General features: G+C 33.1%; 1 protein-coding gene across 1 annotated transcript; it reads right to left on the reverse strand.

Annotated features, from left to right (window-relative positions):
* Nucleotides 1–41,127: 41,127 nt before the first annotated feature.
* On the reverse strand, nucleotides 41,128–56,697 carry LOC129223374 (uncharacterized). Its single transcript, XM_054857954.1, has 2 exons — nucleotides 56,606–56,697; nucleotides 41,128–41,891 (listed from the first exon to the last, which is right to left on the reverse strand). Exons 1-2 carry the CDS (start codon nucleotides 56,609–56,611, stop codon nucleotides 41,304–41,306), a joined length of 594 nt encoding a protein of 197 aa, XP_054713929.1. The 5' UTR covers nucleotides 56,612–56,697; the 3' UTR covers nucleotides 41,128–41,303.
* Nucleotides 56,698–72,089: the final 15,392 nt, after the last annotated feature.

Genomic DNA, 72,089 nt, shown 5'->3' on the forward strand with positions numbered 1-72,089 from the left:
TAAACTTAAAATGTAGTTGTTCCTGATGCCTCTTGGAGCACCCAAGGTAGTGAATAATGAAGGCGTTAATCCACTTTTGAGGCTAATATGAGCGGCTTCCGTTTGACTGAGCCCCATTTTAGGTGGAAGTCCTGCTTTTGCTCAGACACATAGGACAGATAGCACAATTCAGATTTATTACAATATAAATCAGGAGAACACCCAGGGCAGTGGGCGGGAATCGAACCCGTGCCTCTCTGCATGCAAGCAGTTGTTGAGCAATACCGCTCGGCCACCTAGGCCCCAAACTTAAAATAGTTGTTTCTTACAAAGTTAGAACAATACTGTAAAACACTACAATCAAGTACTAAATTTCAGAGACTGGAAAGGCCAATTTTAAGTGTCTTAAATAATTTTAATTGTTCTCGAGTCCTTGAAACAGATTAGATGAGTCTTTGAAATTCCTAAGCAAAGCGTACTTCAACTTTATTTCTTATCAAGTGTATAAATTATGAATTGTCCAAATGGGCCTATTTTCTAAATCTATACTTCATTTCTTTTAAAGCGTTTTTTTTTACTATTGATCATTTTGCATTTAATTCATTGTTGTATTTGTCGGTGGGTTGGAGGCGTGATCAAAAACTGATTGAATTGAACCAACAGCCAAAGTAAGCAAATAACAATGCATAATCTTCTCTTCTTTCTCCCTTTCTCTCTCTGAGGACTGCTGTGATTGATTTGTCAACGCGAAAACAATTTTTACTGTGTATTATCGTAATTTCAAAGAGTGTTTTGCTATTTGTCTCCGAGAATTGAGTAATTCCAATTACCCCTTCTAAGATTTCAAAATGCAGAATTTTATATCTATTTTACAAAAATTCCCCGGACCCCCTAAAATTGGAGATATTCTATCCTCTACTTTAAAAGGACTCCATTTTCCACCTTAGACTTTATGTATAATGCATGGGGAGTAGGGGGAGGCTTTAAAAAAATGGCCCTTTTTGCCACCGATAGAAAAGTTGACTAAACTACTAAAGAGACCCAAACCCTGAAACAGCTTAGGGGCACGCTAAGTCTAAATCCAGCCAGTTGTAGTCAATACAACTAATAATGCTCAAAAAAAAAAAAAAGAGCTGCCCCCCCCCCCAGGAACTCAGTTCTAAATCCGCCTATGTTGACACCCTCATTCTCAGCATGGGCAGACGCTGTGAAACCTGCCTAGCAGTCGGGGGAGATCATATCCCCTACTAGAGTCCCTATATGAAAACGTAGTTTTCAGAGTTGCGACAACAGCTATGCTCGGAAAGCGCAACCGGTTACAGGAGGAAGATAGGGTTGCCGCCGAGCTGCAAGATTGGCTCCTTGCTCGCTTTCGAGTTTCAGTAAAAAAAAATAGCCACAAGCCGGAGCGGGAAGAGTGGCTGAAACGGGTTCTGAAGGATGTAAGCCACGCGGATTCGAAAATGCATGCTGTCAATAAATGAAACGCTCGATTTTGATTCAAACATTAGAAAAAGACAAAATGGCCCTGCGTTAGCAGAATTAAAAGCAGATTTTTTTTTCTTTAACCTTATTCTCTTTAATACGATTAATTTTAAATTAATCAAAAGATTCTGAGACAACGAAAATTATATTATAGTTTGAATTGATTCAAAATGAATGAAGGAATAAAAACTGATTAAGAAAATGAAAATAAATAAATAAGCAACAAATAATGAACATAAAAAATTGCTTGTTTTTGCTACATTAATTAAGTTTTATAAAGATTTTTGAACATAGAAATATTTCTTAAATTGATATCAAAAGAAATTACTTATTTTTTTTCTATAAAAAATACAATTTTCTGATTTAAATGGAAAAGTTTAGCATTAGCTTAAAAATTCCGAAAGGAAATATATGCCTGGGATGTCCACCTACAGGGAGGGGGGGGGGGTGGCACCCATGTATATGCAAAGGAAAGTTTGAAAGAGTAATACTAGAAATATGCAGAAGCTTAAAACAAGGTATCCTATCCAGGCCCGGATCTATATATTTTGGGCCTCCTTGCAACAAAATCTCTATAGCCCCTCCCCAGAGGCCATCAGTGTATATTTGTAACATTAAATAAGTCTTAGTGCTAGGTTTTTTCAATTTTTTTTCTTCAATTTCATAGGCCGTTGGACCCCTTAAGACCTGGGACACCTACTGCGGGGGTCCTATCTCGCTCTCCACCACTCCAAAAAAAAAATTAAGAGCCTCTGAATATTTCAATGGTTTAGTGGGCACACCTAGTTAATAGATTAATTTGTATTTAGTTGAAAACGAAATTATATTAATCAGAGGTCATTTTTATTTTAAACTAGATGCAGATAGAAATATTCAGAAATGAATTGGGAAGTTAAGGGGTTGGGGGCATGTATTTTGACATATATATTTTTTAAAATTCATATACGCATAAGAAACAGGTGTCTCCATTGTTTTATATTTATTTCTTGAAAGTACACTATCTATTATTTAAAATTTTCAACAACATTTTTATACCAAAACAATACTAGAATGAAAGGTAGTTAGGTAGTAGACATTTTTTTAATGAAACAATATTAAAACAATTCAGAGCACCAAAAAAGGACTTGTACTTATTTTGAATTTTTATGAGAAAACAAAAACTAAAAATTAAAAACAATTTAGCATGAGGAAAACTCATTTATTTCATGCTAAGTTTTCAGATCAATAGCATGACCTTATTGTTGTAATCTTGTTGTTGTAAACAACATAGATCTCTGTTGTTCAATTTATTTTTTGGTGTTATTGTATCTATAAACTTTATTTAAAACACAAATTTTTCCAGCATTTTCATCCGAAAAAGAAAACATTAGTTTAATTAAGAACTTCAGTCACTAATGGGCTAATCTTCAAAAAGTGCAACTTTGCTGTCACATGCCTTTTACAGTTAAAACTAAGGAATAGTTTATTATTTTTTAATTTCAGCAAAAATTAATCTGCCGACAGTTTTTTTTTTTTGTAATAATTTTTATTCATTTATTTATTTATTTTTGGGAGTTCGTAGCATGTGAATTCTTACCTCCATGTATTAGAATTTAATTAATTCAAAATAAATGAAGTGATAAAAAAAGGTAAGAAAATGAAAATAAACAAATGAACGACAGATAATGGACATTAGAAATTGCTTGTTTTTGTTTCGGAAAGGCAAGCGTTATAAAGAGTTTTAAATCTAAAAATATTTCCTGTAACCATCTAAAAAGCAATATTACTAATAAAAATGGTTTGGTATTAAAAAAATTGCATGTTTAAGTTTACCCTGTACAATTTTCTGATTTAAATGTGATTAAGTTAAACATTAAATTAAAAATTTGAAAGGTAAATATGCAAAGGAAAATTTGAAAGCTTAATACTAGAAATAGGTAGATGGTTAAAACGAGGTAACCCCTTCCCCCCCCCCCCCCAAAAAAAAGAAAGAAAAAATACCAAGAACCTCTAAATATTTTAGTGGTTCAGTAGGCACTCTTGGTTAAAATATTAATTTGAATAAAATTTAAAATTATTACTTTAATTTGATGTAGATAGAAATATTCAGAAATAAATTGAGGAGTTGAGGGGGTGTAATTTTAAACATTACTTATTTTCAACTCATATGAATAAGAAACAAATATATCTATTGTTATTTATTTATTTCTCTGCATCATACATCTATTACTTAAATTTTGAACAATATTTTCACATTAAAACAATATTACAAAGAAAAAAACATTCACAGCACCAGTAGAGGACTTGTACTTATTTTCAATTTTCGTGGAAAAGCAATGTTTACATTTAATTTTGACAGATATTTTAAATACAACTTAGCATGAAGAAAACTCATTAATTCCTTCATTAATTAAACTCATTAATTAAAGTCTTCAGGTCATTACCACATAAAAATTACAACCAAAGTCTCTAATGTTCAATTTATTTTTTGGTGTTACATCTGTAAACTTTATTTCAAACACAGAATTTCCAACATTTTTACACCAGGAAAAAAAAGGAAACAAAGACATTTTTCTCAACTAGACAATCAAACTCAAATTCAGGGTACCGAAACAGGATTTGTAGTTTTTATAGATTTTGGGACAAACTATTATTATCAATAACTGCTTAAGTGACAAAATAAGCAAAGATTAATCTTTGTGTTTTCTGAAATGTAACGTAACGTCAAAATATTTAGATGTTCAAAATGTAGTTATTATTACCAAATTTTTAAAAATTCCTTACTCCAAAGTATCATTTCCTAAAATTAATAATTATGGACAAAACATTAGTTTAATCAAAATTTTCAGTCACTTATAAACATAAAGAAAATAAATTTTGTTATAGGCTTTATTCCCATTTACTCAATCAGGGAGTTTCGATTAGACAGGGGACAGGGCAAAATTTACTGATGCTTGTAATTTATTTTCTCTTATACTATTCGTGAAGTGAATTTTTATGAAAAAAACTCCCTTGATTGAAATAAATTGAATTTTTTGTTCAGATTTTTTCATATAGATTGTTATTCCATTCATTACCCCATATCATGGATGGATGAACACGACGTATGTTCTAATATCCTGAAAAATGCTTCCAGAACTCAGTCAGAAACAGAACAGGTGCACTGACAGTCAGAAGTGGACTAAAAGATAACAGTTGCTACCAATCCCTTCCAAAATTGGAGCTATTTGCAGTTATTCAAATTCTGTCCTGTAGTTTAAGTGGGGAGAAAAATCTCTTTTTGAGAGGGGGGGGGGGGTGTTCTGGATAATTACAGGAACAGAATAAGCAGAAATGAACTGTTCATTTAATGCTGAAATAAGGTATAACATTTAACAAACCTAAATACATCTTTCATAATTTTATGTATACCTAAATTTTTTATCCTTGTCTTAAATACCAAAAAATTTATTATAAATCTGAATTGAAAACAATATTTTTACATGACAAACAAGCATAAATCTAAAGAAAGCACTTGATTTACAAAACAAATTCAAAACTCTAAATTTAGAGAATCAAAACAGAATTCCAGCTACTATTTCAAAATTTCTGTTGCAAAAGTATTGTTTTTTTAACCTCTACATTTCAATATTATTATACAAATAAATGATAATTAATTTGATAATAAGCGTAACAAATCAGAAATACAGCATTGTTCGTATGAAGAAGATCAAAATTTCATTTAATTACACTATTTAGCATTTAAACACAAAATTTTCGTTGGTTTGTATGTCGTTGTTGAAAGTCCAAAGACAATTTCGGTAACAAATTTCCTGAAGTTTTCAACATAACAAACATGAATGGCATATTATGCATGGAAATTTATTATTTTTTTTTAAACAACTTCATTAAAATTAGTTTTGATAAAGCTGTCAAGCTAAGAAAACTTCGAAAATGATTTCTGGACATCCTTGTAAACTTAATACTGGAGATCATTCTATTATACAATTTTTTAAGCAAACAGTACAATATTATCCTGAGTTTTCTAGAACATCTGCATCAAGGCTACAATTCAATTAGTAGTTGAGCTTTCTTTAAGTTGCAGAATATCTGGAAGAAACTTAAAAAACATTAAGGGCAAATAAATTTAAAAGCTGAAGTAAAACTCTTCAAATGTGCTAAATCATCAATATGGCTGATGTTTTGAATTGCCAGGAATGTTTTTTAAAGTAGTTCATAAAATTATAAATGGAAAATAAAGAAACACACTTTAATTGAAATAGAGCTGTATTTCAACTACTTTGCAATAAGTGTGTTGTAAAGTTTAATTTCAAATAACAGGGTGTTCTAAAAACACATGAAAAAGTAAAACACATATTACAGGGAATATTTTAATTCATCAATCTCTTTTGACTGGCATAGATTGTGTTTTTCATTCATTAAAGTACATAATATTATGTACATATTTTTTAGTGTGCATCATCTTTGCTCTTAAGAAGAGAAATCATCAGTTTATGATGACTAAAATAAGTAATGATTGTTTATGATTCCAAATTTTATAGGAACCGTGAAAAAACTTGTTTTTTCTGCACTTCACTTAGGAATATCCACAGCAAAATTGTAGGGGTAGGTGGGGTATGTTGGACAGTGGGGCACATTGTTCAAGTCCCAATTATTTTAATAATATTAATATTTTTTATTTTATTTTCTGACCAACAAATAGCTCCTATGGTCCTACAAATCCTATCACGAAATCACATGGCACAGTTATATTGAACAAATTTTTTTCCAGAAAGTGTTATTTCAGCAGTCCTGAGTAATTTTCAGAAAACTATAAATTAATTTTTTTTATTGGTTTTAGTCAAGATTGAGGAGAAAAAAAATTAAACTCCTGTCTTAAACTTTTACGTGAATGCCATTACCTCATCAAAGAGCTTACTTGTGCTTGTGATTGAAAAAATGTGAGTGCATACTGTAGAAACTATTTATAAACTGTTCTTGTTTGGCTTTAACATATAAATTTAAGTGAAGTAAAAATATAGAGAATGCAATATAACTGATGCTTAAATTTAGATTCTTTAAAATAAAGCCACATTTTTCAGTAAATTCATTTATCTATACCTGATATTTCAGCTAGCCACATGAATCAGTTTTAAAAGCCGTATGTTGGGCACCATTGTTTTAGAGCATTTGAATTCCCCTTTATTTCAATGTTCTATTTCCTGACAAAAGTATTGACTTTCTAAAGCCTTTAACAAATTAAGATAATCTCTGATAAATTGAATATTTGTTTATTTATACATTTATTTTTATGAGTGGTTGAAATGAACTCAGATGCAATTGAATTACCTTTTGAGTCAGGGTTGGCAAAAACCGGGGTTTTTTTTTAAAAAGTCCATGGACCCAGGGTTTTTTTTAAATAAAACCCAAAAAAAACCCAACTAAAGCTGGGTTTTTTAAAAGAAATGTGGTTTTTTTGTCTTTTTTTAGGGAAAATGTGGGGTGATTGTAGCATATTGTAGCGTACGTATATGGACAAAGCACAAAAATTGTCTTGGTGTAAAAAAAGCTGGAAACTTCAGCGTTTTCTGAAGAAAAACAAAAAAGACAACTTTGCCAACCCAAGAAAGGTGGTTTCAGATTTTTTAGTTTCCATATTACCAACAGTTAGGGCAAAGTTACTTCTCGAGAGATAAAATCTATTGTTCGTTTGTTTGTTTTAAATTACATTTTTTTTTTTTTTTTTGCATTTTACTTGATTGTATTTTATTTTGTCATGCAAAGCTATTGTAGAACCTCAAGTAGTTTAAATCCCTTTTTTACTGAATTCCAGCTTAATCAAGACATTTCTTTGAATTTTATGTTGCCTGTTTTTCTATTTCTGTGTATAGAGTGATAAATATTAAATTTTTTCGTCGTAAGATAATGAAAATACTGTACATCCTATTCTGTTTTCTGTCCGACCGTTTGTAAAACCTGTTAATTAAAAAAAAATACCTTGTTTATTCGAGATTTGTGACGTTTTGGTTTGCAGAAAATAATTCACATGAAAGCCTTTTAGCTAAAGTAGTATCCTTTGTACAATCTGCAAATATTGAGAAAATCAGACGTGACAGGACTTGGTCAAAATAATTTGAGTTATTTATTGACCAGTTAAAGAAAAAAGTTAAATATATTTATTTAAAATCTTTGAAGTATTTTTTTAATGCTGTTAAGAGTTAAGAAATACTATTAAAGTTCAAAATTCATTTTTTATGTCCATTGTCTGTGGTAAGAACAAATAAAAAAGAAGTTTAAATTGTGAAAGTGTTTAAAATAATTAGTTTTTTAAAAACTTCTCAGAAAATTTTAAAAAACCCAAAAGTGGGCAAAATAATGGGTTTTTTTAAATGGGTTTTTTCAAAAAAAACCCATTGGGTTCAACCCAATTGGGTCCAATCCGGCCAACCCTGTTTTGAGTGGGTGAGGCAAAATCACGAACATGTAATAAATGAATATAAGGGCAGTTCTCAAAAGGTGGGAACAAAAAAGTTAACTTTGAGCAATTTCAAAAATTTTCGAATTTGACATCAATTTTGATTTTATTCTATAGTATGCATACCTAGAACACAATATATGAACATGAAAAGACAGCAGGTATTTGTAAAAATTGTTAATTAGCAAATTAAATCAGCAATCTGTAGGTAACAGATTTTGGACATTGTTTTCCTGTAGGTAACGGATTTTGGACATCATCATAACGTAAGTTTCATCATTTTTGACAATTGTTAATCTGATTTTTAACTTTTCCAATGAAAATTTTATTTACTACTTTTTAAATTTTGCAATTTAATAATAAAGAGGATATTAATGAAATACTTGAATGGCTATACATGCTGCTCCTTACATTTAATAAAGTTTTGGAATGATTTTGAAGAAATTGATGCAAAGTTAAAAAAAAGCTTCAAATTAAAAATAATACAATTGTAAAAAGTGACATCAGTTTTAATAATGAATATTTTTTCTAATGTCATAAGAATTAAAATGATGTCTAAAAAAATTATTGAAGAAAGAAATTCGTATTTCTATTTGGAGATCGTTAAATTATGTTTCCAAAAGAAAGAAGAGAAAAAGAATTCTAAAATAATAAAAGCGGAAAAAAAAAAAAAATTGCTAGCGCAGGTGATAAAGCCGCCAAAACTGGTGCAGCTGACGAAAAACTACATTTGTCAAACTGGATTTCCCCTCTGGTAACCTTTAGCTTATCGTGCACAGTGTTGTCGCCAACGGAGTTTGCTTGGCGATTTTAGCGCAAAATGGCTTTCGGTTCGATCATAAGCAGCCATGTTTCTACTGTAATTTATGTATTGTTCAATGTGTAACATATTAATTATGCAGAATACCAATGGATTAAAGAAGATAACATTATAATAACGTTTTTTATTGAGGTTAGAAGACAGTAGATCATCAAAAATTATGAATAAATGGACAGAATTATCGGCGTCAAGATCGTAACGCCATTTGGACATCTGACATGTACGTTTAAAAAAAATTATTTTTCTTCTAAGATACTGCATAAAAGCTTATGAAAACACTTTTAAACAATTAAAAATTGATTCCGAGACTCGATAAACACCTTTAAAATGAAAACATCATATACTTAGTTCTCAAAAAATAGCATTGTAAAGATCGTAAATTTTGGACATGCATCAAATTTCAAACTTACTATTTTCTAAAATCGTTTACAAAGTGAATAATCTGTCTTTACTTTTGTTATTTGTGTAAAATATTAACAAAAAATTATTCAGTGTAAGATTCATACCTTTAAATTTTTTTTGAAACGTATGGAAATAATTTTTAAAAATTTTTCTTTAATGGTACATTTGCTCAGTTAACGTTTTGGTATGTCCAAAATTGCGCCTTTTAGCAAAGAAAATATTTTTTTAAGGGCATTTAAAGAGCATTTTTTCCATAATTTATGTCAATTCTTGTCTCTATACAGTATTATAATTTAACTCAAAAATTTTTGAGTTAATTAAAATGAAAGTTATTTGGTGTTGAAGCTTCAAAGTTGAGGTCTGTGTTTGCTCCCACCTTTTGAGAACTGCCCATAAACAATGAAAGAAACATTACTTTTAAAGTGGATGCATTATAATTATAATAATATAAGGGAAATAAACAACTCTGATTTAAGGAAGCAGTTACTAAAGACTTTATTTTGCATTGATTGAAAACATCGGATAAATATCAAAATATCCAATATATATCAAAATATCGGATATTTTCGAACCCTGATCTTTACGGATAATCTCAAAAATCCATTATGACAGCCTTTATTTTAAAATGCCACACTAGTTAAAATTTAACTCCACATTAATCGAGATAGGATTATTTAAAAATCATTTTTCCACCAAATATCGAAATTTTTACGAAATTGATGTGGGGTGAGAGCTTCATGTACTTTATTTTTCTGCTGATCTAGAAGAGTAGAATTCTTTTAAAGTTTGATTCCAAGAAACGGGTTGTATCATAATGACACACGATAGACGCGAAACATGTTAACTGTTCATCAAACACTTTTGAATAGATTGTATTTCTTATTCATTTTCTTACATAAAATTATATACATGTGTCCACTTATAATGATCATCTTCTTCCTTCTTAAGAAGAGAAATGATCTGTTTACGATAACTAAAGTAAGTAATTACAAATGTACATATTGATCTCCGCGCTGCCTAAACGTAGTACATGCATCCATACAAAATGAGAAAGAAAGCGAGAAGAGCGCAAGGTCTCACTTTCCTCCAATATCTGAAGGCAAGTAAGCCACTATTTTTCTTTTAACCGACATTGCTTATCCCCACCACTTTTCATCACACAAAAAGGTTGGATATAACTTCAAAGCCCTTGCATAAAAAGTTTCACTTAAAAAATCTTTGATTCAGCATTTTATTATAAAAGTATTGACATTTCAACCTGCAAAACTTTAAATATACCTAATTTCTGACAAACAAGAGCTTTGTGGCTGGGAGGACTTTTACAATCTCAAAAACCCATGATAACAGTCCTTACCTCAAAGGTAATTCAAAAGTTGTTAAAACTTAACTATGTATCAATCATGGCATAATTATTTAAAAATCATTTTCTCAATAAAAATAGAAATTTTTACTAACCTGAAGTGGGGTGATAGCATGCACTTGATTCTTCAGGTGATAAAGAAATAGCAGGTAAAGGAAATAACAAGGCAACCTAAAAATTAGCAAACCCTAATTAGAGCATAATAGAATGTACCAACACACTACTTGAACCGAACTTAAAACACCTCAGTTTTCTGTTTATGATGGAACACACAGCGACTGGCATGCTTGTTGAATAAAAAAGAGTAAATTACCAAAATAACCAAAACTACCTACAATTCTTTAAATTTTTAATAAAATAATACATTTTAAATTGGCTCGCTCAACCTAAAAAATCGATAAAAACTGTACTGTGTGTCAAGCAAGTGTTGGCAAATTCATGTGGTCACATTAATTTCATAATCGAACTGACGTTTTTTTTAAACAAATTTTAACTAATCAACATTTAGCAGAATATCATAACAAAACGTTTCCATAAATCAAAATGTTATTAAAAAATACTGCTAGCAAGCACTGAAAGTCCTATAATTTATAAGCATTTCATTTCCTCTGCATCTCCTTTCAAATTTGACACTAAATACTTACGTTGCATAAAGTGAAGATTGCTTGAAGGAACATGAAAAACGATACATTAGTCAATTTTTGTCTAAGAAATGATCAGGAAAAATAAAAACCTTAACATTAAAACATAAGTTAAAATGGGTTTTAATATCAAGTCACATTCATTTAAAATAAAAATTTCCGCAGCATAAAGCATTTATAATACAAACCACAAGTTAAGATCTCTTCACATCACAAGTGTATGTTTTGTTTACTTCCACTCGTCGCCAAGCACGAAATTGATCGCGCCAAATCGAATACAGAGATCTATCGCTAAAAAAATTTAATTTACACAATTTAAACTTTTGCCTTGTCTTAAAGTGTTGTTTTTCAATAACGTTGTGATTGGAATCATCGATTTAACAGAAAAAATAACTATAAAAGACCCAAATAAAGTGTCAGGATGGAATTTTAGCACACCGGAACACATGTTCTTGATTTAATTACGTGATATTTAAAGAAATAGGAATGGACTCACTCAAGTAAAGCTACACACGTATAATTTGAACATTGTAGAACAGTAATATGAGCATTAAAATCCTGGACTCACCTTTAATTTTTCAGATTCTGGGTTTTTCCACAGCACTGTCATACGCTCCATGTTAATCCTACGGGAGAAGAAGAAACCTTGCCTCAGGCGGTCTTCGACCAATAGGAAAATGATACCGCGTTGTCGCAACTCTGAAAACTACGTTTTCATACAGGGACTCTATCCCCTACTAAAGACCGGATGTTTCTTGCTGGACACCCATCATAGGGATGTTTCGGCCTTCAGTCGCATTGCGCTCCATGCTACTTTTTCAATAAAGCTTCTTTTTAGCCCTCTGATTTCTCTTTTAGTAAGTGTTGCTTACATTACACATGTCCTTACGTATTGGGGATCTTGCGGTATTAAATGTGTTGATTTGGAAAGCTTTTGTAGAAAGTTATATTGAAAAAACCGTCTCGTCCTTAATTTTTGCACACCAGTGTGTATATATATATATATATATATATATATATACGGATACCCGCGTAGAGGTCGTTGAATCTCAAAAAGGATAGGACGTCATTTAACGGTCAAGTGAAAACATAAGTCAAACACCCGTTAACACGAACTCGTTTAACACGAAATTTCGCGAAATAAATTCTATTTCCCGTCGGTGAGGTTCCAACTGGCCCAAACTGTCAAACACATCAAGATAAGCTTGTCAAACAAAACCACGTGACGAACACCTCCTTCCTAACAAAGAGATCTAAAAGTCTGAGCCACTCCATCGCCATCTTTGCCCACTGTCTAAAATAAACTGTTTTGGCGTTCCCTAAATATCGATAAATGCCAACACATGGTAGAAGGATTGATTGCCATGAGGTAGGAATACAGGAGGGAAAATGTCGTCATCTACTCCCATTGTCGCGTCTACTCCCACTGAGTGAGTGGCGGCCATGTTTTATGGTGAGAAAGGGGGAAAAGACGGAAATGAAAAAAAAAAAAAATAATGCACAACACAATTATATTTTAAGCTTTAAATTTCCAAATAATAAACTAATTGCATAATTAATGTCTTAAGTGAATTAAAATTATTTTAGTGACAAATGAATGATCAACTGGTTATAAATACTTTTTTTTTAAATAAAACTCAATGACTTTCCCATAGAGAAGGTTGCAAAATTATCGAACTTATCAAAACTTTGCAGCCTGTGTCCAGATTATAAAAGTTGAATACAGCACAATTTAAAAAAGCAACTAGAAATCAACAAGGATAAATAAAGGAAAAGCATAAATGAAAAACTTATTTTGATAAAGTTGCCAGAATGAGGATAAAAATAAAATAAAACTGTAACAAACTTTAGATAAGTTTTTAGAAAAGCAATCCCGTATTCTTTCTTTCTTTATTTTATTCATTTATTATTATTATTATTATTTTTTTTTTTTTTTGAGATGCACGGAATACTTGGTTGGTATTCGGTACACTGTATATCGGCAGACAAACCGATTATTTGTTTTGGCAGAGTAGGGGAATGTGGGGCAAAGTGGAATGGTTAAGCTGACTGAGCTTTTTCAAAATGAACGAATTGGAAATTTGTTTTGAAAATTACAGTACATGAAAGAACAATGTATTGTATAATAAAACTTGCATTGAAATTGTATTTTTCATGTTCGGTGATGAATTGTCGCTTTAAAAAAATGTGGAAAATTTTCGCTTTATTTTTTCATGGGACAAAGTGAAAAATGAAATATTTTTGAAATGAAATGTTTTCTATTCGATTATAAAAAATATTTTTGATCAAAGGAATCAGTAAATAAAAGGTTGAATGAATAAATGAAAAGATGCTAAAAGAAATAAAAGAATAATAAATTAAATAAATTAATTAATGTATGAGGACAAAGAAACGAGTGAGTAAAACAGTGAGTGAATAAAAAAATAAGTGTATGAATGAATAAATAAGTGAATTACTAAATTAAGGTACAATGGCTCCAAAAAGTGTTCGTACACTTTAAAATTTTTTAGTAAAACCAAAATAACGCGAAACTGAATTCGAATTATGAAATCCAATATTTTTTCATATCATTCCTATGTCATTCTAAATAAAATCCTGTAGTTTTTTCAAAATATTGACGGATCTTCTTTTTGAAATGGGTCAAAAAACGAAGACACAGAGAAATAATACGCCACAAAAGTCATCGTATACTCAAATATTTTCGAATAAATTCATGATTAAAATTATCATTATCTTTTTTATTATTATTTTTGCGTTGTGTTGACCCTTAAAAGTCACTTGGCTTTAATTTTTTGTTTATTTATTCCTTAATATTGTGCTTATTACTTTAAAATGGCTGGTATTCGTAAAAAAAACCACAAACACCATTCGAAATTTGAATTTTTTCCTCACAGTGGAGGTAAATTGGTTTGAAATATCTCTAAATTAGTTCATTTGTTCCATTCTATAGCAAAGTGCTTGATAAAATGCTTTAAAGAAAAGAATCGGATCGAAAACAAGGCAAGAAAAGGTCAAACGGCAAAGTTGACAAAACATGATCGGAGATTTACAGCAGTGGCGGCTCGTGCCTTAATTTAGTGGGTGGGCCCGCAGTTATGTTTATGAGTCATTCTTCAAAAAGTGTAACTTTTCTGTTACATAGCTTTTACAGTTCATTTAACAATGATTTTTAATTTCATCAAAAATATATCTATTTAAATCTGCCAACAATTTTTTAATAATATTTTTTATTTTAGAAAATTTTTGGTTCACAACATGTGAATTCTCACCTCCATGGCATGTGTCACACCTTGTGTGATTGTTTTTGTTGCTTAATAGCTTGTTTAATTAAAAGTATATGCTTATTCATTAATTATTCCTTTCACAAGTGTCTCAAATATTAATTGTTTAAGTGTATTTAATTTTTTAATATTGTGTTTTAGTAGGACAAGGGGTCATGTCACACAATAAATTCTCACCTCCGTTACCTAAACACAAAATGCCATTCCTCATTAATATGTGGCAGTCATGACATCAAATTTTATTTTCCATGATACAAGGGAACCCCTTGTTTATTTTCAGCCATTAGTTAAAGTTGTGAGATTTTTGTCGAAAAACAAAAAGATAGATTTTGCTTCAAAAACTTGGTATGATTATTCTGACCTATCACCTCCGTGAACTGGAATTTCAGGGATGTAAATTAATGTAAAAAAAGAAGTGAACTTGTTTTCATATGCTTAACATGTGCAGATTGTAACAACGAAGAAAAAAAAATTTCCCATGAAAAATGCATCAATTACGCCTATATTAATGTTAAGATCCCCACCTCCGTGACAGACCTTATTAATGTCATTATTTCTGAAGTGAAAATAACTGATGGGGGGGGGGAATACATCAATAATAGGCATTCTACAAAAATTATAAATTGCCAGTATATCCTCAAATCTACAAAATACTATTTTTTTAACATACATTTGAAACTACTAATTAAGCCGCACTTTAATTAAGAGAGCTTAATATTATATTCCCACTAATCATTAAATTGCTGATTATTTGCACAACAAACAAAATTACTACTTTGATATTAAATTGACCTCAATTTTTAAATATTAAAAGTTTTTTCTTTTCCTTTTTTTTATTTCCTTGAGCAAGGCATTTTTTATTTATTTTTTTTATTTATTTATGAGTAAAATAATTGAAATTTAGCTGGGCCATTGTTTATGATTACTTCTAGAAGGTAACACTTTCACGTAAGAAAAAAAAGAAAACAGAAGAAAAGATTTGCGTTCCTAACCACTAAAAACACCCCCGCAAAAAATGGTCTTGCTAGGTGAATTAAATTATTTTCAGGACAGGCATAAAAAGATATTCAATAATATTTAAAAAAATACTTTAATTACAGTATTCAATTCAAGCAACCTTAAAATTAAAGCATGGATAACTGACAAATCGCGTCTAAAAGGTTCCGTCTGAACAACAACAAAAATAAATCTGAGAAATCATAGAAAATTATGAAAATTAATCTTAAAACTGACGTAAAAGATCAAGTGTTGGATAACATTATCATTAGGTATTATGGAGTTTTCTTTCTTTTCCTTTTTTTTATTTTTTGCGTGAACGACCAAAAAAAATCTGAGGATCAGCCTTTTTTTTTTTTTTTTTTGCCGGTGCGTCAGATCACCGGGCTGCTCTACTATTCGAAAAGAAAGTCATTACACAGAAATTTTGAGAATAAGCATCTCTAACTCCAAAAACAAACAAATAACTAAAAAAAATATGCATGCGTTGTAAAACAAATGTACGGAATCTCATGAAACCGGCAATCTCCATGCCTTATATATATATATATATATATATATATATATATATATATAGTAATAGCTGTTGAAGAGGAAAAAATTAAGACAAAAAAAAAAAAAAACAGAAGCGGAATGTTATGATAAAAGGTTTTCCCTGACACATGTGCAGGGGGGGCAGCCGATTCTCTGCCCTTTTACATGTTATTTTTAGTGAGCGACTCTTCCCCGCACCTTTACTCTTCCCTCCAAACCGCTATAGACAACTACGATTTCGTTTGGGCTCGGCGAATTTTGCCCACCCTTGAGTTGCAATGAATTCCTTCGGGTGTTGTCACACCGCCGTTTTTCGCTTTCTGATTCAGTCCTTGCGATTGGCTAAGGGCAGAGGCGTGGCTCTTAGTTTCGGGGGCAGCTTCGAGCGAGCCCAACAGTTCTCAAAGCTGTGCACAGCGCTAAAATTAGTGGGATTTAAAAACTTTCTGGTTATGTTTTAGAGATATGCGGGAAGGGGTGGGGGGTCTAGATGTTGGAAATCTCTTGTTCGCCATACTTTTGCTGCTTTTTTTAAACTGGAACACAAAACCATATTTTTGTTAATAATGTATTTTATTAATTACAATTTTTTTGGGTGGGGCCGGGCCCACCCTGCCCATAGCGATGAGCCGCTCCCTCTGATTTACAGTTAAAAAAATTATGAAAAAATACACATTTGAGTGCTGTAACAGTTTCTGCCGAATTTAATGAAAAAACTTACATTTAATTTTCATTTTACAATTGTTCGCCAAGTTATCTGTTTAACTGGATTAAATGGGAACTCTTCCCGCAGAAATTTCTGTTCGTGCGAAAAACGGAAAGCTTACGCTTTTTGTCGCACAATAAATGATAAATAAGCTCGAAAGCGTTTTGGAATAACGTCTTACTTACAAATGAAATTAAATTCAACATTTTTGGTAAAATTATTGTATAATTGTCAACAGAAGAAAAAATGAGGAACTTGATCTTAAGAACTTAGTTGAATCAGTTTATCAGGACGGTGAAGGGGTTCTTGTGCGAGGGTGTATATCAGCATCAGGACTTGGTAGTTTGGAATTTTTCGATGAAATAATAAATCATGCTGTTCATTTAAATATTTTAAAAACCAATTTTAAACTCTTAGCTAAAAATTTGATTATCGGAAACAACTTTTTTTTTTTTAATCAAGATAACGATAAGAAGCACACGGCTTTCAACGTTTAAGTCTAATGTCTCAAAAAATGTACTAAAGTTTAGAAAATACCCCTTCAATCTCCAGATTTGAACTTAATGCAACATATTTAGAGATATCTGGAGGTTAGATTACGAAAATACGGCTTTTGAAACGAAAATAAAGCTAGAAACAGTAACACTCGAAGTGTGGTTGAACACTTACTCAGAAATTACGCAAAAAAAAAAAAAAAAAAAAAAAAGAAAGAAAGAAAGAAAAAAGAATGAAATCTATTCCCAGACGTTTATAAAGGTGTTGTTGATACTGCATGATGTTCTACTAAATAATTACTCAATAAAAGTTTGATTATTCAATAATATATAGACATTTTTTACATAGACAGTGTACAAAGACTTTTGTGAGAAAATTTCCAGCACTTTTTGTTTTTGATTTAAAAAAAGTCAAGTTTAAATATTTTTTAAAAAATAATCATGTAGTTATGTTGAAAATTGATCATAGATCTTATAATTAAATACCTATACCGAAATAATAATTCCAACCAATGGATAGGATCCTATTTCATTGAAAGTCGTAGGTGTACGAACACTTTTGGGAGCCACTACATGTTAATAAAGTAATTAATAAAAAAAAACGTAAAAGATTTAATGAATGATTGAATAATTAAACGAAATTAACTTTTCACTTTTCCCGCATGTACTTGTCTAATTGTGCAAAATAATTGAAATATTAATAGGCTTAGTATTAACTAAATAGATGTTGCACCGAATATTAGGTCTCTATTAATATTTCAAATGTTAATTACAAGAAATTTATCATTTAATAATACCAAACATAATATTCGACTTACAATGAAATATGAGAATGATTTTTTAAAAATTGCTTGTGTTATCATGTTCTATGATTTTCAGAGTTATTTTTTCCTTAGCTGGAATAGGCTACATTTTTTATTACATAGTTAAAATATTACTAGATAAGTGGTGCTAAATAGCAGAGTAAATATTTCAACATTTCACTTTGCCCCGTTTACTCACTTCGTCATTTCCTACTTAAACATTCGACAACCGCATAGTGAACAAATGTAAAACTTCGAAAATTTTCAAAGAAACATTTCTTATGCAATGAATGAAAGTATCAGTATAATACCATGTCACAATATTGGTTATAAATTCTTATTTATTATTTATTTTCTCATTAAAATTAATTTAAATGTTAAAAAAAGTGCTTAGAATTTAAATTTATATCTTGTTGCTTTTAAATGTTTATTGAATCTTCTGACACATTGCATTGGTTTTACTATTATAAACAAATGCGACACTATAACCAGAAAAAAAAATCCATAATGTTAATTAGCAATAAATGTAAAACATTAATTTATTGCTAGTTTACATTAACTGCTAATTTTTTTACTTAAAATCATGGATGTAGTAACCTAATTCCATGCATAAAATGTCCAGCTAATTTTTTTTTTCTTTTTTTAAAGAAAAGCACTTGCATTTTAAATTTTATAGGATTTTAATTTCTAATTTTTACACCTTATGAAATATTAAATATTGATCAAAAAAACAACCTATTAAAAATTAGTCTTTGTAATCAAAGTTTAATTTGCACTTAACAAAAAAATGAAAGCATCTGATTCAAAATTTCATTTGACAATTTTATTGATAGAATTGGTTTTAAGTTACCGATGAGTAGCAGCAAATCACACCAATAAATTCTAATTTGCAATTTAAGCAACTGAGGTTTGTATTTCTGAGTAAGATAAATGCAGGATTATTTATGACACAAATGTTACCTTTACATTTTTTGTACGACTTGGTCCAGACGTACATGTACCCTGCCTCTCCCCACAATATAGTGCCCTATTTTCGTTGAAATTTTAGAGATGAAGTATAATTTAAGGTTCATGGGGGGAAAAGTTTCAGAAAAAAAGTATTTATTGTTTTTATAAACTCTGAAATTAACTTAAAACGTCACCCACCAGATGGATATCAACCGGAGCTGACTCACCCTCTCTCAAGAAAGGTTTTTTGACTTAGCAAAAAGGCTACCTTTTACAAAGTAAAGGAAGTATTGTATTCACGAAAAAATTTTAACCTAAAGAATAGGACTTAATTTCCATTTTGCTCGCCCCCGAATGACTGTTGAGTTTTTTTTTTCAACCCGACCAGACGTAGATATACATCTAAGAACATATAGACACCCGAAATAATCCATTTTGATGATCCCCGAATTAATCACAACGAGTTTTCTCGTGACGTCTGTATGTACGTATGTATCTCGCATAACTCAAAAACTGTATGTCCTAGAAAGTTGAAATTTGGTACGTAGACTACTAGTCGGGTCTAGTTCTGCACCTCCCATTTTGGTTGCATCCGGATGTTCCTAAGGGGTCTTTTCTACCTGTTGTGGGGGAAATCATTGTTAATATCAATGCAAACTCGAAGTGCTTAATACTAAGCACTTTTCATAATGCACTCGGGCAAAATAACTTTTCTGGGTCAGAAAGGGCAATTTAAGTATCCATGTAGTTTTCAATCATTCCAAGAAAAAGGCTTCACAAACAAAGAAAAGTATGGCTCAAGTCACGTAGAGAATGTTTTATCATTATCTATCGTTCAATCATAAATTTGAGTGTTGAAACATGCATATTTTTGTTAATGGGAAAGTTTGGTTTGAAATGACTTGAGCGCACTTTTCTTCATTAGTGAAGTCTTTTTCTTGGAATAATTGAAAACTACTTTGTTATTTATCATATAATTGTCCTTTCTGAACCAAAAAGGTTTTTGTTGTCCTTGTATTTTAAAAAATTTCTGTTATTTTGAAGATTTTCGTTGTTAAACAAGATTTTTATTTCGCGTTAAGTTGTACCTTAAGATTAAACAAATCATTTAGTGAAATTCCGAAGTCTCTAAGTAGTCTAGTTGCTGAGATATAAGCAAAGAATGGTTCACAACATACAAGTTTTGTGATAAAGATCCTAACATGTCTCTTCACTTAACCCCGTTATCGATATTTGGCATAGATGAGGATAAAAAACTCAAAAAAAGCAACGGCAGTGAATAAATTTCATTCTAGCTCCAGAGAAGCTTTAATTCAAAATTGTCAGTATGATTACTATTAACAATACTGTTGCAAGGCAAAAAAATTTGTAAGAATGTGTTTTATATTCAAACATTTAATGGAAAAATTACATGAAATTTGCTGTTTACCATCCAAACCGAAAAAATAATTTTATTTTACAATTTTAAACTTTCAGCGTTAGGTTGTACCTTAAAATTAAGCAAATCATTAAGTTAAATCCCGAAATCTCCAAGTGCTTTAGTTGCTGAGATATAAGCGAAAGCAGGCCTCAGATTTTTCCGTGACAACCAGGCCAAGTATAAAAGTGCTTAATAAAAATGGGGGTTATTTATCCAGTTTTTGATTTAAATACGCTGGAATTGGTTACTTGAAATTTGATGATATTGCAAGAAAAATATGAGTTTAACATACTTTTTTTGTGTATTTCATGAAAATAGTTGAACTCAGCTAGAATGACCAGTTTTAGTTTTTAGTATGGCCCTGGTCCATAACTCAGGGGCGTGCACGGAAGGGGGGGGGAGCTCGAGATTTTTAAAACAGGGGTTGAAATATATTTAGCACCGTAGGAGTAAGCAATATGGAAGGGGGACCGTAAAAGTCATGTGTGACGGGCCCCAAAATTTCTGTGTATGTCTCAACCATTAGTAAGCTAGAGTAACCATAACTGGTCAAACCAGTGCATTTCAATTTATGTCAGAAAAATGTATGAATCGTTGTTGAAAATTAATGAAAATTTCGCAGCTATAAGAGTGCAATTTCAAAGTTCTAACACCATGAGAATTAGTTTTTCCCAAGAACCAGAACTGCAGCATCACAGTTCAAAAACAATCTAAATTTTAAAAACACCCTAAACCACGCCATAGTTAGTCAATTTAATGTAACGCAATTCTCTTATTATATGCAAATGATGATCTCTCCGAAAGTGGAAGCTGGAACTGCTTTGGTTGTGTGGGGAGAGAGAGTGTGTTTTGTTTGAAAAAAGTTACTATATGTTTAAAAAAAAAAAAAGAATGGCATTTGAACCCATGCACTCCACCAATTTTTGCATTTATGCTAAACTATAAATAAAGTTATTGATGTACATACAATAATGTAAGTGTGGCTTACTAAACGCTTGTGTTTATGAATTAATACGAGTTGTAAACTTCTGTCTGCACATTCTACAAAAAGTACAATACAATTTTTTTTAAGATCATTTTTTTTTCTTTTTACTGAAATTTTTAAAAATTTCAAACGGAAATGAGGGACTTTTGCAGGTGTGTCCATCTCTAAACTCACAAGTATTTTCTGCTACATTCAAAAGTGAATATTTTGATCCGATCGGCTAATGATACTGAATTTTATTTACAACTTAAAAGCATATGAGAGCCAGAAACGCGTTTTTCGAGATGAAAATATATTTTAAAAGTTGGTTGGCTAAGTCGTCAAATACGACCCCCCCCCCCCCCGTTGAATTTCGCTTAAATGCACATCTGATCAAGTGCATAATACTAATTATCAATTATTACAACTGTTATTCAATAAAAATTTAGAGAAAATAGCTTCCAAGTTCCCGATCAATCATTCAATGAACACTAAAATTAGCTATTTTAAAAAAGCAATTATTTGCTCTCTTGTAATAAAATATTATTTATTGGTTTTAATAAATTTGATTATTAAAATAATCAGTAATCCAACGTTTTGAAGCACAAAAATTGCAAATGATGACAAAAGGATGACTTTTCTCGGATGACTTTTTCATCCAGAAGCTCACATTTCTTTGCATTGAAAAAGGTGTTCCTTGTAACACCGAAACACGTGTCGGCAATAATTTGCAGTGTTTGTGCTTCAAAACGTTGGATTAGATTATTTTAATTTTCAGCACAAAGGTATTTATTCGTTATCAAAATAGATTATTATTTAAATTAACATTTGATTTTTTTAATTTAAACAAATAATTGATCAAGTCATTATAATTAATTTTTCTGTTGAAAATAAACTATAAATGTTTATTATTTTCCTTAAAATTAATTAAATATTTTAATACATGGGTTTTTTTTAATTAATTGGAGACGCAGGTTTTTCCATGGAACTGAATGCCTAAGCCGAATATTAATTCCAGTCTGCGACCTTGACGGGTTGCTCTCAATGAATTTTCCCATTTTGCATAGGCACGTGCAACCACTTTCACCCATTGAGCTGTATATAGTATCCTGGAGAGAAGCTACAATAGTGGAAACTTGAGCTCGCTTGGCGGGAGAACGGGGTTGAGCAGAAGACTAGATTTGTAAGATTATCGCTGTTTCGCTGGCGTTACGATTTTTGCTCTTGCACTGGGGGCGTGTTAACGAGGATGCGATCGCCGATCTCATTGGATGCAACCAGTGATGCAATAGCTGCGCTTTTTAGGGGGACTGGCAGTTTTGTTTTTCTCTTGAAAGAAAATAATTGATGCAATTGAAACTTAAATGAAGTATTGTTGTGTTGTGTACCGTATCCTGTTGTAAAACCATAAAGGGTGGACTTGACACTTATATTTAACGTGAAATATGTTACAGTAGTTAGTAGTTCAAGAACTTATATTAAATTAAAAAAATAAAATAATCGCGACTTCGATTGCCTCAGCTCATTTCAAGATGAATCTCGTGGGAAAAATATTTTTTATAAGAAATGAGAAAACAAGCAAAAAGAAAGATAATCACAATTACTGAGTTTCGCTAGTCGTAAAAGCAGAATCACGAGAAAAAATTGAAAATCCCTTACTAAAATCAATTACAAGTGTTTTGTTTGTTAACTCATAGGAATTGACAGTAGATAAGAATTTTAAATGCTTAAGCTTTCTACTATTGTGTGCCAATAATGAAAACTCGACGTTAAATCCCGGTTATCACAAATTTGCCATTTCAACTGCGCTTGCGCACGGACTTTGCTGATTTCGAAACTCTTGCTCAAACTAATGAAAAACATTTAAATTTGTTAATATGAGATGAGAACAGATAAAAATTAGAAATTACAAAGCTTTCTTTGATTTAGTTTTTACGCCTCGGTAAAGATTGAGTTTTGCGTCTTAAATATTAATGGATACGGAGTTTGATTTTTCTATCAAACAAAGGTGTTTTTCAGGGCCAAATTTTTAACCTCAGAAGAGTGTACTCGATCTGTAGCATCACTTCCAATACAAAGCCGAACCCTCAACCTAAATACAAATGTATAATATTAAGCTGTTTACACCTAACGTAAAATATCCGCAAAAGACGGATATTTGTAATATTCAGATCGTTTTTGAATTACATAACGTGTTTTACGTTTATGTTAAATAAATATTTCCAAGCCAATAAATATTGAAGTGTCATTTTTCTCTTTTCTTTATAAAGATTATCAGTTATTCATATCCATAACTTCATATAATGTATCCCGAAATTGCTGTGAAAATACTCTAATCGCATTCATTAATTTGTTGGGACTGTAGCACAGCCTAAATATAAACAAGCAACACGAAATCTTAAAACAGAAAGCCCAAAAAGCTAAGTCCGTGCGCAAGCGCAGTTGAAATGGCAAATTTGTGATAACCGGGATTTAACGTCGAGTATAATGAAATCGTTACCAATCGCGTAAATAAAGGCTTAGAATTGTTCTCAAAACTTACTTCAGAAAGGTTATTTATACCTTCAGTTCAATATGAATCAGAAGTCCCAATCCGAAACGAATCCTTTTGTAAGCAGGAAAAATGTGTTCTTTCGATTGCTATCAACGGGTCAGTCCGAACACATATAAAAGAAAATAGTTTTTTTTTTTTTTTTTTTTGAGCAATCACGAATTGCGTACTATCCTCACTCATTTCCCAAGTTTGATGTTGCTCTGATTTTACCATGATTACCCATCATCATGGTATACCTGATTACCATGAGATGGTTGTTTTTATTACTTATTTAAGAGCGAAATTTCGCCTTCATAGTTACAAATCATGTGCGGTTTGATTTTATTTATATTTTTTTCAGAGTTTTTTTTTTTGAGCAATCACGATTACTATCCTCACATCCTCACTTCACCAAAAAGGATTTTACTCTCCTTTTACGAGTGGTCATCCTTGGAGTCTTTTCAGATTACCATGACGATGGTTGTTAGTAGTATTTATTTAGAGAGCGAAATTTTCGTCATCATTTATTTATATTTTTTTCAGAGTTTTTTTTTTTTTTCTTTTTTTTTGAGCAATCACGATTACTATCCTCACATCCTCACTTCACCAAAAAGGATTTTACTCTCCTTTTACGAGTGGTCATCCTTGGAGTCTTTTCAGATTACCATGACGATGGTTGTTAGTAGTATTTATTCAGACAGCGAAATTTTCGTCATCATAGTTACAAATCGTCAGCGGATTGGTTTTATTCATTTTTTTTTCAGGGTCTAACTCAAGCAGACTTTACACTTAAAAAATATTTTTTTTTGTTTAAAATTGCGTTTTTTCAGGCGAAAACACCTGTATGGATGAATTTAAACAGTAAAACTTTATCTAAATTCAAAATTTCCCGATTACTCATTCCCATCAGTTAACACTGATAAGAAATAAAAATACATAACGTAATACGCTGTAAATAATCTTTCTGATAAATGTATTGGTGGACATCAGTCATAAAATCACAATCTTAATTACTGCATCCTTATCACTATTTTATTTTTCATGGATATGCCTCGTATTATCTATTCTGTAAAATTATGTGTCATTCTTGGACGGGTGCAGATTTCTTTGCCATTTACATTCCATTTCATCTGTAGGAACATGAACTTCAACGAGTAGGGTCCTATCGCAATTCGTGTTGGCGGAAAACTCAAGGTGTCAAAATTCAAATGATTTTTTTTTCTCTCTAAATAACAGAGGACAGCACGGAAAAGGAAACGTAACTAAACTTCCAAGTGTAGCTACCCCCAAAAGTAGGATCAAGGGAAATTTTTAAATCTTTTTCAAAGCCTTTCTTGCTGAAATAAATAAGAAGTATTTTGTTTATTTAACAGAAACTGGCAACAGATAAAATTTTTAAGTCAGTGATCTTTCCCTCGTCACCAATCGCATGCATGAATAAAAGCTTACGATTAAAATGGATGATAAGACGATTATCAGGCCCGTCTTCAATGTGCTTACTTACTTTAAACAATAGTTTGTTTTCTACTAGCGTTCTTAAATAATACCCTGCAACCTGCATTAGCTTATAGATAAATGCCCTTCCGTTAAAGTTTTTTTTTTAGTCCTTCCGTTGCCATTAAAAACCATATAAATTAAATATCTACTAAAATTTTAACTATGCCTCCTAGACAAGGGACAAAATTCAGCCTTGCATTAAAAAAAAAAAAACTTCTATATCCCATAGGTTCTTGGTGAACTAATTGCGATGTAGTATTTCAGTAACGGAAGGACATCAAATTGTCACTTTATTTATTAATCTATTTCATGGTTGAAATAAAGAAACTTGAAAAAACTTACCAAAAAGTTTACCTAGACATTCAAAAGATAAAAGTTAACCTGAATATTATATGTTGATAATAAGTTTATTTGAATTACAGATGTAACAAAGCAGAGATTTTTGCTGCGTAAAAACATAAACAGAAAACTTGATTTTGCACTTGATTTTCTGAAAGTCATCAAACTATTTGGGAAAAAACAGGTTAAGATTCAAGAAATTCAATTATTTCTGAAGGGAATAGTATATGGCAAGTGGCAGATTATTAATTTTTAAAACTCAAGTGTCATGTCTCCTTTTTCTTGGAATTCACCTTTAGTAATTAACAGCTGAAAAAAAGTAGAATAAAGTAGAGATCTGAGTTCACCAAATCAGGTAACGTTTTTTTTACGTTTGTCATTTCCCCACTCTGTTTTCATAAGAAAAGGATAATAAAATAATGCATGAAAAGTGAATAATCGTTACTTCCTTGTTAAAGAATATTTGTGTGCTTAAATTCAGAAATTTATTACGCCTGGGTCGTGGCTATTGAAATCAAATTGCAGCAATTCCCTCACTGTCATCCCCTCACTAATGTATACAATGGGGGAATGATTCTGAAATATTAATTCTGAAACATCACTCTGAATTTCTAATACATTTCTTTTACAACGTATTTTGTAATTCTAAGCGAATTCTTCTCATGTTTTGTTTTGTTTTCATAATTATTTTACGATTACCACAACTTGCTGATTTGCAACAACTGTATCTTTTTTTAAAGAAAAACATACTTCTTTTTGATAACACTGCGCAATCAAATTAATAATAATAATAATAATAATAATAAAAGAAAAGAAATGAAAAAGCCTCTTCAAAAATTCTTTTCACATCATTCTTGCTGATTCATGTGGAAAAATGAGCTCCTGAATCCAAATATGACCACCGTCCCCCTCCCCTCACTTAAAATTTTTCGAAGTAGCATCCCCCTAATTAGTTTCCACTATTTAGTTAAATATCCTTTTTTTTTTTTTTTTTGGAGAGGAAGAGAACATTCATTTGAGGTGCAAGAGAGGTAAAACGTTCAAAACATGAACATTTGTGGTAAGGACCCCTCCTTACCGCCCATGAGGGAGTATCCCCCTTCCCCAATCCGATACTCACTCATGGGGGTATTATTATTACAGCAGTAAGTAATAGTTTATGTATAGTAAGCATAGTTTATTAATACAGCAAGAATTAATAGACTATGGGGACGTTGCATTACCCCAGAAATATAAATATACATTAATTACAATACGGGAAGGTTCATTACTGAGGATCTCGCTACTGATATTTGTTTTTTACTTTTTAGTTCATACAGCTACAAAATCGCATTTTTTAATTTTATTTTGTATTTTTCATTTTATGTTTGCGTACACATTTTTATTAACTTCTTTCTTCAACTTTATATAATAAAATAAAGGATTGGGATATAGGCTTAAAATGTGCCTTTATTTTTAACCATTTTCCTACTTTTCCCACGGAAATAGGCGGAAAACAATTCGTCAATGCAAGAATGAAGAGGACAGTTTTATTACGGTTTTGGGGGAAGGAGGACCTTTTAAGCGTTTGCCTCGGTTTGTTTTCTTTGTACTGCTATCTTCAATCGGGGAAGGGGGGCTTCATTCGAAGAACACACACCCTCAGCAATGGGATGCTTTTGATCAAAAGAAGAAAAACAAGCGTTGGTCACTGCAGAAAAATACTTTCTCACGGTTGATTCAAAGCGTCCACTTTCTCAACGTATCCATTCTCTATTAACTTATGGCAATTATATATTAATCTTATGACAAACCAAAGTGATTTTGTTTGATCATGCTTTGTGTGTGTGCTCGTTTAAGAAATGTTTTAAAAATATTTGCTAATGGGCGGAAGGGAAGAGGGGTTACGGAGAAATTAATTTAAAGGTTTGGTAAATGGCATAGTGTAAGGAATTTTAGCCCTGTGATAGGGGCAAGAGCCGCGCACCATTCTATAGATATGCACACAGCACCATATTATGCTCTTCTCCAACCTGGTTCTCATTCTTATTCACATGCGTTAAATATATTTGCAATCTTATAAATACTGAAATTCTAGCTTTTGTTTTGAGGCTTTTCTTGAAGTCAAGGAATTTAAAAAATTTCCTTTTTGGTTATTTTTCTGCAATCTGTCGGGAAATTTTGAAAAGTTTTCTTGTTCAAGCCTGATTGTTGAACGTCACTTGACATAACCTTCATTTCCGAGGTAGACTTTGCAAAGTAGGGCGAAGCAGCTAGTAAATTATGTCGGAATGTAGATTCGGACCTGCTTAGAACCTCCACAATTGAAGCTCAGAAAATTATTTCTTGTCACAACACAAAGCATCAACTGATATGCACAACTATGGTTCCAGGCTCGTATCCGTACATTTTAGGTCCCCCTGCAACAAAATCTGTAGGGGCTTAATGGAGCCCCCCCTCCCCCCAGGGCCGATCCTAACAGGTGTGCAGAGTGTGCACCGCACAAGGGCGGCCGAAGCAAGGGGCGGCCGCAGACCGCATCACGTAGTTCTTATAATCAAGAAAAATTCTTCAAAAATTTCTCACAAGATAACTTATAATAAGTGGAATAAATATGCTGAATTTTAAATGTTCAATTATCAAAGTAAGTGTCGATTTCCCGACAGCATATAGCACAGTTTAAGAAAAATAGAATGTTTGGGAACATTGTGTTGGTTCATTGTCCATTAATATCTACTCTTTACACACATGCTTCATTTGGTTGCAAAATTTGTGACAGAACCGGTAATCAGGCATGGATACAGGGGAGGGGAAATGAAGGAAATGGCCTCCTTCTGAAGCATGAAAGGGTGTCTTCTAAAAGGAGCACCGAGGGCGGCCACTAATGTTTACCCTCCAAGCTTTTATAGACCTAAACAATGAAGACATTTTTTACTTATATAAAAAAAAAGCTATACTGATTAGATACTCTCATCATAAACATTTCAAACACCAAAATCTGTGTTCAATAATCGTGGATGCATGGAAAGGAAGTGGAAAATTGCGGCTCCTTTGAGAGTCAAATAAATATGAATGACGAACTAAAATTTTGTAATTTTCCCACTTGGCGGCAATTTTTTCTAATTAAACTCCCAAATGAACTGCTCGGTTTCAGATCAGGTAGGAGGACAGGGCTCTTGCCCTAGGTAGTAAGTTTAAACGAAGATGCAAAAGGATGCCATGACCTCCTTGACGAGACTAAAGAAGGCTTAAAATTGCGTTTCTAGGACTTGAATTTCGGAACATTTCACTGGTTGAACCACCGATCTTAAGGACCCAATTAAATCTCTGATTCACCCCTTCCACCTTAACTTAAACAAACATAGCCTAAAAATGTTGGCTCCGAAATCTAAAATATGTTTTTAAAGAACAGCCTTTCCTAATGTCATCAAAAATTGCTTAATGACATTTTTCGGATTTCTTTTTCAAAATTTTTGCGATGGACTTTTTGCAATTACTACCAAAGACAGTCTCAGTTAGCGTCTTTATAGAAGCCCCTAATACCACACCTCTCAATTAATTTACTGAAAAACAAACTAAAATTGCGTTTTTCAGACATTAGTCTCAAAAACTTTCGGGAAAGACCCCGGATCCCGCTTTTCTCCAATGCAATCACTATACCTCAAAATTTCGTTTTTAGACGGTTCCGTGGAGCCACAGAACCCTTCCTGCCTAAACTAGCATGAAATTGACTTCAGTTTCTAAAAATAGTTCGTGAGGGCACACTGAACCCCCGCCCGCTCTTAGTCCCATTGTTATCAAACAATGAATAAAATACGTTTTTGCGACTTCAATTTCTAAAAAATTCCGGAGGAGAACTGCTTGGCTGATGTAACTTTTCACCACGCTAGTGCATACCCATCAATCGTTGAGGAGAGGTGGACAAAAGTCTATAGTTGTATTTTTCAGATATTAATATCGAAAAATATACGTAAGATCCACTGAAGCTTCCCAGTATTGTTAACGTCACCAAAGACAGTATAAAATTGCGCTTTTAGAAACATCCGCTTGGAGCCACAAAACCCTTCCTTCTAAAAAAAAACCTATAATGAATTTTTGTTCTGAAAAATATTTCGGTTCGGAATATTTTCACGTTTCCCCTATCGTTTTCAAATATAGCCCAAAATGGGTTTTTTAAACAATAGTGCCGAGAAATTACTGGAGGAAAGCCGCCAGATCCCCTACCATCACCAAAGACAGCCTAAATTTGCGTTTTAAACTTCAATTTCGAAAACCTTCGATGGGAGACGATTGAATCTCCCTTCCTCTCAACGTCAACAAAGGTAACCCAAAATTGCGTGTTTAAACTTCAGTTTCGGAAAATTTTCGGGAAGAGCGCCGATCTTTCCTACGCTACGGTCACAAAAAATAGCTTCAAACTGATTTCAATTTGAAAAGAATTTTAGGAAAGAACATCAACATTACTATCTCCTGAAGTCTCGAAAAAGTTCCTAAAATTGCGATATTTGACATCAATTTCGAAAATTTCTCCATGCACCTTGAGTATACCCGACTATTTTGTCCTTGGAACCGAACACAACCAAAGATAACCTAAAACTATTTTTCATACACAAATTTCAATAATTTTCTCGGAGTAACTCCCCCTCCCCTGATCCCCCGCCCCCGCTTCCCCCCTCCTCCGTCTTTCCTCTGATGTCACCGACGACAGACTATAAAATGCGTTTTTAAGACTAGTAAATTTTGGTATCTATTACTTTCTTCAAAGATATAAATTGTACCTAAGGAGTTTCTTACTATAAAACTTTTATTCCTTTTTATAAGTTTATCATTCTTCTGTTTTTTTTTTTTTCCTTTCTTTTTTAAATTGGAACTTGGTATAGAAATTTGAAGAAAGATTTATATGGACGTTAAAGATGAGTCAAAATATGCAAATTACTCTTGAGGGGCGGCACATTAGGTCTTTGCACACGGGCGGCCAACACCCTAGGATCGGCCCTGCCTCCCCCCCATAGGCTGGTAGCTTAGGTAGATCCAAGCCTATATAGTTCCGACATTCTTTGTAGATGTAAATGAATCTAAGAAAAATACGTTGGGAAGTACCGTCACATTATGACTTTATGCTATACGACCGCTTTTTAAAAGTACTTTTCAATTTCTGAATTCCTGTTAGTTTTAAAAAGTTTAGTTTCCACAGCTTTTAAATGTCAAATTTGTATAGAATAAAACTGAAGAAAATGAAGAAGAAAGTGCTAATCTTTTATAAGAATAAAAAATTTTTGATTTTTGTTATTCTTAGATAACTTTGTTGTTAAACTTTCTAAGTGTTTATGATTTTAAAATAATTTATAATAATGTTGGGAGTTTAAACATAATTTCTTTTAATTTTTTCCAACTATTTCTTTACATTGCAAAAGAAATAGTTCTCAAAAAGATGAAAATATAATGCGATATGTCACAAATCTGTAAAAAAAACTCGGAATTGTGTAAAAGGAAAATTGATAAGTTTTTTCTTCAATAAATTCTTTCCTGACGATCGGGGGAAAAAAAAAAATCTGTGATTCAAAAATTATTATACCTCATAGTTTTAGCTAAAAACCTTTTTTTTTTTTTTTTTTTTGAATAAATTTTAGGAAGACAACACAATACTTACAAAAAAATATCTGCTGAATACTTGAGAAAGAAAACCTAAAATTTCCTTGTAGAAAAGAGATAAAGAGAGAAACATACAAAAACAATACTGTGAATGTAAAAAGACTTGTTTTCGTTTTACTTTAATTTTCGCGAGCTCATTATTATCGCGAAAATTTAAGCCGAAATATTTAAACTTTCTATTCTATTCACACACAATTCACTATAGTCACCGATACGTTCATTTTCGCAAAAATTACGACTCGTTTAAGTGCTTTTACAGTAGGTAAATGGTTAATAAATTGAAATAAATCTGCATTTGTTTAAGAAGTACTGTATTAAATAATCCTACGTTCTCGATGAAAAATACTAACATTTTTAATTATACAATTAAAATTTTCATGAACAAATTACAGTAAAACCTGTAAAGTTGACCACCCTTGTAAGTTGACCACCTGTCTATGTTGACCGCTTTTGTCAGGAACGGAATTAGTCCTATCTTATATATTGAAAGAAAACCTCTGTAACTTGACCACCTCTCTATCTTGACCACCTGTCTATCTTGACCACTAATATACACCAAATTTGGTTTGAAGTATTGTAAAAAAACCTTTGTAAGTTGACCACTTGGTTTATTTTTTAAAACTTTCTTTAACAATTATTTTATATTTTATCATTTATTTATTTATCTTTTTTTTTTTTTTTTTTTTTGATAGCTTTCCAAGAAAATTTTTAATGCTTTTACTAGCATTTTACTAGCTTTTACTAACGTTTTACTAACTAAATAAAACCGCAAACATAAATCTTATGCTGCTCTTTATTCTGCAACTTGTTTTTCATTCGTTGTTCTCTATTTAAGATAGCCCACTCTCTGTTCAAAGAAGATAGGTGTCAGTACAAAAGTGCAAGTTTTTTTTCAGTTGCAATATGTTGTGGCAACACTGGAATTGTGCTAAAGAACAGGCCCGGTAGCCCGGATCTATAAATTTTGGGACCCTGCAACAAAATATGTAGGGCCTCTACCTAGTAGCCTGCAGTGTCTATTTGTAAAGTTAACAAGTTTTAGTGCTATTTTTTTTTTAATTTCTAGGGCGTTAGTCCCCTTAAGGACGTGGACCCCCGCACTGGGGGTACGCAGATGTGAGTCTGCTAAATAGTAAAGTTACATATTTCTGGTGCAAGGGATTAAGAAATAGGACATTTTATTAACTGAGAGAGTCGAGCTTGTTGGTCTTTTTGCTATAAGTTTTATATAAAAAGGCTACAAAAAGAAAGTTAACTGAACTTGAGATTAATAAAAAGTATGAAATATGAAAATTAATTGAAAAGGGAGAAAGCCAGAGGAAATTAGCTGGGCACATATGGAATTTCCAGAATTAGTGTCTAGTATGGTTGAAAACAAGGAAAAAATGACAAAAATATTTGAATAGTATTTTCAATTAGTGTTTGAGTTAAATAGAAAGAGTAAGGGTGAATTCGTTAAAAAATGAATACATGGTGCAAGAAATGACAAAAAAAAAAAAAAAAATCATAACCCCTTTATAAGTTGACCACCTGTCTAAGTTGACCGCCAAAGTACAGCACCGCGAGTGGTCAACTTACACAGGTTTCACTGTATCTGTTTATTCTTACTCTTATTAAGCGAAACAAACAAAAAACGAAGGGAAAGAAAAACATATCTGCGAGCGCTCCGAGAGATGAAAGTTCCCTCCCTCTCCTTCTACGTCATCTCACGTCAACCCGAGTCTTTGGCAATAATGGTTTAAGAAAAGTAGCCAAATTTTTATTCTAATACTAAATAAAAGTAAAGAATTGTTCTGTTTAATGATGTATATATTCAGCCGACCGACAACGTGATGTGGCTAAAAACCGGTCATTTGATAGCAAAAAGCAAATGGGTTATTTTTAAATATTTTTTAAAGCTTGCGAGCGTCCTCGTAGACTCCAATGCTAAGACCAGTTCCTAAGCCTAACGAGGGGAACATTGGCGAGATTCGAAGGTTACACTCTACCCCAATCCGATTCGACCCCAGAGCCGGCCTTAGCACATGCGGGGCCCGATTAGAGAAATCTGGCGGGGCCCCTTACAGATTGATCGTACAAATTCGAGAAATGCTGACCGATTTTTATTTTTTTTTTTAAATTCAAGCAAGGATTCGAAACTGCCGCAATTATCCGTCTTCCTTCAAATTTCTATATCACGTTCGATTTTTACTTTTTTTTTATTTCTTAAGAAACGAATGAATGAATGGCCACAAAAATAAGTGTACATTTTAAAAACGTAAGAAAAGTAGCTCTGAGAATCTTTATGCCCAATCACATGCGGTTGGTGCATGAGAAAATTGGGGTGTCAAAAGAAGTGTGGGACTGAGGGAATGGCTTCCCAGATGCTGATTTTTTCTTCCTTTTTTTTGTAAAATTGGAAGATATTATGGGAATTTAACATTATTGATTAAATAACCTCCAAAAAATGTGGAATATTGTCTCCAAAACCGGGACGGATGGTCACCGTAGACTTCTCTCTTCCAATTCTTAGTTCGCTTATTGTGAAAGAACTTGATAAAAGTCCATTCAGTTGGAGTTTTTAATTTTTATTTTCATTGAATAAATCAACCCACCCAGTAAAAAATCATTTTTCTATCGATCATTATTGTGCAACTTTGAGAAGTGAGAACCCCTTCACCGTTGGAAGTAAGCGGGTAGCGCAATTTATAACTTAGGAAAGAAAAGGAAAATGCACCAAAATGTATCTGTCCACAAAAAAGTAATTTTAGACCACAAGCAAAAGACCAGACGTCTTTGGGGTGTCAGAAGTGGAACGGAATTGCAGGGAACGGGGGAGCTCTCCTTGGAAATTTTTCGAAATTGAAGTTTAAAAAGGCAGTTTTGGTACGGAGATGAGGTTTGAGGGGGGGGGGGAGAGAAGAGGGACGTTAGAGGTCAGATAAAACACCCACAGTCCCCTGGAAGAGTCTTCAAAGCTGACGTCTAAAATCGCAACTTTGGACAATTTTATATAAACTGAGGGGAAAGTGGGAGAGGCGGAGGTTCCCCGCCTACCAAATTTTATTTTAAAATTTAAGATAAGTTTAGATTAATTTTGGTAACGATAGGGAATTGGGGGCTCCTCTCAGAAATTTTTGTCCCCATTAGATGATGTTTGATGAAAATGGAAAAGGAAGGAATTTAGTGATCTCCTACGGAAAACTTTCAAAATAGAGGGTTTTATGGCGCAAAAAAACTCAGTTTTATGCCCTGTTTGGTAATGATAAGGGAAACGGGAGGAGTTTCCTCCCGGAATTTTTTTCGATACCGAAATAAATTTTATGTTATCCATTTGAAGGAAAGGTTCGAGTGCTTTCTTGTGGTAGTATTTTCTAAAAGGGAAATTTTAAGCTATTGTGCTGATGCTAAACAAAGGGGTCATTAGATAGTAAAAATGTTTCAGAGACCTTCCTCATGAAATATTTCGAAATTTGAATCTTAAAAACACTATTTTAGGTTACCTTTAGAGACGATAGAAGAGAAGAAGGAAATTTATGAATCTCTTCCTTCCTTGGAAATCCTTTAAAATTGCAAACTGAATGATGTAATTTTAGTCCGTTTTTTGTGATAATGTTGATGTAAGGGTGAGCGTTTGATTATCCTTCTCCTGAACTTTTTGAAATAAAGGTCTTAAACACGCATCTTCAGTCACGTTAAGAGAGATGTCAGAGTTTGGTTGGCTCCAAGTAATTTTTTGACCTTGAAGATTTAAAAACCAAATTCCATTCTATATGTATAAACGTTAGAAGAAGAATGGCAATTTGCTTTCTTTAGAATTGTTATGGAGATGTTTTCCGCGTATTAAATACGCAGTATTTGGAGTTTATCATTTATTTTTCAGAATTGCACTTACGTTGGTGTTAATTGTGTAGTAAAAAAATGGGCATTGCTGCTAAGTTTTAAGATTTTTTTTATCAATACTAATAAAGAAAGTAAAAAAATAATAAAAGTAAATATATAAATGAAATTAAAAAGATAGCTTTGGAAATTCCTGAAATTTCGGAGTTTCATGTAATTTTCCGCATTGCCCATGTAATACGAGTAGATCCTGGGATAGGGGTCCTTGATCCTTGCGTTATTGCGGACTGCTAATAATAATTAAAAATTTGTACTTTGGTTCCCCACTACCTAGTTCCTTTCTCTTGATCGGAAGTTATAGGATACAGCAGGTATCGCCTTAGATATGGATTTAAAAATTTTTAGCTGTCTATATGTTTTATTTTTTTCTTCAGGAAATTTATTTGAGACTAGTAGTTTTGGACTTAATAGGGATGCTAAAAGCTTCAGGAAATTCCCCCTATACTACCTCAATTGCACTGAAAGTAGCTCCATACCCGCCAGATTAAATATCAGTTAAGCATATTATGATTAATATCAGTTAAGTTCATTTGAACCTTATATTTCCTTTATTTTCTTTTGTGAGGAAAAAAATATTTTTTTAGAGCGGGGCCCCTGCTGGCGCGGGGCCCCATTGGGATCTTTTACTCTAATCGGCTTAAGGCCGGCTCTGTTCGACCCGATCCGCACTCCAGGGTTACTATACAGCTCACTGCTTTCACCCCGTGGAACTTCTCAAAAGGACCCCCCCCCCCTTCCCGGAATCCCGAATGGTGCTAGCCCAGTTGCTCTACTCCACTTTTCAATGGCAACCCCCGCCCTGAACCCCAAATGGTGCAAAAAATCGTGCCAAGCTAGAGCACTAGATTGTTAAGCTTAGAAATTTACTCTTGAAAACAGCCTTGAATGTCCGAGCACCTAAGTCCCTCCCTTCAGACCCTACGTACACTTGGAAGACACCGGATTGGTCAATCGTGTTTCCGGTCAGTTGAGCGGAAGCGCCCCGTGGAGAAATATTTGAACCAAATGGGAAAACACCTTCCCGTCAGATAAAGCTAAATTATTGTTAAATCAACCGTTTAACACGAAGATGATTTAGACGAGATCCCGCGTAAGACGAAGTAAATTTTAAGGCCTTGGAAAAAAAAAAAAAAGTCCCTGTCCTTTTACATGAAATTACTAACTTTCGGAGGTTGACGAAGTTACTGTTATGGAACCCTGAAAGAAAACATATGTGAAACTGAAACAGAAGACGAAGAAGGTGCTGATCCTGAAGGCGAAATTTTATTTGGTGTAAACAAAGGGGCGACATTACAAACTATGAAACGATTCTGAATGCAGCAAGATAATCCCTCGCGAGTGTGAAGCTGTTAAGAGGTAGAAAATTTCGTATAAGGATGTTACTTCAAAACATTGAATCAAATATCTTTTGAATATATTTGATTCATTTTTTTTTCAAAATTAATGTGTACTGGTAGTACAATTTATTCTTCTATTTTGACAATAAAGATAAGTTTCTTAATATACGTTTCTAATTAAAACTATAAATATAAATGCTTGTGTGTACACTTTTGTACAGCGTATTTTGGCTCCCGTATTTTCTGAGCCTCACAAAAAAAAAAAGTCTGCTAACACAAAATCTGTAAGCGTAGAAATTGAATAACACGAAATTCGGCAAACCAGAAATATTTTTGCGTCCCCGTCGAGTTCGTATTGACGAGATTTGACTGCAGAAATACTTTTTTTTCTTTTCGTCAAATATTTTATTTGTTTCAGCAAGTATTACTATTTTGTACCACATGTGGTGCTTACAATAAATAGTAAAATGAAATATCTTTAACTAAAATACATTTTTAAGGGAAGTAGGTGGTATGAGAACAATTCTCACGAAGAGTTGTTTGAAGTGAGTTCTGATGGGTTAAGAACAATTAAAATGCATTAGTATTTAATAACGCCCTTCAAGAAAGCAATATATTAATTTGTTTCCAGTTTTTAAATTGCTTGAACTGTATTTCTGTTAAAAGCGACATTTTAACAAAAATGAGATTCATCAATTTTAGGAGGATGTTTGAGAACAAATAAATGAAATGCCAATTTTTATGAAATTAAAAAATTTATTACATTGTACGAAAAAAGTCAGATACAGTAAGTAGTTACGTTCAGTTATTAAGTAACAATATTGTAGAAATAAGCTCATCTTTCAATCACAAACTTGTCAAGTAGTGGATAAAACTTACTAAAACGCATCAACTTTGTTTCAAAAAATATATATACAGTGAAACCTGTGTAAGTTGACCACTTGCGGTGCCCTACTTTAGTGGTCAACTTAAACAGGTGGTCAACTTACAGAGGTTGAATTATATGATGTAAATCTAATTATGTGCGTGAAAATAGCGGCCAACTTAACCAAGTAGTCAACTTTACAGGTTTTACTGTATATACATTTTAGAGAGTTAATATTTGCTGAACAACTAATCCACTTAAGTCTGAATAATAATCTGTTTTACTATATAAAAATCATTAATCTAAAAACTATTTTAAGTCCGTATTTTCATTTATTCAACATGAACAGCCAAGGAAGCAAGTTTGTTATTTCAAATTTTTTAGATGAGGGAGGAAAGGACAAATGGCATATACTCAAATATCTGAGTGGGGGCAACCAGGGAAAAAAGGATAAAATCTGATTACAGAACTGTTGAATTGTACTAAAATCCAAAACACCCTTAATATCACAAAACTTCTGTATGTATAGCGAGGAGAGAGAGAAGAGAAAAAACTTTAATACTGAATTTTGCTAGATCATACCTGGAAATAATTTTTTTGGTATTAGTGAGCTTTGGTTCAACGCTCTGTGAATTAATCCTATGCAACATAAATGAGCGCAGTATTCAGAAGAATTTAAGACTAAAAATGGAAAGCGCAGTCAGTGCCAAATAAAAAATTTTATAGGGCATCTAAAATAAGATTCCAGTCGGATTGTGGCACTTACTGCGGCTTCCTTTTTTTTTTTTTTTGCATTATGGATTTGGACAACCAAGATAAGTAACCTTCAAGGCACTTACTGCGTTCTCCACCGCACAGGCGCTAACTCTTGCTCCACTAGCGGACCCTAACAACGTTAATGTAACTACTTTTAGGGGGGATATGTATATAAATCGTTTATCACAGTGAAATGCTTGACATTTACTTCATTTTGACGGAAAAAAAATACAAAAAATTTTTTTTTCTGTTAATGCGTTTTCCAATTTTAGTCTTCAATTTATCAAAATAAAAATCAAGGGTCCCCAAAGCTTAAACTGAGACTGAGCTCCACCTAACATCAGATGTTAGTTAGGCCCAGCTGATCGATGATCAACAAGTATACATCCCTACATGCAATATACTGTCAGCCCGGTTACGACGTCCTGAGATTACAGTTTCTTGATATTGACTCATCAGTCTGGAATAGTCAATAACCGAGCTGGAAGTACATGCTCTTATCGAAACTGAGATTAGGGATTTAAGGACGAAATTGCAGTCTCTAGATGTCAAAACCGGACTGTCGGTATAGAGCCTTAGCCCTGGCTTAAGAGTGGTAACTTTCTGCTCAAGGGGGTCCGAGACCCAAAAATCATCAAATTTTGCAATTTTTTATCATTTAAAAAACTTTTCCGTTTTTTTTAATGTTTGAAAGGACGTTTGAATCTTGTTTCCATCTTAATTATAACGAAAGATATTGCTATTTTTGTTGCATGCATTTAACTAATCTTCTATTTAACTTTATAAAAAAATATAAATAAATAAAAAAAAAAACAACGTTTACTTTTAAAAATATGATTTTTTTTAAAAAGTATCTTTGAATTTTTTTTTTAAATATTTTCTATTTTTTATTGAATTAATATTTTTTAAATCGCCGAATAAAAATTAAAGCTTAGATATTTTTGCAGTTTTTGTCTGAAAATTGACCAAGAATATTTTAAGTTTTAGCGATTTAAAACAACCCCATTTTTTAAACAAATTCAATTTAAATTCAAAAAAAAAAATTAAAAATGTTTATGTGTTATGATTTTGCTTACTAAACAGATGGTAAATCAGTGCAAAAAAATTCAAAACTCTAAATTGTTTAGTTTTTTTCCTTCAAAATGTGTCCTGAACCGCCTTAGTACATTTATTTCATGGTGACGGACATTTTGAACTGTTTAAAAAATTAAGTATAAAATGCTGTTTTCTTTATGTTGAACTAATTGTATATTTCTCTTATAAGAATCTTCATCTTTTCCCCTATTTTATGTAATTTCATTTTTTACCTCTTCCTTTCTACCAGATTTTTTAATTATTAAAAAGCCTTGCAGGTAAAAATTTAATTTAAAATCTCAAAAACAATAATGAAATTTAAACATAATTTATGAGTTTGCACAATAAAATACGTCTAACGATTTTTGGGGAGAATCTCAAAGCATTGATTTGCGATGCGGAAAATAGTCTGTAAATTTTCAATAAGCCTTAGATTCAGAACAATATAAAAAAGTTGGAATATGTTCCATATACGTTTAACGATAAGCTAAAAGTATTTTCAAAACATTTCATATACAAAATGAAGTTTATTTAATCTGACTACAAGTGTAACTTCGTATCACGATTTCTTGTTCTATCTTTCTTTTTATTTACTTATTTGATGCAAATTACGAAAAAAAAGAAAAAGAAAAAAGATTTTTAAATCACAGAGTGAAAATAAGAACACAGTCCAACATTGAATTTAAAAAATAATAATAAATTAAACAAGAGGAAATAGCTACTTCTCACCCGACCCATCAATGTGTCCCGTGGAACTACAACAGGTTAAAACTCGTTAAAAAGTGAATTGTAACATTCATATTTTTACTATTTCTCTCTTAATTGGCGTTACCAAGCAGGCGAAGTATAAAGCAAACTTAGTCTGCATTTTTAATAAAATGTAATGATAATAGTAATAATTAATTAAAAAAAAAAAGATCTGTGACCCACTTCCTCCAATTAACTCTAATTTGAATTCCGAAACTTTGAATTCAAATTATGTTTTTCGCAATCACGAGTTGCGACAAGACCCTACTGATTAGAGTTATTGTTTCTAGAAATGGCTCCCCCCCCCCAAGCATGTACCTCCTCCTGGGTGGTTACGTGTGTATAGTTGTGTGTGTAGGCTTACGTGTGTATGTGTGTAAAGGCGTGCGCGCGTAGGGGAATGTGTATGAGCATGCATGTGTAGGACATGGACGCCACCGCCCAGCAAAAATGGATTCCGGTGGACGGTGTTCAGGGCCAGCCGCGACGCCGCCGGTGGACGGTGGTGCTGCAGCCCTGGTCCAAGCTGAAAAAGGAACCACAACGTCAAGGACGGTCAAATGAAAGCAATAAGCAATCGTGATTGCTCAATAAAAATCTACGACGTTTATGTTTGCTCACAAGCATTAAATATTTTATCATATCATTTTCCCAACATGAACGCAGTCCTAAACAGCATCTCAGGAGATTAAGAAATGGGGTCTGGATTGGAAGGTGTAACAATGAAGTGCACAATTTTTTTTAAAGATTAGTCGTTAAAATTGGATCGGCCACGTAATCCAACTTGACAACAGCAACGTTCCAAAGATATTTTTCAAGACCAATGAACTGGAAGACGTGGAAAAACAAAGCTGCACCTGGGTGAATGCTATTTAAGTAGATTATATTGTCCTTACAGGCCCTCCGTGGCTCTGTTGTATAAGCTTCTCGAGGGTTCGATTCCCTCTTGGAATGCAAATCTTTCCTGTGTGTGTCCGAAAACAAGGCACTTTGTGAGTAATCCCCTATGTATGTGAAGCTCCATAGCTTCAGAATATACATAAAACAAAAATAAATACATATTGTCCTTAAGTCTAAAAATTGGAAGAGTTTAGCAGCAAATAAGGGATGCTGGAGACGACGGGTACAGACCTTGGGCTGTCCCCATGGATGATGATGAATGTGAATTCCAATTACCTCATAAATTACATATGGTTTGTGAACATGAAAGGTATTAAAACTAAAATTCCGTCTACAGGGTGAGCCATAAAAAAAGTACCTTCTCTAGTATTTGAGGAAAATCCCAGCGGATCTGTTTTTTATGGCCCACCCTGCATATATATATATTACTACTCTTAAGATTCAAACATCAAGAAGTGAACAGCACTCCTTGTTTTTCTTTACCTATGACAACAGGAACATTTTTTCACAAATGTTTTTTGCACATATTTATCAACATTAACGAGCAATGAGTGCAAATCAGATGCTAATGATTCAAGAGCATTTTCCAACTGCATTGTAGAGTAATCGTCAATATTTGAAGGCGTACACGTAATGTCTGCATCAGTTTGCGTAAACTTATTCTCTTTAGTTGATGTTTCCAATTGAAATTCTTCGTTGTCGAGCAAACTATTGGTTAGCGCATTGACGTCATCATCAATTTCAGATTCAACTTCATCAATCCAACTATCATCAGTACTATTTAAACTAGGAGTGGGGTTCGGCATATTACCATTGCAAGTGCTTCCAGCTTTGTCCAATTTTATCATTCCAATCACAGAAACTTTAGTTGCAACAGAAGGACAGACATCTTTAAACACCGCCATGCTCTTTTTAGGTGCACAAAGCTTAAAATTTTCATGTAACGGTCCAAAGATGATTTTGAATCCCGATGTTTCGGAAATAGTTTCTACAAGTTTTTGAGTATTTGCTCTGAGGTTGTCGATAAATAAAAACACTGCATGCGGCTTTACGCTATCAGCGATTGTCTGAAAAGAAGAAAGAAACATGTTAAAATACACTATACGAATATACAACGAACTGGTTGATCAATTTTCATTTTACAATAGTAAAATGAAAATTGATCAACCAGTGCTAAAATATAAGCAAGCCAAGTAGTGAGAGACAAGCAAGTAAAATCCTACTTGATATATAAACACTAGCCAGATTTGAACATTGCGTCACCAAGTCAAAAATAGCACCTGAGATTTACTTTTCACTCCAGAGTCCCCGTACCTACCACTATTTGTGGTTTATAATTTGGATGGGACTCTAAAGACAGCAGATTTTTTGATCCAGACCAGAAGCCGAGCAATCCCTGACACAGCACCCCCAGAGGTATCGTTTTATTTGGAGGACTTTATGACCACAAGTATATTTAATGTATTCCAGTCACCAATAATTGAGACGGTGGATCTTTGGCGGCTAAGATAGAACAATCAAATTTAATCTTTTACCGGGATGTGAAGAAAATCGGGCGGGACACCGGGATTTTGTCTGAAAACCCGGACTGTCCGGCCAAACCGGGACGTCTGCCAAGCCTATACATACGCATGAAATTCCGTTTCACTACACTATAACTGCATTTGCAGTATAAATAACTGGATTGATTCAATAAAAAAAAGAAAAATTTTCAGCGCAAGTTGCGTTTACTAGTTTCCGGGTTACAATGAGTTTGTCTTCTGTGAAATAGATATTTCAAAAAGCAACTCTTGCACTGACTAAGCAGGTGCTTCAACTCCTGAACTAATGCAATTGGTATATTAGTCCAGTCAATGAACACATTGTAGCGTGAATGGAATATGCGATAATTTTTTACTTCAAAATATTGTTAAGGGTAGTTAGTAAGTAAACATACTAAAAGTCCCTGACCCTCGGGGGTGAGCTAAAGGTGGGAGGGAGGAGGGAAGAAAATTTTGGGTTTTTCGAGAAAATGTCGGAAACGGTAAAAAAAAAAATGCGTTTAAAATAAAAATTCAAGCTAAATAAAGTTACTTTGAAACTGTTTCTACACATATTTGTCAAATTTCTAATAATTTTCTGGGTATATGTTATGAAAAATCGATGATTTTCGGAAAAATTCTCTCTTTTTGTCAAACATTTGCTCCTAGTGCCTCCCAGGATTAGTATTCATAAAAATTGTCAATAACAAAGTTGTAAAGCTTTAAATTTCCTTCACTTTGATATGGTATTTTGCTATATTTTATTCTACCAATTAAAAGTTACAGAATTTCAAACACACTTTCATGGCAAAAAATGGAACACTTGCCATTTACAAATTTCAAACCGACTCGAAACGCTCGAAAGGATCGCGCACTTCCTCTTTCTTCCATGAATTCGACAATCCTGATGAACAATAAAAAAGTATTTGTGGATTACAACACAAATGATGTTTAAGGTGTATGGGGGGGGGGGGGTCGTGAAATTACGACTTTGTGACAAGGGGGAAGGAAAGCGTAAGAAGTGTGACATCAAGCATTTTTTAATACGAATATGTTTATGAAAAGTAGCTTGTAAAACAAACTTTGTGACAAAAGGGAGGGGGGTAGAGGGTTAAAATGGTTGAAAAAAAGTGTGACATTATTTATGGACACAGCCCTTTACCAAGGAATCGAACGAAGATTCGCAAAATTACGTATATGCAGTATGAATTGGTGGACTAAGGACATGCAGAAAGTCAGCACTATACATATTGTTTAAGGACATTGATAACGACATTGATTTAATTAAATTTGAATTTGTTGTTTTTGAGGATACCTAGTCTACAAAATTATTAGGCAAAAAGAGACGACAGTATAAACCATATGGACATCAACATCTGTTGGAAAATTGAAACGACGGTCAAACAAGAAAATTTCTGTCCAACTTTTATAGTAACAGTCAGCTGACAAATCCGCTAATGATGAAGCTGCTGAAAAACGAGAAAAATGCTCTCCGAGCTTTAGGTGATGTTGACGTTGATACTGCGAAGACAAATACAAATGTGACGACCAGCAACAGGCTCTTGGCCCAACTAGACTGGTCCTAGTCAATTTATTAGTCCCCAATGAAGATCAATGGCTCTCTTAAAGCTATCCACCCCCTTGCTCATTACCACCTCTTTCGGTAAGCTGTTCCAACTGCCCACAACCCTACTAAAGTATTAGTTTTTCCTTATTTCCAGGTTAGCCTGAGATTTGAATAGCTTAAAACAATGACCCCCTCGTCCTGCTTTCGGTGCAAAAATTTAATCCATTAACATCATTCATTTTGATAAATTTAAACAACTGAATCATGCCCCTCTGATTCTCCTTTGTTCCAGGCTATACTTATTAAGCCTATTAAGTCTGGTATCATAATCTAAATCTGAAAGTCCCCTTACTAGTTACCTTCTTTGAACCCTTTCCAATACACAAATATCTTTCCTCAGATAAGGCGATCAAAACTGCACAGCATACTTCAAATGGGGTCTTACTAAACTCCTATCAGATGGCAAAATTCTTCGGTACCTATCATTTGAAAGGAAGTCCTCCTGGTTGTCCTCTTGATAACCAAATCCTCAACTGATCACAACATTCGGCCAGAAATCTAAAATCATACAATATGTATCTAAGGTATATATCAACAGTTCTTCTTCCCCTGAATCCATTGGACTGCTGGGATCAGATCTATCTCTCATGGTATAGTGCTCTAGCCACAGAAAAGTCCCTCAATGAGTTCCGTTACAGATCATTTATCAAAGTAGCTGCAAACATCAAGACTGATCTCTAACTCTCCCGTACCATTAAGTTAACCTGTAGCTAGGAACTTAATGGTGAAGTACCGGATTGGAGGTTTGGGAAAGGTGGAATGGCTAACTTGTGCTGAAATTTTCGGAATCAAAAGTTGCTCCTGACGGAATCTGGAAGATGATTTTGATATATTGCTTTTCTACAAGTGAACAGGAGGTCACTTGTAGAAAATCATCGTTAGACGTAAGCTCTCAGTCGTAAGCTTGCATTGCAAGGACAGTTGAAACAACGGAATCAAAATATTTACCCAGGACGAAGGGGACGACGATGACATCAATACATTACCAATTTCTAAGAACAACTTTTCCACTGCTGGTGACATGACCCTTCCGCCTCAGAATGGAACCAAAATGTCACCTTAAAGGTGATATTTTCATTTCCTTATTACTGTCAGTCCATATTCCATATAAACACTTTTAAAATATAATCTTACTAATATTATATATGCGAAAGTTTGTCAGTATGGATGTATGGATGTATGGATGTTTGTTACTCTTTCACGCAAAAACTACTGAACGGATTTTGATGAAACTTTACAATAATATAGCTTATGCATCAGAATAACACATAGGGTAGTTTTCGTCCCGTTATGGGGGGCAAAACCCCTTAGGGGGCAATAAAACACAATTTTTGTATAAATTCTCTAATATTGGGATGAAAAAATGCTTGCACATATTTACATTATATATCCATCGAAAGCTCTGATTTTTCTGCTGAAGATGGCACCTGTTCGAAATTTCTACGTAGAATAAAAAACGAGTTATGAGCTTTTTAGATCCATGTTCGAAGGCTTTCCTCAACTCAATACAGTATTTAGTGTATCATCTCAACTCCCTGTCGATAGCGACAATTGTTGTATTGTTGACTTTCTTTGCTTTTCGTGATTGTTCAAGGCTTTTCTCAAGTCAAATCTTGAAGTAAGATTTTTGCACAAGATTGGCAAATAATACATGATTTGGCTGATGATTTTCCATTTAAACGGAACTTTAATGTAATTAATGGTTTTTATTATTATTTATGCTGATTGAACACTTACTCATTATCCAAACAACCAGCAGATCGCCAAAATTTTTGCAGAAAGATTTCCGTAGCTGATGCATTTGGCAGTTTTTTCAACGTTGCTGTTTTTGAAGCCGAAGACTACGTCATAATGTTTCTCAGCTTTCACCATGTAAACAAAATATCGCCAATCAAAGAATTTTCAAAAGACCTTTTTTACTGTGTTAAATAATCCAGCAACTAAATTAAGCAAATCCATAAACAGCACAAAAACTTCCATTAATTTTCCTTTTTGCACAATTTCAAACAATCACCAAATTTTATTACTTATTTTGGTAACATTTCGGATGAAACTGTTTAGCGCCATTTTATGGTGACCAAAAATATCTCAGCATCTGGCGACGATATCTCTGTAACGAAAATTAATATCATATCGTTTTACAAAGTAAGGAAAGAATGGGGGAGCATCATCGAAGGTACCCCGAAACGACTTTCGCAAATTCGGTAAAATCGCACCAAGAGCCACAATGATTGAAATTTCCCGAAATAACTAAAGCAAGTATAAGGGGATTACGAGCGCAGCCATACAGAGAAGGTTTTAGACTCCATGTTAAAAAAAAGTATCAACAGATTAATCTTTTTAAACATGAGAAGATTAATTTCATGTTTTTTAAATTTGTATATGCTTAAATATAGTGCTTTCGTTTCTAAATCAATACTACTTTGTTCTTTATACTTATTGCTATTTTAGTTTTATGGGTAAGGAAGAAACTCGATTTTTAATCACGTCAAAAAGATGTGTTTTAAATTCTTTCACTTAAAACAGAAAACAAAAGCAAGTAACGATTTTTTCTAATAATTATTACTGACCCAGGCAACGCCGGGTATTTTTGCTAGTTAATATAATAATGCAATAAAAACTATAATTACCATAAAAAATTTTGAAAAAAAATAGAACCGACTTCAAAATTGCTCTAAAAAGTGAAAAATAATTTTATTCTTTAAACACCATCGATAATGCTTTTAAACATATTTTTTGAAGTTGGCGCAAAAACAAAACGTAAAATCCAGTGTAACCATGCTTCATTCATATTTTTTTCAGAAAAGCATCCAAAGTTACGAACGAAACATTTATATCGTTATTCAAATATGCTGTCATCAATGCATAATGTATGTGATAGTGAAGAAACTGGGTCTGGTTAAATTTATAGTTGTATTTGAGTTATGGCTGTTAATGATTTTATCTATCGTTTTTTGCGCCAACTTCAAAAATTATGTTTAAAAGTATTATCGATGGTGTTTAAAGAATAAAATTATTTTTCACTTTTTAGAGCAATTTTGAAGTTGGTTCTATTTTTTTTCAAAATTTTTTATTTCATTCTTTTTAGTGTAAATGTAGGTATTTCAGAAATAGTAAGAAGTTACCATCACGAAACTTCACATTTTTTTCTTAAAAATGCTCCATACTAAAAAAAAAACTATTGACACGCGTTAAACTTAAAGCGATTGGCACTAAAAACTTATATTTGTTCCTCTCTGGAAATCATGCGTAGTTAATTTAATTATAACCATTTAAGTATTGCGCTTTTCCTAACTAATTTACATCCCACAGCATCTAAGTTGCTCATGCTGCAATCCTGTATTTTCTTACTTAGCCCCGATCATCTGTTATCGGCATAGATGATAACGATAAAAATACTACAGAGTAGTTGAGGCAAACCTAATGGTAGCATTGTGAATGCTAAGCAGATCCTAATCACTGCATCACCTCGCTTCCAGGTTAGGTTTACCCCTACTATGGAGCAATAGCACTGAAGAAAGGAAGATTTTGATAATTCACATAGGACTACTATAAATCAGCAGGGTTACTAAAATAAAATTATTTACGCCGAAAATGAGCCGACAGCGCCAGATTCCCCATTATCGAAATATTCCTTAAAGAAATTTGATGCTTGCTTCAGAGAAGCCTTCATTCAAAATTATCATTACAATTACTATTAATGTTATAGGGCACCAACCTTTTATAACAATGAGTTTCATATTGTCGCGTAGATGAAGCTAGCGAAGACAATGTTAAAGCCAAATTAAGCGAATACTCGTTAGGCTCAACTCGAGATCTTTATTCCGAACCACCAATGAACGTTACATCTCCTTATATACAACTTGAGAAAGTGCTGGAACTTTCCAGACTTTGAAAGATACAGAAATTAATAGAACATTCGAGAAAATACGGGAAACAGTAGAAACGAAATTTTAGTAAAATTCACCTTGTCCTAGTCGGGATTTTGACAGTATTCGAACTGAAAGTGCAACAATATGTAAATTACCTAGGTGGCGTAGTCGTATTTCTACGTATATAAGCATGAACTCTCGAGTTGGAAAGGTGCTCAATTGATTTAATGGTTTGTTGGTCAAATTTGACGCAGGGTCAAAATGTATAAGTTTGATTTATTTATCAGCTCAGTGAGCATATTCTTATTTTTGAATGTAACATAAACCAATAAATGGTTTTTTAACTTAATGTCTCTTGCTTTGCTACTCCGTTATCTACCAATGGTTATGGGGCCATTGCAACGCAATAATAGTTATCTTCGAGCAGAGACAAAAGTAGTAGATTGACGAGAGTAAAAACATCTACTTGGAACTTTTTATTGCCGTTTTGTCAAAAAAGGAAAATGGCTGACTTCGCTGGAGACACGGAAGACATCCGGATAAAGGTTGAGAAATTCAACGGATGTGAATACAGACGTTGGGCAGCTAAAATGAGGGCGGCGCTTATGGGAGTTGGAAGCTGGCAAATTGTTACAGGAGATTCAGTGAAACCTGATGGAAAGGATCCGAAGGAAATGGCCAAGTTTCAGCGACTAGACGAGAAAGCGTATTCTCTGATCTACAGTTGTTTGGAAGAAAGATACCAAGAACTTATTGATGACACAGAAAGCTCACACGAAGCGTGGAAAGTTCTGAAGGACAATTTCGACATGCAGTCCCGAGCAAGATTGGTGAGAAATTTAGACGAATTTTTTCGTATTAAGTTTAATTCCGAAAATGAAAATATTGGAATGTTTATTAGGAGGGTTAAACAATCTGCTACTCGTTGTAATGAAAGTAATCATAAAATAGATGATTTATACATATGCTTTCAATTAATAAGAGACTTGCCTGATGAATTTAATGGAATTGTTCAGAAATTGTATACTGTAGATGATAAAGATTTTACTGTTGAAAAAATCTCCGAAGCTTTGCTGCTAGAAAATAGTAGGTTAAATTTAATCGATTATGACAAGGGTAAAAATGAAAATTCTGTTTTTGTAACAAAATATGAGAACCGTAAAAATAGCGCACAAAAGTTAACTTTTGAGAAAAATAATTTAAAACGAGATAATGTTTTAAAAATAGGCCCATGTCATGAATGTGGTCTTTATGGACATTTAAAGCGAATTGTTTTAAATTTAAATCTAAAAACAAATTGAACAAAAGTCTGAAACCGAATTTTAAAGGTTGCATTACTGAATCTAACGTAAATCTGAGTGTAATATCAAATGATAACAAATGTTCAGATTCTGATTGTAATGTAGGATTTGTAAAAGACTTGAAAACAGGTTTTGTCCTGGATTCTGGAGCCACAAATCACTTCGTAAACGATAAAACTCATTTAAATGACTTTCGTGAAATTAAAGAACAAAATGTCTGTTGCAACTAGAAATTCTCATGCGCCGATTAAAGGCGTTGGTACGTTAAAATTTCATGTGAAATGTGATGGGGAATTTGTAGAAGTTAATTTGAGAGACGTGTTATATGCTCCAGATCTGAGGCGAAATTTATTTTCTGGACTTATGCTAGATAAGTATGGTTATGAAACTGTTTGTGGAAATGGTAAAGCTACCGTTTATTCTGCGGATCGTAGCAAGTGGTTTGAATTTAAATTAGGGGATCAATTCTATGAAATTGAACCAATTTGGCAAGAAAATAGTCTGAGAAACCCTACAGCAAACAAAACTTCTAGTGAGAAAATTGAACTTTGGCACAGACGTTTTGCACACTGTAATTATCATAAACTGAACCAGATCTCAAAGAGTGGGGCCGTGAGGGATTTACCAGAGATACCAATTTATAAGAGTATCTGTGATGTATGTCAGGAAGCAGAATCTAAACGTTCATCTTTTAAAAAATCAAACACAGTGAAAGCTCAAAAGGTGTTAGAAAGAGTTCACACTGATGTATGGGGAAAGTCGCCTGTTAAAACAGAAAATGGGTATGTGTACTATCTTTCGATAATTGATGAATATTCAGGTCGTGTGTGGATCTATCCTTTAAAAGCAAAATCAGAGGTGTTTTCTAAGTTTAAGTTATTTATTTCATTAGCGAAAAAACAATCTGACTGTAAATTAAAATGCGTTCGTAGTGATAACGGACTTGAATTCTGTCACATTGAATTTGGGAAATTTCTTGAAGAAAGAGGGATTAGACATGAAAGAACTGTTATCATGACGCCAGAAATGAATAAATTTGCCGAAAGCTTTAATGGTTACGCAATGGATGCCGTTCGGGCAATGTTAATCGAATCTAAGTTACCAAAGAAATTTTGGCTTGAAGCGCTTTTTCATTACGTTCATGTAAGAAATCGAATTCCTGTAGGAAAAAGAGTCAAAAGTCCTATTGAATTATGGTATGGAAATGTACCTTCAGTCAAACATTTTTGAGTATTTGGTAGTTTGGCTTACGCTCACATTCCTAAGCAAAAAAGGGATAAATTATCACCTAAGGGAAAACCGGGTGTTATGGTTGGTTATGCCGTAAACACAAGGGGGTATCGAATTTATTTTCCTTCTAATGGTAAAGTTATCGAGACAATTCATGTTAACTTTGATGAGACCAAAATAGCAATGGACGCGATACTGGGCATAAAAAAACTCTGTACCTTTAAAGAATGTTACTAATGTAAAAATAAAACTTAACGATTATGAATCGGATTGTTCAAGTGATAGTGAGAGTGAAAAAATTGAATTAAAACATTCACACTCAAAATTAAAGTCGGAAGATTTATCTAGTCGGGAACAAACTTCTGAAGAATCGGAAAGTGAGAGTACAGGGGATTCAGAAAATCGAAAAAGATCGAAATTAAAAACTCCAGTAAAGGGAAAATGGATCCGTTTCGAACAGCCTAGAAAAGATAATTCGCGAATAGATGTGTTTTACAAACTTGAAAATGATAATCATAAGTTCAATTGTATCAAAAATGTGAGGAAATTTTGTAAAACAAATAACATATTATTTGATAAAGAATTTTTTTAATTTTAAGCCAACTGGAAATTTAGACGAAGTAGAGGTCAATTTAGTTTTTATTCCTAAAAATGTAATTGAAGCGAGAAACTGTCTAGAATCTGCAGATTGGGAACGTTCAATGCAGCATGAACTTGAAATTATGGAAAAACGTAAAGTTTACGACTTAGTACCACCACCAGATAAAAATGTAAAAATAATTGGTTGTAGGTGGGTGTACACTAAAAAGTTCAATTGTAAAGGTGAAACAAAGTCTTTCAAAAGTAGGTTGGTCGCACTTGGGTACTCACAGGGGTCTGAAACGTACGAAGAAGTATTTTCCCCAGTACTGGACATATCCCTTATACGTTTATTTTTCACAATATTTGTAGTAATTTTGAAATGGAGAGATGTCCAGCTAGATGTCAAAAGTGCGTACTTATATGCGGACTTAAAGCATGAAATTTATATGAAACAGCCCCCAGGCTTTGTAAATTCAAAACGACCAGATTGGGTTTGCAAACTTAATAAAGCTATTTATGGGTTACATCAATCTGGAAGGGCATGGTTTCAAACATTTGATGCAGTTATACTTTCTTTTGGATTTGTTAAATTAAATTGGTGTAATTGTGTTTACATGCTGAAGAGTAAAAAAATATTGTTACTTGTTTATGTAGACGATATAATTATATTTGGTGAATGCAAATCAAATATTATCAATGTTGTAAATGTATTGAAACAAAAATTTGATTTAAATTACTTAGGTAAAACTTCTAAATTGTTAGGAATTGAATTCGAGCGGAATGATAAGTTTATCTTACATCAAAGAAGTTATATTAAAATTTTAAAAGAACGATTTAGTTGGATTAATAGAAGTTTTGTAAATTTACCTATCGTAAAGGAATTTTTGTCGAAGGATCATCAGAATTTGGATGAACAAGTTGCATTAAATTTGCCTTATCGTAATTTGTTAGGGTGTTTGGCTTTTTTTAGCGACTCGCACAAGGCCGGACATAATGTATGCTGTGAATGTACTTTCTCAATATCAACAGAATCCTTTGATGGATCATTGGAAAAGTTTAGTTAAGTTATTTAATTATGTCTTAGACACAGAATCGTTAGGATTAGATTTGTCTAGAGCTAGAAAATTTCGTTTAAGTTGTTATTCTGACGCAGCACATGCACAATGTTTAAATGATAGAAAATCAATCAGTGGTAACATAATATTTTTGGATAATGTACCAGTTAATTGGCGAACTGCTAAACAAAAATGTGTGGCTACTAGCTCGATGGAGTCGGAATACATTGCTCTAGTAGAAGCAGCTAAAGAAATATTGTGGTTTACGAGAATTTGCAGGGAACTTTCGAATTTGAACATTCAATTTGATGAATCGCTTTTATTTTGTGATAATACTGCTGCGATTGATTTTGCAAACTCTCCAATAGAAAACAAACGAACTCGTCATATTGACATTAAGTACATTTCTTAAGAGATTTATTAAAGGAAAAATATTTTCAGTTGAAATTTGTATCAACAGATAAAAATTGTGCAGATTATTTTACGAAGCCGTTTACAAATCAAAGGCGTAAAAAATTCTTGACCATGTTGTATGGTGAACAGTTGTAATTTGTGTTATGTTGTTATTTATTTTTTTTGTTTTCAGTCCGATGGGGCCGAATGACAGTATTCGAACTGAAAGTGCAACAATATGTAAATTACCTAGGTGGCGTAGTCGTATTTCTACGTATATAAGCATGAACTCTCGAGTTGGAAAGGTGCTCAATTGATTTAATGGTTTGTTGGTCAAATTTGACGCAGGGTCAAAATGTATAAGTTTGATTTATTTATCAGCTCAGTGAGCATATTCTTATTTTTGAATGTAACATAAACCAATAAATGGTTTTTTAACTTAATGTCTCTTGCTTTGCTACTCTGTTATCTACCAGATTTGAACCCGGGTCGCTCGTGTGGGAGGCGAGAATTCTACCACTGAGCCACCGTTATCCACGGATGAAAATTGCGAACTTCGCTACAATATCATTTTAATCATTTAATAGGAAAGGTGCATAAAATTTACTGTTTTTTGCCCATAACTTTTTTCCTAAAGAACAAATATGGTCAAACAAAGTAATGGGACCTAAGTTGAGCCATCCCCTATCCATTAAAAAAAGAATCATCAAAATCGGTTCACTAGGTGAGACGCTATGAGTGGACAAACAAAAAAAAAAACATACATACGGTATGAACTGATAACCGCCTCCTTTTTGAAGTCAGTTAAAAAGGTGCAGCCGGTCAACTTTATCTACCTTATTTCTAGTATTGAAATTTTCATTATCCTGCTATTGCTTCACATATTCATTTCAATAAGAGTAACGAAATTGAGTACATGCTAAAACTTCATAGTTTTTGATTGCTTGTCAGCTGGGTGTCGCTATGATTGGGCATAGGCTTCGTATTTCTTTGGTATCAGGTTTGAATCTGCAGTTCAAGTGTTTAGCCTGTAGATTTTCAAGACACAGATAAACGTCAGGGTCCTTGTCACATGATTGCTGCACAAGATCCCTTGAACGCCTGCTTGTCACAGACACTCTGAGACAAAAAGAACGAGATAATTTTTTTTCGAAAAGTATTGGTTTTCAAGAACGCGTACCTAAAATAACACTGAAAATGTGACATATATGTATGAAATAAATTCCACAATAAATTAGTTAACTTTTACTTTTATTCGGAACGCATTTTTCCTGCCGTTTCCGAGATACAATCGAAAACCACGAAATTTGGCTCCCCCTTCCCACTTTAAAATTCTCTCCCCCCCCCCCCCAGCGTCGGGGACTTTCAGTATATTTACTTATTAATTACTTCTAACAAATTTCTTACTGAGGAAGTGCTGGCTTTCTGCACTTCTTCAGTTCATTTTCGTTAAATAATGCAATGGGTATGGAGCTAATTCATATTGCATATACGTGGTTCTGCAAATCTTCGTCCGATTTCTTGGTAAGGGGCTGTTCACAAATGTTACTTTTTCTCAACATTTTTGACCCCTCCCCAATCGTCACAAAGTACTTTCCATAAATTAATTTTTATAAACATATTCGTATTAAAAAATGCTTGATGTCACACTTCTTACTCTTCCCCCCCCTCCCCCAACAACATTTGTGTTGTAGTAAAATCCACAAATACTTCTTTATTGTCCATCAGGATTGTCGAATTCATTGAAGAAAGAGGAAGTGCGCGATCCTTTCGAGTCGGTTTGAAATTCGTGAATGGTAATTGTGCAATTTTTTTTGCCATGAAAGTGCGTGTTTGAAATTCTGTAACTTTCGATTGGTAGAATAAAGTGTAGCAAAATAGCATATCAAATTGAAGGAAATTTAAAGCTCTACAACTTTGTCATTGACAATTTTCATTAATACTGATCCTGGGAGGCACTAGGAGCAAATGTTTGACAAAAAGAGAGAATTTTTCCGAAAATCATCGATTTTTCATAACATATACCCAGAAAATTATTGGAAATTTGACAAATATGTGCAGAAACAGTGTCATAGTAAGTTTATTTAGCTTGAATTTTCAATTTAAATGCATTTTTTCCCACGTTTCTGACATTTTCTCGAAAACCCAAAATTTTCTTCCCCTCTCCCTCCCACTTTTAGCTCATCCCCCAGGGTCGGGGACTTTTAGTATGTTTACTTACTAACTACCCCTAACAATATTCTGAAGTAACCCTGCAGTAACCTACACTGAATCATATTGAAGCAAAACTTATTGAATAGTAAGACCAGGTACTTTTTACCTCAGTCTTCTGTAATAACTTTTGTCTGGTTATTCAAAACGTCTCGTCCATACCGAATTATGACCAGTTACGCTTTCTGAGAACGATAAAGTCACGATCTTCTGACTTGTTAATATGCTAAATCAAAAAACGGAGGAATCTCCTTCTTTTTTGGTCTAACAGACCTTATTTGACAAACCAAACTAACATACATTGATTAAAGCCCTCGATCCGTCTAGGGGATCCAGGGCTTTAACATTGATAACATCGACGTTTCCCCCTCGCCTCTTACCACGGAACCCCAGGGTGCCGTGGTAAGAGAACCCCTGGTACATACGCATGAATTTCCGTTTCACTACAGTTACTGCTTCTGCAGTAAAACTAGATTTACAGAACTGTGCAGCGGCTATTGCTCAAATTGATTCAGCTTAAGTACGAGACAAATTTTTTTTTTTTTTTTTTTTTTTTTTTTTTTTTTTTTTTTTTTTTTTTTAAGCGAAAGTTGCATGCACTTGTTTTTGAGTTCAATATTTGTTTTCTTCTGTGCAATAAAATAGCAACGTGCATTTCAGAAACTCTTGCACCGACAAAGGTGCTTCAAATTACGAACAGACTTCTGAATTGTTCAACCGAGACATCGAGAGGTCAAAAAAGTAAGGGGATGTAGGAAATGGATGGCGTATAATTATGTATTTCAAACGTGTCTCAAACATAGGGAAAGATAATTGGTAGTCAGTTTTTTGGTACAAGAGGAACTCACTACTAGGTCTAAGTATTGACAATATGAACCTGATCTTGAATATAGTATTCACTTCACGATGTGGGGCGGGAAACTAGTCCATGGGTTCCCCGCCCCGGAAAATTTTCACATTTGAGGTAGTGAGAAGCAAAGGGAAGCAAGTGGAAAAATTAAAAATTTGGAGATAACCAATACAAATGGTAGGTGAACCCCTCCTCTGTCTTGGGGCAAGAGATAGTACTAGTAGCCCCAGTAGGTGCTGCTGTACATTATGATTTAGAAAAAAAAAATCAACGAAAGCCTACCTAGGACGCAATCTTTATACGCATTTTACTCAAAACTTGAAAATGTCCACTTACATCCCTTTGCTTCTCACTGCCTCATTTGTAGTCTTAAAAATGATTACACATTGGGTCTCACCACACTGAGCAAATCAACCCCCTCCCCTCCCCGTAGCAACACCAATGTCAGTGGCGTGCGTAGCAAGGGTAGCAGCCGGGGCAGTGATTTGTGGTCACCCCCCCCCCTTCTTTACAAAAGCAAATAATAATAATAATTTATTAAAATTAAATATACAAAATAAAAAACAGGCTTTAAGGTCATATGTAAACATAAAAGTATGAAATTCATAAAATTTTCACAAACGACTTCATTTGTGATTTTACGAAATTTTAAGTAGGTTAATGTGCAAAAGACAAATAAAACCATGAACTCTTTTTATAAAACTTGCCCTAGAAGCATATGTGAAGGCCTGTTGCGAGGTCAAAAAATTTAAGGAACAGAAAGAAACTAAAGGCTCCTTAATTATTTCAAACGTATCTCAAACGCAGGAAAAGATAATGGGTTTCAGTTCTTTGGTTTAAGCTGAAGTCACTACTAGGTCTAAGTATTGACAATATGAACCTAATCCTGAGTAAAATATTCACTCGAAGATGTGAGGTGGGGGTGAGGATAACCGAAAAATTTTCAGATTTGTTGTCTTAAAAACTCATTTTAGCTTTATATTTTTTTAAAAACTTGGAATTCCACTTCGGGTGTCACTCTCCAGACGGGTGGCACCCAAGCCCCCCCCCCCCCCCTGTAGCAACGCCACTCAAAATATACGAGCATTACTCGAGGCTCCGAGGTGGTGCGTTTGAGGAAAAGATTTAAAATGAAATTACCTTCATAGCTCTTAAAGATGCAGGATGTCCGAAAATAGCTGAAACGAATTTTATTGAGCATATAATATCAGCAGCAGCAATAGCTTCCACAACATTCCCAGGCAAAGGCTCCAAAAGATTCACTTCAAGGATCTCTGCTATGAACTTCGATGTATCAATGAAATCTGGTGGGATGTCCTTAATTTTGCCGCTTAATAGACTTGATATAATGAATTTATATGAATTACACCATCCACGACAGACATCTAAAATCACAACCTTAACTACTTTCTTACGAAAACAACGAATCTTAGCCAAAGCCCTAAAAATGCCAATGATGTCAGTTCCCGGTCCTCCACCTAGGCAGCAAATATTTAATGTTTGTTTAGACACTAAAATGTTTTTTCTTGTTTTCTTCTCAAGGAATTTTGTAAAGTACTTGTGTACAAGGGATGTATGCAACGTTGCGAATTTATGTAAATATGCACATCTATTTCTTGGATTATCATAATCAAGAAATGTAGCACCAGTCTTCAAAGAGTTTTCACAGTAAGCATTAGCAATGTTTTTGAATGCAGGTCTTATCATCTGTTTTTCAAGCCCATACAGTTTACATTCATCTTCAATAACAGAATTATAGAACTCCCAGCTCATGCTTTGGTAAGGGTTGAATTTAAGTGAACCTGTGAAAGAAAAAAAAACTTATTACAGTCTTCAAATATGGAAAAGAAACAAGTAAAGGCGGATCCAAAAGTTTGTAAAGAAAGGGCAATATTTTTTAATTTTATTTTATTTACCTGTTACTAGATATCCTGGTTTTAAAATGTTGATCACAAATGTTACGAACTTCAATTCCGAAATATTTCCGGAGTAGAGCCCCAAACCTCTCTTAAAGTCATGAGTCTAAAAGAGCATTCTTAGAACTTCTTTGTCGAAAAATTACCCGTGAAAAGAGTTCCTCAAGGGTGAGGGGATCGCCCTCTGTTGTATCCGTACCTAGACACAAGAAGTCTGTCTGTCCGATGTTCTTTTCAATGACCTCTTTTTAAAAGAATTTTTAAAGAACATTCTTCAGACAGAAAAAAAATATTTTTCAAGTTAAGTGTTATGGGAAAAAATATTTTAACGTAGCACTGTTTTTTTCTTCATAAATAAGTCTATCTATAGCAATATATCAATTTACAAAAAAAAAAAAAAAAAAAAAAAAAAAATTAAAAGCAAAAAAAAAAAAAAAAGAACAATAAAAGCATTAAAAAAAATAATTAAGTTTTGAAAAATAGGTTACATTACTTCCTTCTACATCTAATATTTAGAAAAAAAAATTGGATTCGAGAAATTTTTCGAATTTTGATGTATTTTCCACGTTTTGAGGTCTATTAAATCCATAATCCATTTCGACTTCTTTCGGAAAATATCAGTGTATTGTGTGCAGGCAGGTTTCTTTTTTTTTTTTGGGGGGGGGGCAGTTCTCCATAAAAATGAACAAATTTTCGTGCACAGGACATACGTATCTCCATGCAAAGTGGTGCCCATTATTTTTCCAAGGGGAATGGAGCAATCGAACGTTTTCTTCGTTCTTCGTTACTGCTATATCTCATGAAGTTATGGACGGATTCAGACCAAAATTGGTCTATAGGAAGATATCGGAGGGTACAGCTTTTTGATTTTGGCGGTAATAGCTCAAGGGAGGGGGGGCATTGAACGTTTTCCCGTCATTTGTAACTGATATATCTCAAGCTCTCAAAATAAGGAAGTAAGACAGGGATTCAGATAAAAAATGGTTCATAGGTAGACTTTAGAGGTTTGATTTTGGCGCCAATAGCCATAAGATGGGTGTTGAAATCGAACGTTCTTTCACATTAATTGTGACTGATCTATGCCAAGAAGTAATGCTGCTATTTAGATGAAATTCGGAATAAAAGTGAACCTACACAGAAACTGGCGTTGATTCAATTTTGGCACTAAGAGCTCCAAGTGGGGTGGTATTTGTCATCATTTGCGCGAGTTATAATCAGCTTAATTTAGTCAACAATATGAAAGATAAATTACGTAGATTAAAATGTTTTCACTTACGACTGCCTCAAGAACAGTTAAGACTTGGGGGGATCTATCACGATTTTTAAAAAAATCGCAGATTTCCCAAGGATTCTGTTAAGCCCGGTTTCAACTTTGTAGGACTTTAAATGCCGGAGACAATAATTAAAAACACAATCACCATTCCAAAGCAATTTTGGAGGTGAAAACGGACTCGCACATTAGCAACAAAGGTGCTAATCGAAAGAACTATGTTATTTTTTTTCTGTGTACATAAATCGATTTATAACGTTTCACAGTTAATTAAAATAAAATTTAAGTCTTTCACGCGATTTAATTATTGCAGACGATCAGAAGAATCTCAATGATTTAAAAATTATCATTTGCCACATTTTATTTGTTAACAAGTAAAATGCTTAATTCATTGAAGCATGGCTTTTAAAATTACTTTTAATTTTTACCCTGCTATATTTTTATGCCTGCTATTCGCAACTTCAGAGCTCGAATACGCTACCTTGTGGTGATTAATAATACTGAAGAAAAAGGTAAAACATTCCATTCCACGTGTTTTCTTTGGGGTAAATTACAGAGGTTTCAGACAGTTTGTGGTGTAATGTAATTTCAGGAGAATAGAAAAGAAAGGTTCCCACAAACACAATGAAAAATTACTGTCATTCACTAAACGTCAAAGCAAGTTATAAGTTTTTTTTACCTTTTTCATCCGCCATTAGACGGTGGCTGCAGCGCCCCCTATAGTTTATTGGAGTTGCGAATAAAAATCAGTCAGCTTTGTCAACGCCTGAACATTCATAAGCTGATATGGGCCATTCCACGGAAAACGGTAATTTTGTCCCGCACGTGACGCTTCATATATTTCATAAAAAATAATAATTTAAAAAGATGATGAACAAAATTTTGTTGCTTAAGAAATCACAAACGCATGTGTGACTTCTTAAGCAAAAACTTTCTTCAAAAATTATTTCTTTTTTATGAAATATAGGAACCGTCACGTGCGGGACAAAATGACTATTTTCAATGGAATGGGCATATACATATTTTTTTTTCCAATGGTTTAAATAATTACTTCTCAACTAATGAGATATGTTTCCTTTGCGTTGAAACCATAGCTTTCAAAATCTACAATTTGTTTCGTCATTGCTGTATTAATAGAGCAAAAATATTAGCTTATTCATAAGCAAGTTACCAGAAGTTGACTTTGGATGTCCCGCACGTGACGCATGTAAATAAATTTTATTTTAAATAACAGAATTATTTAATAAAAATATAATTGTGTCAGGAGTATCTTTGTATGAAATGTAAAGATTAAAAAAATTGCTTACCCCTGTTTCATTAAAATATTAAGAGATATGACGAAATGTTAGTGAAATTTATGCGTATTTTTGTCCCGCACGTGACGGTGGAATGGCCCATATTCTTTTGAAGGAAAAGGAGTTCTTGCAACCCCAGACACGAGGATAGTTTTTGTATTTAAAACTTTTAGCTTTTTTAACGTTGCGGTTCGTAGTTTTTGCTTTTACTGTATTTTTGAAAACTCATTTAGTGTGTGGTGACCAGTGGCGGCGATTCGGGGGGGGGGGGGGGCTTTTTAATTTTTTTAATTTCTAATTTAGAAACCAAAACTAGAAATTTTTAAAAAAAATTAAAAAAAAACAGAAGTGTCCAAATTTTTAGATCATAATTATTTGTTTTATTTTTACATCAGTTTACGAAACATTATTTAGCATTTAGCACAAGCAGTAACTTTTAATTTATGTAATATTCATTGCTTGGATATTAGTAAATTAATTGTTTTACTTAAACAAGGCATACTTTGCTTAATGAAATTATTACCAAGTGTTTGTGGCATCTCAAAATACTTTGAATAAATAATGTAAGTCTGATCCATGTCTAAGTGTTTCATCGGTGAAAGTTAGTAAACAAAATTCATCAAAATCTTAATAAAAACGTGGGTTAAGTTGCAAGATTTACATAAATTACCACTCATCTGCTTTCAAAACCAGCCCTAGCAAAATTTTTTTTTTTTTTTTTCTTTTTTTGCTGCCGCTAAAAGTCCTACAGCCCAGTAAATTTAGACCGAAAATAGGGTCGATGCACCACAAATTCATAATTAGCTGAATTTTTCAGGATAAGTTCCTGAACATGTGTAGAACGAATTCTGAAAAGTCCCCTAAGTTCCCATGTGAGCTTCTATCCCAAATGGCGGATCAAAGATGGCCGACTGTTACATATTGCTTCCCTTATATCTATGCCAAAAATGAAGATTTTTCAGTTCTGAAAAAACCTGCTGGTTCTAGAAGTAATATGGCTTCGATGCATAACCTAAAATAACCAATAAAGAAATTCAAAAATTTGTTTTGACACCAAAAACTGAAATATCTGCGTTCTACGTAATATGCTGCAGAAAGCAACTAAAATACATAATTTTTTGTGGTATTTTTAAACAACATCTTCACTCATATCTTAGTCATTAGTTTTTATTCTTCGATTTTGAAAAATGCTATGTACTCTCGTTTAACTGATACTTGAGTTTTTCCGATTTCCCTGTAAAAAGATATAAACATAACATCTACAAATTCAGTTTTTTGTCTGAAATGCAAAATTTTCCTTTTGAAAAGTCATTGCTGATATGCTTAGCTCCTTAAAACTACCATAAATTTTTAAATGGTTCCAAATTCCTCTTTTGATATTAAGTGAGGATTAAAAACGCTCACATTAACAATAAAAATTCGTCAAAAATGGTTCAAAACTATAGTTTTAATAAAAAAGATCATTGTTATCTCAAAATCGCATTTTTTGTGCATTTTAGGCTGCAAATAGTTACTTAATAATGATTATTTAAAAGTATATTTCCATATAAATATGTGGCAATGTAAAAAATGTCGGTGAAAAATTACTGCCTTCAACTTTAGGGAGTTCTTTTGGAGAGTCAGTATTCCATAGCTTTTCGCCAGGATTGCAGCTGTTCTCAAACAAAACAATAATTTACGAGATCATCTCAATGTTCCTCGCTTTTCACTGAGAAAGGATAAAAAATCAAGTGTGGCAGCTCTCATTAAATCAATAGAGTCTTCACCAATTTATTCGTACATTATAGAAGAAGGATTTCTTATGCACATGTTGGCATGGAACGCGTTAGACATAAGAAGACATATGCCTGAAATACGTCAGAGTTCTTCAGAAAAAAACTTGTCTTTATGTGAAGCTTTGGTTTTAATGGATACACTGGGACATTACCAACTAACATTGCGAAGAAACAAAGAAGGGTAATGCCGAAAATGTCTGAGAGTATTGCTTTTTGAAGAAAATCTAGTGGCAACGACTACAGTGCTAAATTATTAGACTAAAGAGTTTTTTTTTTTCGTACACTATTTGTACTAAAATTCTACTTATTTTACTGTTAAAGTACAGTACATACTGTATACTGATTATTACGTTATTTTAGCATAATTTAATGTTTGCAGGTGGCAGCACTGCTTGCTTTGCTTATGTTCTTTGTTTATCTACCTACCAGGAACATAACCTCAATCAGCTTAAACAGTTCACTAGTTCTTTTTATTGGTGTGTTCTGTTATATTAAAAGTTAATTTTAGGTAATTAGTGAGTATGTGAGTATATATAATAGTGAGTATAAGCAATTTTTTACCTCCTTTTTTAAAAAGTTAAGAAATGGTGAAAACCTTGTGAAAAGTATGCCAAAAAGACTTAAAATGTTCATCAAGAACAAGGGAATACATATTAAATATTAGATAATTATTTCACTGTTCGTTTATGTGTCTATAGTTATGTAATCAATAAAGAATTTGCTTTTAAAAGTCTTAGTCTAATAATTTGGCCAGCACTGTAAATAGACTATCTTTTTGCGGAATTCTAAAAACAGATCAAGATTAACTTAAATTCGGAAGGAATTTTTCCGATCAGAAGGAATGACTGTTGTACAAGTGGATAGAGACGTCTGTGTATTCATTTGCTCAATTGCAATCAAAACATGCCCGAACATCTCTAGACCAGTCGCAGTAACAGGTACTGATACAGATCTGCTCTCGATTCTTATTGAAAGAGGAATGTCTGGGACATCACTGTACTGTTTACCCTCAAACCAATTTAGTACAAAGAAAAATGCTTCAATATATTGAAAATACTAGAAGCCTTGGGTCCCTTGAAGGATCCTCTTCTTTTTCTTCACGCAGCCACAGGATGTGACTCCATGTCAGCTTTATTCAGACATGGTAAATCTTGAGCTATCAAGTTGCTACAGGAAAATCTCAAACTGCTTTCTCTGCTCTCACAGCTCAGTAGTTTCCAGCTTGATCCCCCCAGAAAAGGTCGCCCAGATTGCAGAATTATTGCTGAACCATCTTTTTGGAGGGAGTAACACTTAATTCTCTAGACATCTTACGATACAACCGCTATAATAATTAAGCAATTAAAACTCCTTCTTCAAAATTTAAAACCGGGCAACTATTCCACCCGGAAGTAGTACAGTAGCTTCCCAGCATCCATTTTGTGTTTATCCAAAAGTACAACAGTGGCTTAAGAGAAACGTGAATCTTTATAAATTAATAGGGAAGCCGTTTTCTTTCGGTACCGATTTCTCCTCTGTTTGAGAACCGATTTCCTTCAGTCTTTTTTTGTTCAGTAGCTCTTGCCGAGTTTTAGTGGCATCAATAAAATCTTTAAATATTAATAGGCAAGCCGTTTTCTTTCGGTACCGATTTCTCCTCTGTTTGAGAACCGATTTCCGTAGTCTTTTTTTGTTCAGTAGCTCTTTTGAGCGGATGGTCCAATTTTTTTCGAATTTGATATAGTTGGAAAGATCTTTAAAAAATACTCGGAACGAAGAAATTGTCAGGGCGCCCAAGGTCCAGTAACCTAAATCCACTAGAAAAAAAGTTATAAGCGTATTTTAGTTAGCGAAACTCAAAAATTTTAATTTTATCTCTTTTTCATTGTTGGAAGCGTGAAACATTAAGTTTTAATTCATTTTTTAAACCGCTTTTTCTACACGAAAAATGCATTTTAATTCTTCGAGCTTGGTATGGTTGGAAAGCTCGCGAAAAATACTTTGAAACACGTTCTACTCGGTTTTACCGCGGGGAAATGGGAACACGCTAAGATGGCTAGAAAATGAACTAGAAGCAATTACAAGTTAGTGAAAATTCATTTTTATTTGCTTTTTCACGTGACATAGCGTGAAGAAATTGCTGGATAATATTGCGGTGTTGATATTTCTCACTTCAGCGTAAAGAAATGAAATACTTGCATTTGTTTTTATTATTGAGGTTTTTTAGGTATTTACGGGCATTTAAAATATCTTTATTTTGATTATATTTTCGCGATTTTAATATTTAAAAAAATCATTTTCCGGAGTGAGGGAAGACTTTCAGTTTTAATAAAATCACCTCCTGGAAAAAAAAAAAAACACAACTCCCGATAATACCTGCATTTGCTATCACTACAAACGGATCTCAAGGTGAAACTTTTGATAAAATTGGCGTATTATTACGACTTCCAGTGCTTTTGCATGGACAATTATATGTTGCCGCGAGTAGAATTCGTTCATTTGACTGTTGGAAATTTTATATTTCTAACGGCAACGGTCATGCCTACTTTTACAAAGAATATTGTTTGTACAGGAGTTTTACGTATTAAAGGAGTTTCGCGGCATCATTTCATCCAGGAAGGCTTCCAAAATTGTAAAATTGGCGAACTTTATCCAGTGTTGGCACCAATGCCACGGCGAGAACTATATTTGTTTTGCATTCGTAAAAAAATGGTAGAGAAATGTCTATTTACAACGAGCTGACTACGAATGAAGACCCCTCCCCCTCCCTCGTAACAAGGGGAAAGAAATAAATGACAAGAGGGACATCAAGCCTTTTTTTTTTTTTTTTTGATAAGATCGTTTATGAAAACAGTGTAACATGTGGTAATGGGAAGAGGGGGTATGGTGAAGTGCAAAATTTTGTGACAAAGAGGGGAGAGTGTCGAAAATGTTGGAAAGTGTGACATCAGTAAAGCACCGTCCTTAACCATAACAAATCCCAAAGACGACTTTTTAAAAAAAATAAACTATTATTGCGACATCCAGTGTTTTCGAATGCACAGTTGCCACAAGTAGAGTTTGTTCATTTGTTACTTGGAAATTTATATTTCTAATGACGAAGAAGCAACTTACTCAATAATAGTAGACGTTTTATAAGTAATATTTTTCATACAGAAGTTTTACGTATAAACTGAGTTTTGATGCTTTATTTCATGCGGGAAGATTTCGAAAATTGGATAAACGGGTGATTCCACGAAAAGTGGTCCTAACTCAATGAAATATTTTTTTCACATAAGAAAACAAATCTTTTTTTAGATTAAAAAATATCTACTGTTTTCAATTTCAGCATCAATTTTGTGATAAAAACATTTTTTATATCAGATTTTGGCTATATTTGGTAGCACACAGGCAGCACCAAAGATATTGCATAGTTATAAAGATAAATTCAAAAGCCACATTTTTCTTAATCATTTTTTCTTGAAAAAACTATGAAATAACATTAAACAAATATTCCGCTATAACTATCAGTAAAAAACTTAAAATTAAGACCTTTTAATAAAATTTCAAAACTAGAAAATACTCAGACCATTTTTTGTTTGTTTTTTTCGGTAACACACATAACGCAAAAAGTAGTAAAGTTTTTCTCCTAACCTAAATTAGCCAGCTAAAAGAAAAATATTTCATATTATAAATTAACTTGATATGTACCTGAAGTTTCATGTTTCTACATTTGGTAGAAAATATTTATAAGTGTATGATTTTCTTCAAATGTTGGATCTTTACATTTGAGTGATGTTAAGGTGAGGCTGTTTTAAATGATTCATCTAAAAAATATTGTGTGCTGACTCTAAAACTATGCCTCAATCAAAAATTCGAACAATGTTTCATGTATGAATATGAGCTTAAAAAGCGTTGTACTTTAAGAAAGAGAATAGAACCAAGGGAAAATTATTTCCATACCTAAGCAAAAATTTAAATTAAATATTTGTTAACTACAATGCATGGCAAAGAGGTTAGTGACAGAGTGAAAAAAGGTAAAATCTTTGGTTTAGGCAGAAAAGTATCAGTGAATTGAGTAACATAAAAGTTCAGTCATTCAACTGATTTCCTTAATATAATGAAGGATCCCACACATTCAACCAAAGTGTTTTTATTCAAGTTGATATTGACTTGAAGATAACCTGTGCAAAAATGTAAAATATACTTCAGGTATCAAAGGAATGAATGTTATGTCAGCTATGAAGGGCAAAATTATGGCATGCAGATGCAGATGATCTGCACCAGATTTGATAGTGATTTTTGATGATTGATCAAATAAAACAAAGGCTGTTACTGAACTACAAGTAAGTGACTGGTATTATGTGGATAGGAAAAATCCAAACCACATAACTTACCATAAAGGTTACCATCCCTTTCCAAAGAAGGTGGCCCATTCCCCTGGAATTCTACAGAGCAACTCTCCGCCCCCCAAATTGCATAAAAAAACCCTATTAAGTGAATTCCTCTAAAATATTCAATGGCGATATCTGCACCATAGTCCCTTCTAGACGCCCCTAGGCTTTTAGTTCATGTGATTTGAAATTGACTTCAATAAATCATATTTTAGTGCTAAAATGACTTTTGAAACATATTTCACATGCAGCCGCACTCATAACACTCTTCAGGCACTCATGTACTGGAAACGTAAGAGCTTCAGAAAAGTGTATTTGCAATATTAACACATGTAACACATGTAAAAAATGTGGTTCATTTTACTCTCAAAGCTTCAGTTCATTTCTTTCATTTTCTGAGTCACAAACATAATGCTTTAAAATTTTACGAAAAAGTTTAGAATTATCCACAATAAAAATATTGCCATTAAAATAATTCTACATATTCTTCGTTATCATATTAAAAGAAAGTAAAAGATATTTTCAAAACTTCATTGAAACTTTTACTGTTGTTTGCAAAGAAACAGTGTCAGAAGTTCACACACGTCATGGTCGAAAAGTCTGGTAAAATTTTCTTCCCAAACGATGATCTGCTTCAATTGTTAAAATTAATTGGTTTCCTTCAGTAAATTTCAAGTAATTAAATGTTTTTGTGCAGTATTTGTGACTCTTCAGTTGTAATATTCACAAAAGGTAACATGTAACGTTCCGGTAACACACGACACGTAACGCACCAATATCACCAAATTAAAAAAATATTTACTGCTCTTTTTTTTTTTAAGTCTCTAAACACACCTTTGATGATGTATCTCTCTATAAAAAACAAATCTTGATTTTACTAATTTATACTTCACAGAATTAAATGTATATATACAAAGTTTCAGTTATCTAGCTTTATAAAAGGTAACACACGTAAAGAAATTGCAGAATTTTTTTTAACAACAAAAAATTATGAACCTTCAACTTTTTTTTTTTTTTGCATACTTAAAACACATGAAGATTTAACACCTAGTTGAGAAAACTATGAAAAGTGTGCAGTAAGTTTGTTATAAAAGGCATTAAAGTTGAAAAATGTTGCGTAAAAGTAACACACGTAACGAAAAAAGCGCCCAAACCGAGTTTCCTGGTTATGATGATTTGCGATGTGCGCTAATGGCATCAGTGAATGGCATTTCATTGCTTTTGATGCCATGTGCAGAAGCGCAAAAAATGAATTTCAATCTGCGGGCTGATTAAAATAATTGTTAAAAAATATAATTTTTTTTTTTCAAATTATTTGAAAAATGGCAAAAACCCATGTTTTTAAGCATGCTCTTTCAAAAAAAAGAAAAACTTTTAAAATTTCAGAAACGACCCCATTACCGAAATATCCCCTTTCATCCATTTATTTTGAGATTAACAGACAAAAAGTAAAATTGGAATAAATTATTACGGTTTGGTATTGTATATACATATAAAAATTGTACGCTTCCCCTGATATGCATTAAACATTGAGTAAGAGTAGAAACAAAAATGTTGGAAATAGTTAAATTCATTCAAGTTTTCTCAAATATTCATTTATGAATACGGTCGAATTTCGACCACTGGGCAAACACTAGTTAAACTCATTGAGCAGGAATGTTAACGACCAGACTTATTTCAATGAACTCTTATTAAAAACGATGGAGGGTGAGGTTAATGTTCATAGAGGAGAAATTCGACTAGGTTGAAATTTACGGTATTGCAAATAATGAAAAGCTTTGAAAATGAATCTGTATCGGAATATAATCTTTTCAGTAAAAGAACAGATTTACTCATTTTTCTGGAAAAATGAAATACTAAAAATTTATTGTTTTTCTACCCGCGAATATAAAGTGACTTTTGAGTCACAACTCTTTTCTCTATAAATTTGTTGTACTGTTTTTTTTTCTCAACTTGCCCAATCTTCATCAGTTAGTTGCCCCACTTATTCATCGTCTACTGCTAAATTCGTTTCCAATGAGAACAACTCTTTAGCTGACTCTCTTGTTCATGTTTAACTATTTCTCCTCAAGACCTTTCTTGAAAATATGCTTTGGAAACTTAATGTTTCTTTATTACGCATACACAGAGTATCTTTAAATCAGCCGAGGTAGCTTTTTCAAATTGTGTAATTAAATCGGTAATTTAAAGACTAGCTAACATCCATCTTCTTAACGCAGTTGGATCTGTGAGAGACCAAAAGCCCCACCATCTCCTTTCACTACCGCATTGTTTTGCAAAGCATGGTCTGATCCAATTGCAGAAAACACGTTCATTGTCTTTTTTACAACATACGTTCCTTTTTCAAAGGCTTTGTCCGTCGGTCGGTCGGTCGTTGAATTTTAAGGGGGCAAATAGAGAGCAACTTTTTTACCCCGAGTTCTTTGAAACAAAAACTTGGTTTATAGGTTAAAGAAAAAGATTTTGTATAAAAACTGGTAACCATCCAGCATAGTTACTAAAATATATGTACATAGTATAGCAATAAAATGAAAAAAAAAATAAATAAAATAAATGCAAACTAAAATTATATTAATTTGAATTTTTGGCATCTTGAATTCAAATTATGTTTTTTGCAATCACGAGCGTGTGTGTATGTATGCATGTGTGTGTGTGTTTGTGTACGCGCATGTGTGTGGGTGCATGTGTGTATGAGTGTATGTATGCATGTTTGAGTGTTGTGTATGCAGTGCTGTGCGTGTAGGCATTCATGTGTGTGTATGTAGGCACGTGTGTTTGTGTCTGTGTGCAGGCATGAGTGTGTGTATGTATGTGTGTAGGAGTATGTGTAGGTGTGTGTATAGGTGTGTATGTGTGTGTAGGTGTGTGTATGTATGCGTGTGTGTAGGATATGGACGCAACCTATACACGGTTTTCACAAGAGGAGCAGCATCGTGAGGCGGCCGGTCGACGGCGATGCTGCAGAGGGTGCTGGTGGGAAAATAAAATCAGCGTAACGCCAAAAACAGTCAAACGAGAACAATATGCAATCGTGATTGCTCAAAAAAAAAACACACACAAACACACAAAATCAACTCCTTTGAAGTTTCAGTAAAGATACTAAAGTTGGTTGAACGCTGTGATCTATTCAACTTTAACAGCACCAGCTTTAATACGGGGTTATAAAACTTGAATTTGTTTATCTATATGTTTTGTTTTTATAAAATGTCAAAAAGCTTACTGATGATCAATTGGGTGACAGAGAATCAACAAATGCAACAATAGTAATAATAATAATAATAATAAGCAGAAATTTAAAATTCAAACTTTAAATTTCTTTCCATTAGAGTTATGTTGTCTTGAAATTAATTTCTCTCTTTTTCCCTCAAGTCCTTATTCTCTTATACCCTTCGCAAATAGTTTCGATTATGCGTGCTCAGTCATTTAAAAGGAGGGGTATCATGGCCAGATAATTGGACAGTTCCGGGAATTAGAGTTCGAATAACTGGAACCTTACTTTGATGTAACCCTAATTTAATGTATCTTTAAATTCAGAAACCAGTAATTCTGTTATAAGGGGGAAAATTCACTTCAGGGAACTCTTACAACTTGAAAATAGTTTTTTTTTTAACCATTATTTGTGAAGTTATTTCTGAAATTAGGTTTTTTTTTTTTTTTTTTTTTTTTTTTGAGCTTTAAATGGCAAAAAATGTAATAAACATCCATGGAATGACACAACCAATGATTTAAAAAATTATAATAACAAAAATTTAAAAAGAATCGCCGTTTTTGGCTTTGGACCAAAAATGGCCGCCAGGGGGGGGGGAGGGGAGATTTTGGAATGCCTCCCCTTCAAGCATGTCAAGTTTCATAATTTTATCACAAAATGCAGTTTCTTCCCCTGTAGCCCCCCGACTAAAAATTGGTTTGCTGCTGCAAATTTTAGCAAACTTTTATAAAGTAGAATTTTAAAGGATGCAATTCCATGCTGAATAATTGCAGTTTATTGACATGTTTTTCTTATTTATTTGAAAAAATGTCTCTAACAGAAAAAAATGCCTACTTTATAAGCTTAAATAAAGACTGTCGCAAAGAAAATATGTTCTTTTTGGTATTTTTTATGGTCAAATATTTAAAGTATTAACTAAATCAATTTTTTTAAAACTTTAATCCAAATTATTATTATTATTTTTAAAATTTTAATGTATATTGAACTTTTGACTACACCAAATTATTCTTTTAGTCATATTTATGTTTTACTGTTAGACGAAAACGAGCAAACTATTCGGCCGAATAGCCGAATATTCGGCCTTGTTTGTGGCTAAATATTCGGCCAAACCACTATTCGTTGCATCAATACTCTCTACGGGACTTTTGTCGTCCCGTAACGAAGTTCTCCGGGACGCCGGACAATGTCTCAAAATACGGGACTGTCCCTTGAAATCCGGGACGTTTGGCAACCTGTTAATGACTGCATAATAGTTCCTCAACGCACATAATAGAGTACTGTAATAATTTTTCGTTTTTCTTTTATGTTCATTAGACAATAAGAGTTAACTTTTGTTATCTATTGTTAAAAAATGTAATTTGTACACACTGTACCGTTATGTATTGTACTGTTACGTAATGCACACCCAAAATATTGTAAAGCCACTTTATTTGATGAAATGGCAAACTATTTTCCTTAATGGTATTATCTAGGGCATTTTGGAAAATTCGAACTACCCATGGACCCTATGAAATTCCCCTTTTGACGTTCAATTGTAATTTTATCCCACTATCAAATAGTAGTTAGTAAACAACGTTGAAATGTGACGACACTCAACCCATCGTAGTCATAAAAATGCTTGACGAAGGTAAATAAAATTTATTTTTTGTGATATCATCAAGTGTAATTTCTCGGGCAAGACAAGGAATGCACATAGATTTGTTACACTTAGCTGCTGAATCAATAGCAGCGTGATAAAATAAAATGGGATATTTGTTTACTTACTTGTTTACTTAGCACGTTCACGAACACGGCTTCGCCTCGATTCAAATCGTTGTTCGAATACACCTGCTTCTGCCACTTCAACCCTTCAACACATAGAAGGGAAATTCCCTACTACACGGAAGTGACGTAGTTGTAGTTTCTCTTTTCGAAAGTTGTTTATCAGCTGTTTTGTGCGGCGCGCGTTCAGCGACGGAATCGCGGGACATTTAAATGGAAGCTCACAAAATCTAATTTCGAACATTTAATACGCACACGGGTGATTCTCCAAAATCCTAACAATATAAAGTCCCAGCAGCCTAACACAAAAATTGTTTAACTCAGAAAGTGTTTTCAATTTTTTAATAGTTAGAAATAACTTTTCTGATATTATTCTACTCTTATTAAAACAATAACTCATTTACATACAGTGGTTCCCAAAAGTGTTCGTACACTTTGAAATTTTTTAGTAAAACCAAAATAATGCAAAATTGAATTCGAATATGAAGTCCAATATTTTTTTTTACATCATTCCTATGTCATTCTAAATAAAACCCTGTAGTTTTTAAAAAATATTGACGGATCTTCTTTTTGAAATGAGTTAAAAAACGAAAAGACAAAGAAATAATATTCCACAAAAGTCATCGTACACTCAAATATTTTCGATTGAGTTCGTGATTAAAACTATCATATGTCGTTTTCTTATTATTTTTGCATTGTGTTGACCCTTAAAAATCATTTGGCTTGAATTTTTTGTTTATTTATTCCTTAATATTGTGCTTATTACTTTAAAATGGCTGGTATTCGTAAAGAACCACAAACACTATTCGAAATTTGATTTTTTTTCCTCACAGTAGCGCTAAATTGGTTTGAAATGTCTCTAAATTAGTTATTTTATTCCATTCTATAGTAGTGCTTGATAACATGCTTTAAAGAAAAGAATCGGACCGAAAATGAGGTAAAAAAAGGTCAACCGGCAAAGTTGACAAAGCGTGATCAGAGATTTACAGTTAAAAAATTTATGAAAAATACACATTTGAGTGGTGTACAAGTTTTTGCAGAGTTAAA

This window comes from Uloborus diversus, chromosome 5 (assembly GCF_026930045.1).
Source record: "Uloborus diversus isolate 005 chromosome 5, Udiv.v.3.1, whole genome shotgun sequence".
NCBI lineage: Eukaryota > Metazoa > Arthropoda > Arachnida > Araneae > Uloboridae > Uloborus > Uloborus diversus.